The sequence below is a fragment of the Salvia miltiorrhiza genome, chromosome 1 (assembly GCF_028751815.1).
Source record: "Salvia miltiorrhiza cultivar Shanhuang (shh) chromosome 1, IMPLAD_Smil_shh, whole genome shotgun sequence".
Taxonomy (NCBI): Eukaryota; Viridiplantae; Streptophyta; class Magnoliopsida; order Lamiales; family Lamiaceae; genus Salvia; species Salvia miltiorrhiza.
The window spans coordinates 43,422,700-43,488,023 of NC_080387.1; the positions used below are offsets into that span (position 1 = coordinate 43,422,700).

At 38.5% G+C, this 65,324-nt stretch overlaps 5 protein-coding genes and 2 long non-coding RNA genes across 7 annotated transcripts; 4 read left to right on the forward strand and 3 right to left on the reverse strand.

Moving 5' to 3' along the window:
* Positions 1-1,948: 1,948 nt before the first annotated feature.
* LOC131026352 (copper chaperone for superoxide dismutase, chloroplastic/cytosolic) lies at positions 1,949-5,717 on the reverse strand. Its single transcript, XM_057956214.1, has 6 exons — positions 5,371-5,717; positions 5,221-5,247; positions 3,578-3,650; positions 3,345-3,479; positions 2,667-2,884; positions 1,949-2,395 (listed from the first exon to the last, which is right to left on the reverse strand). Exons 1-6 carry the CDS (start codon positions 5,644-5,646, stop codon positions 2,132-2,134), a joined length of 993 nt encoding a protein of 330 aa, XP_057812197.1. The 5' UTR covers positions 5,647-5,717; the 3' UTR covers positions 1,949-2,131.
* Positions 5,718-13,117: 7,400 nt separating this feature from the next.
* LOC130984982 (uncharacterized) lies at positions 13,118-13,414 on the reverse strand. Its single transcript, XR_009088848.1, has 2 exons — positions 13,357-13,414; positions 13,118-13,276 (listed from the first exon to the last, which is right to left on the reverse strand). It is a non-coding gene; the product is annotated as an uncharacterized LOC130984982 (long non-coding RNA).
* A 3,625-nt stretch (positions 13,415-17,039) lies between these two features.
* Positions 17,040-19,053, reverse strand: LOC131026642 (uncharacterized). Its single transcript, XR_009102364.1, has 5 exons — positions 18,541-19,053; positions 18,370-18,441; positions 17,607-17,717; positions 17,161-17,254; positions 17,040-17,079 (listed from the first exon to the last, which is right to left on the reverse strand). It is a non-coding gene; the product is annotated as an uncharacterized LOC131026642 (long non-coding RNA).
* A 2,509-nt stretch (positions 19,054-21,562) lies between these two features.
* Positions 21,563-24,051, forward strand: LOC131026088 (subtilisin-like protease). The gene is given in 2 exon segments (XM_057955865.1): positions 21,563-22,905; positions 22,908-24,051. Coding segments are annotated over 2 exon segments (2,256 nt in total). The 5' UTR covers positions 21,563-21,569; the 3' UTR covers positions 23,828-24,051.
* A 3,742-nt stretch (positions 24,052-27,793) lies between these two features.
* On the forward strand, positions 27,794-30,363 carry LOC131026097 (subtilisin-like protease 4). The gene has a single exon (XM_057955871.1). The coding sequence runs from the start codon at positions 27,842-27,844 to the stop codon at positions 30,077-30,079; it is 2,238 nt and encodes a 745-aa protein (XP_057811854.1). The 5' UTR covers positions 27,794-27,841; the 3' UTR covers positions 30,080-30,363.
* Positions 30,364-45,043: 14,680 nt separating this feature from the next.
* Positions 45,044-47,654, forward strand: LOC131026107 (subtilisin-like protease). Its single transcript, XM_057955880.1, has one exon. The coding sequence runs from the start codon at positions 45,284-45,286 to the stop codon at positions 47,510-47,512; it is 2,229 nt and encodes a 742-aa protein (XP_057811863.1). The 5' UTR covers positions 45,044-45,283; the 3' UTR covers positions 47,513-47,654.
* Positions 47,655-49,874: 2,220 nt separating this feature from the next.
* On the forward strand, positions 49,875-51,140 carry LOC131026581 (uncharacterized). The gene is made up of 6 exons (XM_057956478.1): positions 49,875-49,893; positions 50,077-50,248; positions 50,348-50,442; positions 50,711-50,749; positions 50,841-50,969; positions 51,057-51,140. The coding sequence occupies exons 2-5, from the start codon at positions 50,079-50,081 to the stop codon at positions 50,891-50,893; spliced, it is 357 nt and encodes a 118-aa protein (XP_057812461.1). The 5' UTR covers positions 49,875-49,893; positions 50,077-50,078; the 3' UTR covers positions 50,894-50,969; positions 51,057-51,140.
* The last annotated feature ends 14,184 nt before the right edge of the window (positions 51,141-65,324 follow it).

A 65,324-nucleotide genomic window follows, 5' to 3' on the forward strand; every position in this document is an offset into this window, starting at 1 on the left:
AGCTCTATATTTTAGTTTTCAATACTTATAACATTAAATTTTAAAAATCCGGCGTGATGAATCATAGTATGTTAAGCATTCGACTTAAGATTAGATTTAGGAGACCTATTAAGAATAGATTTCTTGTAGGCTTTGTGGTTCAGGAGGATTAACGTTGTTTTCCCAAGACAAGTTTATGTGATTATGATCTTCAGGCTTTGCCTAACCAGATGAGCTTATTTTCCAAATGTATGATTTATCTATTAAGCTTAATTGTTTGAATGAAATGCAAACTGTTTATCCAATAAAATATTTTTGTGTACTCTGCTCTGTTTAAGGCTCGCAACAACAAATCGATCGAGATTCTCTTTTGACCTAACAAATTTATTTGAGAATTGTGTACACCTATTAGCTGACTTAGTGGGTTGATCTCCATCGAACACTAATCATGTATGGGGCGTTATAAGGGTGCTCGACGAGATGTGTTCCGCAGCATTGTGTCCCAAATGGGAGCTTGCTTAGGTTACGCTCTCAGGTCAAGAATGAAGGAGTAATGGATCCGTTGGTGGCTAAAAGGTTCAGGATCACAGCGAGTAACGGAAAGGGAGTGTGACATGTGCACACAAATAAAATGAAATGTTTCAACATGCTTAGAAGTTCTTTTACATTAAAATCTTCTAAGTTATGTCAAGCATGACTGGATAAATTGTCTTTACGAAAATATGAAATTAAATGTTTCAGAAAATGCATGCCTACTGAGTACGTTAGTACTTAACCCAAATATATTCAAATGTTTTTCAGGTTGACTGGCTGGTGCTGACGGGACTGAGTTGAGGCTAGGATTCAACTTTCTATTTAGAGTTCCGTTGTAGCACTAGATAATAGCTTGTCTTTCGTTTTTCCTAACTTAAAGACTTTCATATTTCAAATGACATCTCTAATTGAGCTTAGATTCTTAACTTCTAGTTATATGCTAATGAATGTTGGTTATCAAAAGCATAAAACAAAACTTGTGATCCAAAGGGACCTAGCCCGACTTGTTATCTTATTATTCAAATTTCAACAAAAGTTTTCTCTTGTGTTATTTCTATGAATTAGTTGTACCTTGATTGTAATTATTCCTTATAGAATTGGGGTGTGACACAAAAGTTGAAGATACGAAGTTTATACAATTTTTTTATTTTTTGCAAATAGTGCTATTTTATTCTTAAAAGATACATGAAGTCATTTCATTTATATCTTAGGATAGTTCTGAGTGTATTTCGACTTTGTTATTTTTATTTTCAATGATATTTATTTTTGGGAAAATTGCATGTAAATACACAAACTTTGCTCAAAATCCATATTTGACGTAAAGTTAGGATTTTACAATTAAATACACCAACTTTGTAAGTTGTTCAATTTTGACGCCGATTTAATTTTCGTTGATCGGAAAATATGACATGAAGTTAGGATTTCATTCATTTCGTTTTGTTATTTGTCCGGCGAACTAAAAGGCATGTGCCTGCGAGCCACATAGGAGCTACATCATTTTAAAATTTGAAAAAAATGAAATCGGCGTCAAAATTGAACAATTTACAAAATTGGTGTATTTAATTGTAAAATCCTAACTTCACGTTAAATATTGATTTTGAGCAAAGTTTGTGTATTTACATGCAATTTTCCCTTTATTTTTTTTATTATTATTTTTGAAGACTTTAGTTGTTTGATATTTTTATTACTTTCAAATAGAAAAATACTAAAAAATATAAATAAATCGTAAACCAAACGCACCAAACCGTATTAATACAGTTTGATTTGGTTTTGGCACCAAACTGCACCAAACAAAATCACGAACACCCCTAAATAAAACATTAATAATGAAACATACTAATATAATAATTGAGACATTACTAATATATTAATAATGAAACATACTTATATAATAAAAGATACAAAAGCACGGATACACTCGACATGCGACAACATCTTGCAATCTTGAAGTTACCAACATCATTTATTAAAGTTTACATCTTTAGACATAGTACAATATATGGAGTTGTTGCTGTTAAAATGATGATGCTCACTCTATCTAATCGTTCTTTTTTTAAAAGACTTCTCTATGAACACAGGGTACATTATAAGTAGAGCACGAAAGCACATGAATTGGGTCTTAAAATTTGCTGCTGACAAAATCTGCATTGGTTGCTTCCCAGATAGTTGTGCCATCACAAGTGCAAAGCTTTTTGTAGTTCTCGCCAACTCCAGCGCTTCTAGCAACCACTGCAGCTGCAATACCCTCGTCTGATCTATCTTCACTTCCATATACCGCTATGGATCGTCCAATAACATCACCCACTCTTAGCTTCTCCTTCACCCCAGAATAGAACGCCTCACCTTTTTCATCTACTTCCAGTGTTCCCAGGTCACCCACTGCCTGAAACACCATAGCTCTTCGGTTAAATAAACACATGAAACCAAAGAATTAAATACCATGATCCGAAAGATTAGTAGCAAAATCACAAGGGTCCTCGACCCCACCCTATATATAGCCACTGTTGGAAGTATCACTTATAAACTTAAAAGAGAAAAGTAAATAAATCGTGTCAAAATATGAAATATTAATCTAATGGGTTCATTAAATGATTCAAGGGACCAAGGAAATCGGCCATAACATTGACAGAACGGACCAGGAAAATTATACCAACCTCTTTTTCATCCTTCAAGGGATTAAAGACTTTGCCAGTGCTTGCAGCACCCTTTGTTAGATCACCAAATTGATTGATCGACCAACCATGCTTTCCCGGGGGCAAACCACTGAAGTTGGCTTCTATCCTAGCCAGTTCCATATTAACTTGGGCTAAGCGGACAACACCGTATATAGATGGACCTTTAAATTCAGCAACAGCAGCCGATACTAGAAAATCTGCACCATAATACTTATATAACCCTTTCCAACTCAGAAAAATATTTTCCCCCAAGTTAAACTATATTTTCAGGAGACGAAATTAGGGAAATTGCTTCAAGTCAAATTTTATTCAGACATATCACAGTAAATTCCGTTAGAAAATTATCATTATATCAAAGGATCACTCCTTGAGTCTTAGGGCATCCACTATGGTGCTACCCCATAGTGGGTGCTCTTATGATATCTTAAATAAAACTTAATGTATATACCACGAGCATTTTTGTTTGGTAAAACCTTTTTATTTCCGAAGTCATGAAGATTGTAAAAAAGGGACCAAAATAGAGAACTTTCAGATGAACCAGAACTCTGGAGAGCTGAAGCATGAATGTTATTCATTGGAGACAAAGACTTCCACAACCATGTAACAAATTATCTAGAGAGAGAGAGAGAGGACAACGAGCTGAATTTTAATGCTTACCATCTGGTAGACCTTGTCCAATTAATCTGGCCTTCCGTCCAGTCTGGTCCAATGCTTCAGTCAAGATCTTCACAGGTGAATTTCCAAGAACCCTTACAACTTGATTGGTTAAGTCCACATCAACTTTTTTAACACCTAAAATGTTGAGCAATGAGCAAGAATTGTCAAATTGTAGAATGAAACTACCTAAGAGTAACTGGCTATAACAGCAGTTTACTTTCTTAGATCCTCACCATCAACAGTCTGCAACTTATTCCTGACTGAATTAACACAGCCCTCACATTTCATATCCACCATAAATTCAGTCTGTCCAGACATGCTAACAGTAAGACTTTGCAATACATTATCAAAATACCAATAGTTGCCAGATGGTTTGGTTCAAACATATTTTCAATCCTAAACTAGTCATTAGAAATTCATAAAGAACCAAATCATAATGATAAATGAGGTAAACTGAAAGGACAGTACATCAGTACCACAAAAGAAGATACAGTAATGAAAGTAACCAATGATAAGTAAATGCAAAATGACCAGTCCTTAACCCAATGCCAAGAAAAAAGAAATTTTTGGTTGTTCCTATTTTTGTGTGGAGGATGAGTGGAAGACAAGATAAAGATTCATGGGTGAATCTTTGACCCAGTGGCCAGTTCTTGATTGTTCCTATTTTCAATTTCATGAGAACTTTTTCTCTACTTCGTTTATTCGTTTTATCAGGTGCAAAAAACATGGGAATGGCCTGTTTTCATCCTTGAAATGCAGTCTATAAAAGGCATTCCGAAGATTATTTAAACTTACAAACGACTAAGAGATAGACATATAAGACAGAACTAAGCTGATCAAGCAGTCTGTGTCTTTTCTATTAAAGCTGTTTTGTCCCAAAATTCACATTAACATTTACAATCATCTTTGTACAAGTTTCTCTCCTTAGGATTTGTAGCCCTCAAATTATTACACTTTCTACTTAAATTCATTACAAAAAACAAAAATTGTTAACATCTCAAATAAATAAATACATGCACCGCACGGATGAAATACTATTGGAAGTTAAGATGCCATGCACATATTTTCAGTACTGTGTATAACATACGTAGACATAGATGAACACAGAAAATAAACTGAAAATAATTCTAAGAAAATAATTTCCGCGTTTCTTAGATTACTCAAAACTAAGATCTGAGGAGAGAAATAAGTGTCATGAGTTTGTCCTTATCTCCTTGTGAGATTTGTGCCAGTGCCCCCATTAACCCTCTTTTGTGCACCCCCTCCATATTTGAAAATCCAAGTCAAATTAGAAATATTTCATTCACAGGATACCACCACCACCCACCAACCTGAAAAAAGAAGATGCCCAACATGTCCGACTCTATGTCAAATGCAAGTAGTCATTGTTGTGGCTCTCAACAAAGCTGTGATTCTAGTAACATCTGTAGATTACTACTAAAATTTTCCTTCACCACTGTTTACCATTTTAAGCTTATTATCTCAAAAGAATTTACTCAACTCAACAGCTTATGGACATGTCACAAATTCCAGTTGTGATAAGCTTTCAGAAAGAAAAAATATATATATATTCTAAAGAATAAATTAATACAGAAATCAACTTTACTTACTGAAATTCTATAGCTTGAATTCCATGCTGACAAATCAAGAAATATCCACAATGTCTTCTATCATTCATGAATTTTTTTTACTTTTCTTAGTCGTAAGAGGCTTATGAACTGCCAAATTTACAACTCAAGTATATACTGGTGGTCGTCAAGATAATTTCCCTAAACTTTCTCACTAAAACAGCAAATACATGATTTAACCGAACCCCCATGGCAACAGCAACAAATTAATCATATCTAAGATAGAGAGACAATTAAGAAAAACTAACCAGCAATTCCGGCAACACGGCACCATTCTGCGTACCAAATTCGAGAAAACATCCCAAAAAATCAAGTCGACGGTCAAAATAAATAAATTTCAAATTGCAATTCAAAATCAAACAATCTCAAATCAGAAAAAGTAAATAAATAATTATCACCTGCGTCGATTGTTCGGGATCCATTTCGACAGAAACAGAAGGCAGGTTCGTTACAGCTTGCAGGAGGCCCGATTTTTTGGGTCCGCAAATCGGGTTGGCAGACAGATTGAGCGACCCGAAAAATGGGTTTTTGGATACCCCTTTGAAAGAAGTGGAAGACTGTGAAGATGAAGGAGAGGATGCGACTGAAGGGATAGCGAAGACGGCTGGAATTGCAACTGTGGCTGCTGCTACGGCTGTAGTTGTTGTGGCGACTACTGACCTCAAAAATGCCATTTTTCTTTCCCCTTTATGACAGCTGATGCTGCCTATTTCTTTAGTCTCCCGCAACTTCTACAGTTCTACTTCTAGAAAAATCCGAATTTGTATTAACCCACAGCAGCTTTGCTTTCATTTTATTTCTAGCCGTCTAAATTTAATAGGTCATATTTCCTTATTTGGATGTTTCATTTTCATTATCACTATAAAATAAAAGATCAATACATAATAAATATTTCCACATAATTTATTATTTATATCAAATCTCAACATAATTAATTATTTATATCAAATATCATTCTAGCTCATAGATAGTTATCTCTTACTACTTTTTAGACAAATACTATATTCTCAAAAAAAATTACTTCCATCTCCTATTTTATTACTCGTTTCGTCCTATTACAAATGTCTCATTACTTTTGGGTACAGAAATTAAGAAATGCGTAATTAGTAAATAAAATAGATTGATAGAAATTATTTAAATACTAGTATTAGATATAGAAAGAGAATATGTTGTCAAAAAAAGAATGAGACATTTGTAATGGGGACATCCCATTATATAAAGTGAGACATTTGTAATGGTAGAGAGTGAAAATAAACTATTTATTTCTTAATATTCGTGTCCCAAGCCTTGTGGCGTATAGAATTGAAGTCTTTTATAATTATTAATTTAATTTATTAATATTAAAATTTAAATTTAGTATTACAAAAATGCATCAATCAATTAACACCAGTTTATACATAACAATTTCAATATAAAATTGTACTTCATTCGTCTCATCGATAATATGACACATCAAAAGGCAAAAATGCATGTTTATCAATCCCTAATTTAAACAAAATAAAATTCCTCCAAATTCTTACGATTGTAAACATAATGTAAATAACTATTTAAGATAAATAATCTCTATTTAAAATAATCATAAATAAATTTAATCCAATCATTTAATTAATAAGATATCACAAGAAACAACATATAATTACCTCAACTTAATTCTTAACAGTGCAACAATTGAAACAATCACCCAACCAAAAGGTTACTACTACAGTAGGAAGAATTATCAATTTCAATATAGGGAGAAAGACACAACTAACCAAAAGCATATAGTTTGAGACTTTGATAGCCACCATTTTTAAACTATGACTTTAGGGGTCAAAATGCTATTAAAAGACAAAGCTACCCTTACTGATTAGTTAATAAAAATAAAGGAAAATTGAAATAACATTTGTCCTAAAATAATTGTAATAAAACAAAATAAAAAATGAAAGTTTGACTTACAATTTTAAGAAAAAAAACTGACGGCCGTTCTTCCAAAACCTTTCTTCTTCCCCATTTCAAAACCATCCAACTTCTTCCCCATTTTCTTCAAAATTGCCGTCCGTCACCTTCCACTCTCGCCATCTATTCTCTGCTCCACGATTCTTCACGGCGACCGTCGACTTCCGTTCTCGGCGATTCTTCACGGCGCAACCTCCCGCGCCTCTTCTCCACGACGACTCCAGCGGGCGGCGCTTAGGGCCGAGACAGAGCTCCAGCGGCGACGGCGATAGAGCTTCAGCGGCGGCGGCGCTTAGTCCCACCAACCAAGTTGTGACTTCTGTTGCTTTCGCCTCCGCCATTGTTGCGTTTGGTCCAACCTCAGCGCTGCGCAGCTGCAGACGAAGCTTCAAACCCTCGATCTCGCCTTCCCTCTGCCGGAGATCCGCGGCGTACTTCTCTCGCATCAAATTCGCCTCGCTCTGCTTCTCTTGGAAGGCGGACTCGACCGCCCTCTGCTCTTCTCGGAGAGAAGAGATCGTCGACTGCATCTCCGACATCTTGGCGCTGAGCTCCGCCTTCCGAGACCCGAGGCTCGCTATCTTCGTCTTCATCTCCTCCGCCTTCCTCTTCGCCTCCACCACTACGTAGGAGTTGCTCCATTTCCTTATGCTGTTGCTGCTGTGCATGTGCCCATGAGCACCCTTCATGCTTCCCCCATTCTCTCTCTACTCTCTCTCTCTCTAGAAGAGTGGTGGAGAGATAAATAATGAAGGGCAGCAGCTCACATAATTAATGCATGTTGCTTCTCATGTCAAAAAGGCCTTCACCATCATGATTACCTCACAAAAGATGAAGAAATTGCAGTACATTTATTATTTCAAACGATTAACAGATTCAATCATTAAAACCAACAACAGTCAAATCTTCAAAGAGGGGGAGTAAAATCCAATCTTGAGCAATGCAACTTCTCCACACACATAGCCATGTATGAGATGAAAATCCTAGCAAATTAGAACTTTAGAAGAGACTTACCATTTAATAAGCATTGCAAAAGTGAGCTCGAAAAGAGTAATCACAGAGCTAAGAACCCAATAAGTTAGCCATTGTTGATCTAAAAAACTAACTTCATCTCAATTGCCCTAATCGACGCATATCCGATCAAGAGCTTAAAGCCCATAAATTAATCAGCACAATGGGAAACAAACCACTCTCTAAAATATAAGGAAAAGGTTAAACCACAGAAAGAAAAATAAACAAAAAGAACAAGAAGAAAAAGAAGAGGCATAGCCCAACTTGCAGAGAGGCAGATAGACGAGACTGAGAAGAGGGGCGTCGGCGAGTAGGGGCTGCGGTGAACAGGGGCGACGGGGGAGAAGAGCTGAAGGAGACCGCAGCGGGAGAGGGCGGCGTGGGAAGGAGGCTGCGGTGAAGGGCGGTGGGGGAGGGCGGCGTGGCAGACGTGGGCGCCAGTGGTGGGCGGTGTGGGGGATGATAGGCTTAATTGAAATGAAATACGTTAGTAGAGCCTCTATGATTCATTTTTGGCGGGGGATAGGATGGTACCTCTAATTAATTTAGAGATAGGGCTATTTCATAATTAAAAAAAAAATTATTTCATTTTTGGATATTTCAGTTAATAATATTAGTAAAAAATGTATTTTTTAAAATATAATATTAATAATTTTTTTGTAATACTATTTTTCAAATTTCATTATTTAAATTCTTAAGATTAGAAATAGATCTTTTATTATATTTACTATTTAAAGTTATAATATTAATTACTTTTAAGCAAAATTCTTTAATTTTATTTATTTAAATAGTAAATTATTTTTTACAATTTAAAATAAAAATATTAATCATTTTAATTTTTTAAAATAATAAGCTAAATGGCATTAAATTTTCACTACATTTTTTAACAATTAATAGACTACAAAGGTAAACACTGTAGTCAAAACTCGCATATACACTACAGTTTGACTACAATCGTAGTAACAAACAACCTACATACACTACAATATTTAGAGCAATTGTAGACAAAAGTGAAGATACATACCATATACTACGCTTTAAAAAACAACTGCAGTAAAAACTTTATAAAGAACAAAGAATACACTACGATAGTTCATAAATTGTAGAGACAAACTTCAAAAAGACGCTCATACACTACGGTTTTATGGGAAACGTAGTAATAGACTACTATAGACTACGCTGGTGACTACGGTTTGTTCGTCACCGTAGTCTAAAATTAGAAAAGGGCGCTCATACACTACAGTTCATCAAACACATTGGACATATATCGCATGAGAGTTAAGTATACTAAGAGTACGTATTAGAGTGCATATAATAGCATCGTAGTAATTGAGACGTGTTTGATTAAAAACAAATATTCGATTTGATGTGTTAACCCTTGAATTTAACATAGGAGATTAAAAATCTAAATTTCCGATGCCCGAAGTCCTTCAAATCGGGAAAATAGTAAGAGTTCTACGGTGCACAATGACAGTGCACAACTACGTACACAATGAATCGGGGAATACACAGTCAACCACAAACGGGGCACGTTTTAGTAATTCATATGCAATTAAGTGAAATTAAGTATGCAATTTCAATTAATAGACATTATATTCATTAAAAATGAGTCAATAGTGTTCAATTCCATTACCCCTCAAACACATTGGACATATATCGCATGAGAGTTAAGTATACTAAGAGTACGTGTTAGAGTGCATATAATAGCATCGTAGTAATTGAGACGTGTTTGATTAAAAACAAGTATTCGATTTGATGTGTTAACCCATGAATTTAACATAGGAGATTAAAAATCCAAATTTCCGATGCTCGAAGTCCTTCAAATCGGAAAAATAGTAAGAGTTCTACGGTGCACAATGACAGTGCACAACTACGTACACAGTGAATCGGGAAATACACAGTCAACCACAAACGGGGCATGTTTTAGTAATTCATATGCAATTAAGTGAAATTAAGTATGCAATTTCAATTAATAGACATTATATTCAATAAAAATGAGTCAACAGTGTTCAATTCCATTACCCCCTCAAACACATTGGACATATATCGCATGAGAGTTAAGTATACTAAGAGTACGTGTTAGAGTGCATATAATAGCATCGTAGTAATTGAGACGTGTTTGATTAAAAACAAATATTCGATTTGATGTGTTAACCCTTGAATTTAACATAGGAGATTAAAAATCTAAATTTCCGATGCCCGAAGTCCTTCAAATCGGGAAAATAGTAAGAGTTCTACGGTGCACAATGACAGTGCACAACTACGTACACAGTGAATCGGGAAATACACAGTCAACCACAAACGGGGCATGTTTTAGTAATTCATATGCAATTAAGTGAAATTAAGTATGCAATTTCAATTAATAGACATTATATTCAATAAAAATGAGTCAATAGTGTTCAATTCCATTACCCCCTCAAACACATTGGACATATATCGCATGAGAGTTAAGTATACTAAGAGTACGTGTTAGAGTGCATATAATAGCATCGTAGTAATTGAGACGTGTTTGATTAAAAACAAATATTCGATTTGATGTGTTAACCCTTGAATTTAACATAGGAGATTAAAAATCCAAATTTCCGATGCCCGAAGTCCTTCAAATCGGGAAAATAATAAGAGTTCTACGGTGCACGATGACAGTGCACAACTACGTACACAGTTTAACAACTACGTACACAGTCGGCCACAAACGGGGCATGTTTTAGTAATTCCTATGCAATTAAGTGAAATTAAGTATGCAATTTCAATTAATAGGCATTATATTCAATAAAAATGAGTCAATAATGTTCAATTCCATTACCCCCTCAAACATATTGGACATATATCGCATGAGAGTTAAGTATACTAAGAGTACGTGTTAGAGTACATATGATAGCATCGTAGTAATTGATACGTGTTTGATAAATAACAAGTATTCAATTTGATGTGTTAACCCTTGAATTTGACATAAGAGATTAAAAATCCAAATTTCCGATGCCCCATGTTCTTCAAATCGGGAAAATAGCAAGAGTTCTACGGTGCACGATGACAGTGCACAACTACGTACACAGTTTAACAACTACGTACACAGTCGGCCACAAACGGGGCATGTTTTAGTAATTCCTATGCAATTAAGTGAAATTAATAGGCATTATATTCAATAAAAATGAGTCAATAGTGTTCAATTCCATTACCCCGGCCCTCAAACATATTGGACATATATCGCATGAGAGTTAAGTATACTAAGAGTACGTGTTAGAGTACATATGATAGCATCGTAGTAATTGATATGTGTTTGATAAAAAACAAGTATTCCATTTGATATGTTAACCCTTGAATTTGACATAGGAGATTAAAAATCCAAATTTCCGATGCCCCATGTCCTTCAAATCGGGAAAATAGCAAGAGTTCTACGGTGCACGATGACAGTGCACAACTACGTACACAGTCGACCACAAACGGGGCATGTTTTAGTAATTCCTATGCAATTAAGTGAAATTAAGTATGCAATTTCAATTAATAGGCATTATATTCAATAAAAATGAGTCAATAGTGTTCAATTCCATTACCCCTCAAACATATTGGACATATATCGCATGAGAGTTAAGTATACTAAGAGTACGTGTTAGAGTACATATGATAGCATCGTAGTAATTGATACGTGTTTGATAAAAAACAAGTATTCCATTTGATGTGTTAACCCTTGAATTTGACATAGGAGATTAAAAATCTAAATTTCCGATGCCCCATGTCCTTCAAATCGGGAAAATAGCAAGAGTTCTACGGTGCACGATGACAGTGCACAACTACGTACACAGTTTAACAACTACGTACACAGTCGGCCACAAACGGGGCATGTTTTAGTAATTCTTATGCAATTAAGTGAAATTAAGTATGCAATTTCAATTAATAGGCATTATATTCAATAAAAATGAGCTTAATTAATCACTTAAATTATACAATTTAACTTAATTAATAAAAAAATAAATAATATACTTGATTAGTCACTTAATTAACTAGCTAATTTAACAAAATTAAATATTTATTAATTTTTAATAATAAATTATTAAGATTTTTACGAGCTTGTAATTCAAATAATTTGTTAATGAATATATTAACAAAATCAAATAATAATTAATTAACAAATTCAAATAATTAATAACAAATTCAAATAATTAATAACAATGCACAACATTTTTTTTTTATTGTGGATGGAACTGTGTTTCTAACTGTGTAGTTAAGAACAGTTGAGCTCCCAACTGTGTAGCTAAGAACACATTCATAGCTCCCAAACTGTGTCCTCAAAATCAACCATTTATTTTATATTTTTCACACTCAATGTGGTCTTAGACGTGAATAAACTAATTTTTTTCATTACAAAACAACAAATCATGGATTTGATATCAATATATTTTAAACTGTGTCATTTACAAATACAACTGTGTTCTGCAAAATTACTGTTCACCGCTCACTAAAATCGAAAAATAAGACATACAATTGATACATTTGCCATGAATTTAACATACATACCTAAATACAATCAGAATGCCCAAAGAATTTCGTCCGACCCAAGTGTTTTCAAATAACAAAATCCCTATTTTTTTGGGGAAAATTTTCGTGGGTTTCCACCAAAAAAGAAAAGAATGAGGAAGAAGAACACAAATCCACTTTTCATCCATTTCTTCACCAACCTACCTTACATTAGCATTTATTATCACATTAATTTAGCTGTACGAACCATCTTAACCTACGAAAATCAAAGATACGATAAAGAATAAGATCGGCAGTTTCATTAATGGAAGCCATGGAAAGAGTAATGGAAGCCATGGAAAGAGAGAGAGAGAAGATGAAGAGGGGTGGGTGAGGAGTAACTTTTGCTGAGTTGGCAGTTGGAGGTGGGTGAGGAGTAAATTCAATTTTTCTTTATTTTTATTTAGCAATTAGTAAGGGTGAGATTGTCTTTTCATTCCATTTTGACCCCCAAAGTCATTCTTTAAAAGTGATGGCTACCAAAGTCATAAACTATATGCTTTTGGCTACAAGTGTCTATTGTCACTTCAATATACACCAAACAACAAAATTACACAGGGAGTAAAAGCAACAGAAACACACACATACATACACACACAAAATTTGGATACTCCAACCAAGCCAAATATTACCTATGCAAGCGTCAACTCAAATGATGAGTGATCTTTAAAGACAAACAAATTGTAGAACATGAATCAAAATAAGGGACAAAATGACTCAATAGGCTGAACAATACTTGTGCAGCCTCTAATGAGCTTCATCTAATATGATGATAGAATATTGTTCAGCTCCAAGTAGGCAAGACTTATACGCAAGATAACTCCATCGGTTAAGTATCTACACACACTTGTAAGGAAAAATGAATAAGAATGCTTTGTTCTTTCCAGAAACATAGTTTTCAATGTTTTTTATAAAAAGGAGTTTACTTAATAATCGTCTTCTTGTCCCCTACCCCTGCGGTAACAACGACTGCGATCATAGCCCCCATTAGGGATGTCAATGGGTGGGTTTTACCCGGACCAGAACCATTAAAATTGTTACGGTTCCGGAACCAGAACCGACCCATTGCTTAATGGATCCACACCAGACCAGACCATTAAGTGAAAAATTAAATGGTGTGGGTAGGGTAATTACCCATGGGTATTATAAGACCCATAGACCCAATAATACCCATTACCAAACTTAAAAAAGCCCAAAAAAGACCAAAAAAGCCCATGGTCTCAACTCTCAAACTCTCAAATCTCAATTGGATCTGCACGCAGCCGCTTCACGCTCACTTCACCGGGTGAGACTCACCCCAATTCTTCCGCCGCCACTGCTCGCCTCCGTCGCCGCTGCTCGCCTTTGCCGCTGATTGGTGTCGCCTCGCCGCTGATTGTTGTCGCGCTCTTTGGAATTTGCTGCTCTCCGCCACGCCAGGAGTTCCTGCGCTCTCCGCCGCACGCCGCCGTGAAGCTGCTCCTGCACTCCTCAAGGTAAACCCTCAACCACAGCTAAGCTGTCATTCCCTTTGCCTCGAAAAATCTCTTCATTCCTTTTAAGTTATTTCATTGTTTTTCCCCAATTATGTACATTTCTCTTGCTATTTTCTGATTGATATTCTGCTTCTACTTTGTATAATGCATACGTTTTTCCCTGCTGAAGTTAACATACGAAGTTAGGATAATCTATTTGTCCGAATCTTAAGCTGCCTTTTGACGTGTTGGAGTATGTTCTATGGTTCTTATACGAACTTGTTGTTCTCATGATAATGATTGTTTATTTGTGCGTGGTTTACTCAATTCCCGTTTCCCTGAAGAAAATAACAGAAAATGAAAGCCAAGTAGAGAATTTCTTTTTCTTTTTGTGAGAATATTCTTGAATTAATGGATCTGAAATTTACAGCCAAATTCACTCATTCTGTTTGCTAAAATATTTAAATTCGGAGCATTAAAGTATGGTTCATTTTGAAAATACAAAGGGAGAGGTTTTAAGCAAAGTATTAAATAATAGCATGATACTATTGCATATTCTTCCAATAATGCAGCCTATCCTTTCCTTAAATGACATGAATTTTCTTTCTTCAGTATTAATTGTCTTCTTAGTTTGTCAGCTACCCCGTTGAGGTACCAAAACATAATGTTTGTCTCCATGGACCAGTCTGCATTTTCTACTTTTAGTTGTGCACTCGCTATTTAAATTTAAACGTGAGCCCCAACTGGAAGTGTATGTGCTGAATACCGTGTATTGTACTTTTCAGATGCTTGTGGATGATATTGTTGAAGATTCTCAATCTGCAACACATGTGGAAACTGACGCCATTGACAAATAACCTATGGGGCCTCCCACTACAACAACATCGAGGAAATGTAGTGCCAGGAAGAGAAAAGCTTCAGAGGTTTGGAATCATTTTACAAAAATTGAAACTAGTAAATGAGTGTTCAAAGATGCAAACTGCAATTATTGTGATAAAAAAATGAATTGGACTAGCACATCAGGGACTTCGAGCTTAGCGAAGCACCTTAGAGGCCCTTGCCCGAAATTCATTCTTGAAGATACTTCTACAAGTTGCTATAAAAGTCCTAGAAGTGAGTATAAGTTTGATCAGTTGAAAAGTAGAAGGGATTTGGCTGTGGCATGTTTTAAACACAATTATCCATTCAATATAGGTGAACATGATTATTTTGAAGTTTTTTTGAATGGTTTAAACCCTGATTTTAAGTTTCCTTCTAGGAATACCATTAGGGCTGATGTGATTGGTATTTTTGAGGAAGAGAAAATGAAGATTTACAGTTTATTAGATAATCTGAGCTGCAAAGTGTCTTTAACGACAAATATTTGGACTTCTGAGCATTCTAATAAAGCTTATTGTTGCATGACTGCTCATTTCATAGATGATTCTTGGGATTTGCACAAACAAATTCTTGCATTTAAGTTGCTTGAGTATCCACATGATGGGGATAAGTTGTTTAACTTCATGAAAGATAGGATCATAGAGTGGAATTTGGATAAGAAGTTGAGTTCATAGTATTAAATATGTGATATTTATTTAAAGTTGATCCAGTGGGAAAGAAGTGAGCATGAGTGTCTTAGGAAAATGTGTGATCCAATGAAGAAGAAATTTGATAAGTATTGGGAGGAGTGCAATTTGGTATTGGCTGTTGCAGTGGTATTTGATCCTAGATGTAAGAACCATATTGTTAAGTACCTCTACACACAGATTTATGGTGAGGATGCCGCTGTTCACTATATAAGTAGGGTTCAGAATCAATTGGAAGACCTTTATGTCTTTTATGGTGGAAGTGGCATACCATCGAGCATGGTTACTTCTACTAGCTCGTCAGTTGGGATATAGAGTAGTATTTGGAGCAGTTTCAATAAGTGGTATGTTGAATCTCATGCTTTATCTTTGCAGCAGTCAGAGTTGGAAATCTATCTCAATGAACCCATACATCCTCAAGATGAAAAGTTTGATATTTTGAAGTGGTGGAGCATTAATGCTAGTCGATTTCCTATTTTACAAAAGATAGCACGTGATATATTGGCCATTCCAGCTACCACAGTTGCCTCAGAGTCAACATTTAGTCTTGGTGGTCGTATCATAGACGAGGCTCGTTCTAAGTTGAGTCCGGATGCTGTTGAGGCATTAGTAGTTGCCAATGATTGGATTCCAACAATTAGAGAAAAAATGGTATGTATCATTTTTAATAGTATATCATTTTATACTTATTTATTTAAGTTATGATTTTATAATTTTTGTTGCATGTGTGATGTGTTTATAGTGCGGATTAGTACCGTTTCTCGCGATGAATCTTTATGTACACAAAGTGAAGGGGATGAAAATGAGTTGTGAAATGCTAATTGTAAGTAATGCTCACTTTTGTTAACTATTTTTTTTTTTGATAAGTTCAAGTTTTTATAGTTGTTATTCTTGAATTTGTGTAAATGCAGGAAACGAAGTATTTGAAAGATGAAAAAGATGCACTTTTGTTGTGGGCATGTAGCTGGGCAGAGGATGCTTCCATGGAACCTTGTTCTTTCACTAGTGCTAATTGAATTTGTTTGCAAATATTTGGACAATTTCACAATCTACCTCAGTTGATATGATAGGGAAGAGATACATAATTTCCTTATATTTTGCATGAATTCTGTTGAAATATATTTATTGCACTCTGATTTCAGTTAACAATATGTTACCATGTCTAAAGGATGTGATCACTTAAAATTTAGGTATTAGCAAGGCATTTATAAACAGAAGCCTTTACTTGAGGAGAAAATATTTTTGGGTGGGGAGAAAAAAATTAAAATTTTTTTTTGGGGGGGGGGGGGGGGGGTGGGGTTTGGGGAGAAATTAAAAAAAAATTGGGGGGGGGGGGGGGGGGGGGGGGCCGGGGGGGTGGGTGGGGTGGGGGGTGGGGGGTGAGGCCGTGGTGGGTCTGGGTCAGGCTGGTCAGTTGCAAAACGGGTCGGGCTGGACCCATAACAAACGGATCGGATTGGATCTGGACCCGTCAGGTTTAGGGTCTAAATGGGTCGGGTCTAGAACCAGAACCAGAACCGTTGCTTATAGCTCAACGGGTAATGAACGGTTCTGGTTCTGGTCCGGATAAAATCCACCCATTGACATCCCTAGCCCCCATCGTCAAACTCAGCAGGTGCATATCCATTCACTGAAATAAAATGCAACAGAAACAGTTACCGACATTCATCACAAAAAAAAAAAAAAAAAAAGTAGATGGGGCTGCACTCACTTCCCATCCATAAGAATCAAGTTGATTCTTCATAATGATGTTGGTCGAAAAAATTTGCATTGCTTGCTGCATATGCCACCAATCTCTTAAGCTCCTAGCTCAAAAAATAATAAAATTTAAGAAAAAGCTGCTGAAAATGAAAGAGATGAAAGAGAAGTAATGAATTGAAAGACTGCGGGAGAAGCAAGAAACAGTAGTCTTGAGAAGGAAGATAAACAATTGTTACACAAAAAATAGAGAAATAGAAGGTGAAGAAGGAAGCGGCCAAATCAAACAGAGAAAAAAAGAAGAAAAAGAAGAAGAAGAGAAACTGTTATCGCAAAAAACATTTCAAATATTATCTGGTATTAAAATCATGATGGTGTCAAATCAGACACATTTTCAGCTAGTCATTTAAACTTTAAATGTTAAGAAACCAGATACAAACTCTAGGAAAACATGTTTACCTCTGGGATTGGCTTCTGAAGTACTGATTTAGCGGCAACCATGACTTGCACAAAATCGTTACCTACAGTTCCAATTGTTGTGACACTTCTACCTATTGGGTAAGAGTTCACCTACAATACATGTGTAATATCAAATCAATAAATATTTTAGATGCAATAACCAATTTAATCCAGGGAAAACAATCTTTTCCAATTTATTTCAACTCAAAGGAGCCTTTATGCAAGTGAGAGATTATATAACACTACATTATTTGCATTGCTTGCTGCATATGCCACCAATCTCTTAAGTTTATAGCACAGAAAATAATAAAAATTTAAAGAGATGCAAGAAGCTGCTAAAAATGAAAAGGATGAAAGAGAAGCAATAAATTGAAGTACTGCAGGAGAAGCAAGAAAATGAAGGAAAGAGAAGCGAGAAGTTGTTTGTCTTGCAAAGAAAGATAAGCAGTTGTGGCAGAAAAAGTCTTATCAAATCAGAAGTACTGATTCAACACCAACAACCATGACTTGCCCAAAATTTTTACCTCCAGTTCCAATTATTGTGAAACCTCTAACTATTGGATAAGAGTTTACCTACAATATATGTGGTGTAATATCAAATCAATAAATATTAGATGCAACAACTAATTTAATCTAGAAAGACTACAACAAGAAAAGCTCACCAATACAGTAGAATCATCAGGCCTAGTGAAAAATAAAGAATCGCAAAGCTCATTTACATACAAAGGATGCCCACATGTAAAATCATCTCAACTTCCCTTACCAGTGAGAGAGTTAAAAAGATCTCAAACTCTCAGTACACCGAAAAGCTTATTGCTAAACTGGACCCAACTCCCTGCAGTCAAAAAGATAAATTAAATTAAATCAGAATTCTGTATAGAAAGTTTGAAGGCTATAGAACACAAGATATAATGAGAGGAAAAAGGAAAAATACCAATAATGTTGCTCATAGCTCTCAGAACAGGTCATAAGAACAATAAAATAAAGGTTAAGTACCAATTCTCTCCCCCCAACGTTGGCACCCTATCGCCTTTAACACCCCAAAGTCAGGTATGCCGCTGCTCGCTACCCTAACGTGCCAAAAGTGAAGCAAATTCTCCCCGCATTTGAACAGTGACTTAACTCCGTTCGAAATTAAAAAAAAATTAATAACTATGGCCCCAATTTTTTGCTGCTCTCAACCACCCCAATTTGTTGCCTCTTCTCGCCTACTATCACTCCAAGGGTGAAGATAGGCTTTTTCTCTATCTCTGTTCCGATGGAGCTCGCGGCTGGCGGCCGCACGAGGCGTGGCGAGGGCGCTGGAGCACCTCCACCGCCAGAGCGGGAGCAAGGTGGCGGCGCCTCACGACAACCTCAAGTCCTCGAACGTGTTGTTGGACGATTCTGTGGTAGATTCCGTGATGAGCGCTAAGCAGGAGGAATGATTTTCTGTTATTCCGTTAGCTCATGTTTGGTTGGATGTTTTTGGAGGTTGGAAAGGGATTCAACTAATTGAATTCATTACTTGTTGTTTGATTTGGTTAATAAGTTACCATTACCCTTACTTGAGGCTAATTCAATCACTCAATTTGTTATCCCTCAAAATAGAAGGGAAACAAAAGAAAGAGAATCTCTTACTATTGATTCATTTCTATTATTAAACCAAACACTTAATAAAAGTAATAGCTATTGTTATCATTCCACCCCTTTATTTGATTACATTGATTTTTCATTCTTCTAGTACTTGAACCAAATTATATTGTTTGGAGGCTATGTTTATAGGGTATGTAATTTGGGGTTATGAGTTATATGGTAAAATAGTAAATTTATAAATTTTTATTATTATTATCTTAGATATGAAGCTATACTGAGTAAAATAGGGGCTATGAATATAATTACTCTTTGGATAAATTTTCTCATTCGTTTTCCAACTCAATCGTTCACAGGCCCATTCGACCTTTTATTATTTTAGCTAATTTTTATTTTCTTTTCAATTATGATTTGTTTTTAGATCTATACATACTTCTTTTCGTGTTAATTTTATAAGACAAAATTCTCTTTCTTTCAAGAGCATTTGTGCAGCACTCATGTAGTCCCGGCCCATGGAACCCCAAATCACAAGAAAAGATGCCAATCACTTCCATCTATTTAATTATAATATTAATAACACAAGCCATGGTATGAAATGATAAATTATACAAGGCAAAATGATGATCTTAAATGAAAATTAATAATTTCCGAAATGGTCAAATTCACCAACTTTGTACCTATCTATAATCTATAATCTATAATATATTAAAAAAGGAGTTTTCAATTTGATTAGGGAGCTTAAAATTTGCCTTATAGTTTTGTTTTGGCATATTTTTTTTATCCTTTACAATAATTTAATTAGGGAGCTTAAAATTTGCCTTATAACTTCATTAGTTAATACCAATAAATTTCCTCCTCAAAAAAAAAAAAAATACCAATAAATTTTCAATATTAAATATTGACATATGTTAATATCATTAGGCAATAAAAGGTCCAACTCGAATTTCCTTTTCCGTTTTACCAATTTTATTGAATTTTGATAATAAAAAAAAGGGACACCTGAAAATTTTCATGACCAAAAAATCAAAAGAGAGACAGCATAATTAAATAAAAAATCGACAATGAGCAAGATATCTTTATTTAATTTTTTTATTAATTCAAAAGTCATGCAACAAATTTGAAATTGCATTGTAACACTATTGATATTCAATATATTTTGTGGTGAATTATTATCTATGTTCCGTAAGCGTGTATTACATATGAGATGGCACAGATTTAAGAAATGGTTGGTAGATAATGTGTTGACTGTAAATAAATGGTTGTGGTTAAAAAGAGAAAAAAGTGAGGTCATGTCCCGAAATAAAAGTGATACACTCTTCTGAGATAGGCGAAAATAGAATATGTGTTCTTACGGGACAGAGAGAACATATTTTTGTATCACCATTACAAATTCTATATGTAAATTTTGTAGTATTTTATTTGTATGTAAATTTTATAGTATTTCAATATACGTAATTTTTCATAAAAGACCATATATTAGTGGTTTTACATAATTTATTTTTTTAAGTTATAAATTTATTATGTCCGTGCATCGCACGGGAGTGCGTACTAGTACTATATTAAAAAGGGAGTTTTCAATTTGAAATCAATTTCAAATTAATTTTAAAATTGAGTGGTAATTTTATAGTTATAATAAAATTGAAGGTTTATGTTTAAACTATATATTTTTCTTTTTATTTTCATTTTCTTTAACTTCTTATTTGTTGTTATATTTCTTTTCAAAATTATGAAATTCGATTAATTATAAAATATTTAATATGCATATCAAATTAAAGATCACGATAAGAGCTTTAATATGATATATTTTATGAAAATATTTGATTTAAAATGTAAAAATTAAATTTGTTTAAATATTAAAGTTTTATAAATTTATCTCTCCTCTCTCATCTTTTTTGAATAAATATATATTCTTAATTCTTTTTAATTAGTAATTTATTTTGATTTTTTAACTTATTTTTTTGTCTTTGTTTTTCATAATATCAAATTTTATAATTATGAATTCTTTTTTATTTTTTTCAGCATTCAATTCAAATATATTCAATTAAAATGTTTTGCACGGGATGCAAATGCTAGTTTATTTGGAAATAGTGATTTTTGTATCCTGCAAGGCACATAAGAGGCTTGGGAGGCAGGACAGATATACCTTTAACATCTCAAATAATTCCAAACCTATAATCTAGAACTTGCAAATTTTCAAACTTTAAACATATATGAACACATACAAATCAACTTAAAAATAATCGATCTTTGGTTAATCCGGCCTCTCGTATGGATGTCCGGCGGAAAACGCAATATCATTGTATAAGCCAACAACTGATCAATTTATCTGTATGTGTACCTATATGTTTATATATATTGTTAATGGAAATGACTAATTCTTCAACAATAAACATGGCTAATAGCAACCTCAGATCAATCCCAAAAATGGTTCCGGTCGTGTGCATGTTCACCATCATCTCACTGTTTCTTTCTTTCCCGGTTATAGCTGACGAAATTTCAGCAAAGATTAGCTTAGAAACTTACATTGTCCGCGTAAACTCGCCGAAAGGCGGAGTTTTGGCTGATTCCGATGAACAGAAGAGCTGGTACCAGTCCTTCTTGCCGCAGGCCGAGGCGGGTTCCGACCGATTGGTTCACTCATATCGCCACGTGGCTAGCGGCTTCGCGGCGAAGCTCTCGCCGGAAGAAGTGAAAGAAATGGAGAAAATTGATGGCTTTGTTTCTGCAAGGCCTCAGAAAAGGTTTTCTCTGCACACAACTCACAGTCCTAATTTCTTGGGGCTGAACATGAACTTGGGCGTTTGGAACGCCACAAACTATGGTGAAGGTGTGATTATCGGAGTTTTGGACACCGGAATTACTCCAGGCCACCCCTCTTTTGATGGCGCGGATATGCCCCCGCCGCCTGCAAAGTGGAAGGGCAAGTGCGAATTCAACGGCACCGCGTGCAACAATAAGCTCATCGGCGCCAGGAATTTCATCAGCGGCACTTCAGGGCCGCCTGTCGATGATGAAGGCCACGGCACTCACACCGCAAGCACGGCCGCCGGAAACTTTGTCTCCGGAGCCAGCATTTTCGGGATGGCTAACGGCACGGCGGTAGGCATAGCGCCGCGAGCCCATCTGGCCATGTACAAAGTTTGCGCCCCCGATGGATGTGCCGAGACTGACATACTGGCGGCAATGGACGCCGCTATTGATGACGGTGTCGACGTGCTTTCTCTTTCTCTCGGTGGAGCTTCAGTTGATTTCTACGCCGACGGTATTGCTATCGGCGCTTTCGCAGCTACTCAAAAGGGGATTTTGGTGAGCGCTTCGGCCGGGAATGACGGGCCGATCAGCTCTACATTGGCGAACGAAGCTCCATGGATTCTCACAGTTGGTGCTAGCACCATCGACAGAAACATAGTGGCTACGGCGGTGCTAGGAAACTCGGCTAAATACGACGGCGAGTCACTCTTTCAGCCTAGCGATTTCCCATCCGATAAATTCCTGCCTCTGATCGACGCTGGGGCCAGCGGCAATGAGACCGCCGCGCTGTGCGGGCCCGGCGCGCTAGCGAACCTGGACGTGAAAGGCAAGGTCGTGCTCTGTCAGAGAGGCGGCGGGATCGCGCGGATCGACAAGGGGCAGACCGTAAAGGACGCCGGCGGCGCTGCCATGATTCTGATGAACGACGAGCTAAATGCCTACAGCACCATAGCCGATCCCCACGTCCTCCCGCCACGCACGTGAGCTTCGACGCCGGCGACAAGATCCGATCATACGCGAACTCAACGTCGTCCCCCACGGCTACCATCGCCTTCAAAGGAACCGTGATCGGGAACCCGCTGGCCCCCGCGTTGTCGTCCTTCTCCTCGCGAGGGCCGAGTTTGGCCAGCCCGGGGATCCTGAAGCCCGACATCATCGGCCCCGGCGTCAGCATCCTCGCGGCGTGGCCGGTGTCCGTCGACAACTACACGAACGAGGCAGCGCCCTTCAACATGATCTCGGGCACCTCGATGTCGTGCCCGCACCTCAGCGGCGTGGCGGCGCTGCTCAAGAGCGCGCACCCCGACTGGTCCCCCGCCGCGATCAAATCCGCAATCATGACAACCGCCACGCAGTCCAACCTAGGCGGCAAGCCCATAGTCGACCAGACGAACCTCCCCGCCGACATCTTCGCCACAGGCGCGGGCCACGTGAACCCGCGGAGCGCGAACGATCCGGGGCTTGTCTACGACCTGAAGCCGGAAGACTACATTCCATACCTGTGCGGTCTGAACTACACGGACGAGGAGGTGCAGGCGATCGTGCAGCAGGCGGTCTCCTGCGCGAACGTGACGAGCATAAGCCAAGGGCAGCTGAACTACCCGTCGTTGGTGGTGGAGCTTCTCACTGATTCTGCGTCGGCGACGTTCACGAGAACGGTGAAGAATGTGGGAGAGGCGAACTCGAGATATGAGGGTGTGATCGATTTTCACGGCCCTCTACCAATCGGCATAAGCACGGACGCTGAACTTTTGTTTGCGGAAGTGAATCAAACAAAGACGTATCAGATTAGCTTCTTCAGACATGGCGCTACCAATCTCACCTACGGTCAAGGATCACTGATTTGGCAGTCGACGAAGCGCGCTGTTAGAATCCCGATTTCCATCAAATTTGCGTGATCACAAGTGTCTTTTTTTCTTTATCACGTGCTACAATTAAGTACAGTGGTGATAACATCATTGTCATTGTGCGTGTTCATAGATCAGACAATAAAATGATTTGAAGTGGGTCAAAAAACCAAATAACTGGCCTTCATAATATTTCCTCTTTTCTTTGTTTTTTGGGTTGTTTTTGTCATTCCGTGGCGGCAAAAGAAGATTAATGTGCAATTTGATGGTTTCAATACGCCTCAAATATCTTTTCAAAAGAAGATGACACAAATTTTAACAATAGTTAATTATATATTTTATAAGTGAAAAATGAGTCCAACAGAAATAACAATTATAAAGATAATTATTAGTAAATTGTTTCCAAAATAGTTTAGAAAGATGTTTTAAGACGAATTAAAATGTAAATAAAGGAATATGTTTGAGAGACCGAATACTCTCTTCGTCCCAATAATAATGTCCCAAATTTTCTTTTTGAGCATTTCATTTATAATGTCTCAACTCAAAAAAGAAAATACTAATTTGTTTATCTATTCTCTCTATATCTCTCCTCATTTATTTTATCTCTCTCTCTCTTATTTTATCATTACCTCTTTCATTTACTTTATCTCTCTCTTACTATATTTACATTTTCTTAATTTGTATGTTCCATTTTTTGGGACGTTATTATTGGGACAGAGAGAATAATTTTCTATATAATATGTACCACATAAGAGAACTATCAGAATAGGGGAGAAATAAAATAGAAATTACTCTTTGTCTATGATAAAACTTCTCACTTTTCTTTTTCGGACGTCTATAATATTTTTTTTATTCTATTGTTGGACTACACCCCACCACTAATAATATAGTTCATATTTATCCTTAATTTTTACTTTTTTACCCCTCTCAAGTACAATATATTTTCACCATTATTAATACGCTCAACAATTTCATCTTAAAACTCATATCACTCCCTCCTAGAAGGGAGTGATTCTTTGAAAGAATTAGAAATCAATTCGTACCAACATGTATTTGTACGAACTGATTAATTTGGATTTTTTTTTATAAAATTACGATTTACAGTTTAGACTTGGCTTTTAAAAAATATAAACAAAATTAAATCATAAATTGTAATTAATTTTATTTATTTATTGTAATAATAATAATAATAATATGTAAGCATATATTAAATTATACAATATTATCTTCTGTTTTGAAGTGTCATTTTCTATTTGAGGTATATGACTCAATTTTATATTACTATTATTGTTTTGGGTTAATAGCCAAAAAATACACGAACTATCACCAAATTTGCAAATTGTACATGACCTTCAAAAATGGCCTCAGAATACACCACCTTTTTAATTTTGTTGTAATTTGCACACGGCGAAATTTCCGGTGATGAATAAGTTTGACGGGTGATTACGTGGACATTACATGGCATATTGCGTGGTATTTTTTACACGCTGTCAATGCACGCGTCCAAAACGACGTCGTTTTGGACGTCTTTCTCTCTCAAGTATCTTTCTTTCTCTCTCTCTCACTCCCTCTCATCGGTCTCTCTCTCCCCCTCCCCTGTCACGCCGTCACCTGCTCCGACGAACATAGAAACAATTTATCTGGTAGTTGCCCCTCTCATCGGTCTCTCTCTCTCTTCTTCCCTCCCCCTGCCACGCCCAAAATGTTGAGAGGGAGGCATCCATCTGCAATTTATCCTTCTTGAGCCCTAATTCCCCTTCTCTCTCATCTGCATTTTCAATTCCAGAGTTTGTGGATACGCAACAATTTCAAAACCTCTCACTAAAATCCCAAGTCGAAAATGAGGGAAACGGAGAGGCTCGGTATCTGGTAGTTGCCCCTCTCCGTTTGTCGATGATTTCCCCCAATTTCATCAAAGTGAATAGAATCACCCTTTTATGTTTATACCACACTCAACCAACTAGATTTTATCCAGTGTGTGTAGCAAACATTCAAGCAAAACTAATGCTTAATGCGTATACTGTTATGCCTTGTTGATCTCTGTCTGTCTGTAACGCTACAATTCCGATTCATTTGAGCTGTGATGATGAGTTTCTCTGAGTTGGGTCCGGCATGGAGGCGGATCTGACCCGTATCTTGGCGGGGCAAACCCGGAGGGCATTTCTATCTCTCTAGATCTAATGCAACTGGGTTTGCAGCCATGGCGGCGACTTCTCTTGCCTGTTTTTCGGTTTTTCCAGATCTGAGCCTCATTACCAATTACTTCTCCTCTTGCCTATTTTTCGATTTTTCCAGATCTGAGCCTCATTTCCAGGAGGAAGCCGGCGGCCGAGATTTGGAGAAGCGACGCCTCATCTGGATCTGGGCGGTTCGCCGGCCCAAGAGGAAGGCGGCAGCCGAGATTTGGAGAAGAAGGGGTGAGCGGCGGCGGGGGGTGGGGGTGGGGGTGACAATATCATTTTTTTCTTTTTTTAATTTTTTCTTTTTTTAATTGAAAAAAGCTTCACAAAACGACGTCGTTTTGTATGATCGCCGGTATGTCCACGTCTGCAAATTCCGGGAGACATGTCATCTAAGATTTAAGGGATGGTCAACGCATGTGCAAATTACAACAAAATTAAAAGGTGGTGTATTCTGAGGCCATATATTTTTGAAGGTCATGTACAATTTGCAAATTTGGTGATAGTTCGTGTATTTTTTGGCCATTAACCTTATTGTTTTCTTATCTAATTATGATTGTTGTCCGTATCCATTAAGTTGTTGGGTAGTTCCAATATTAAACTTTTTCTTTTTATTCCGACTAATTATTGTGATCCTTTCCCTGAAAAAAAAGGTGATCCTTGTGTTTATTACAATATTTAAATTGTTTCGTTGAATCTTTGTGACAAAAGTTGAAGATGTGAACTTTTTGGGTTTTTGCTAAAAGTGTTATCCTAGTGCTAAGTGAGTGAGACATGAACTTATTTCATTTATAGTATCTTACAATGTGTTTTGATATTTTTTCTATTATTTTTTAATACAAGTACAATTTTTTATACTTTTGAAGACTTTAGATATTTGGTTTTCTTAACTATTAAATATGAAAATGGGAACAAAAATAGGTGTAATCTAATAAATATAATCGCATTAAATCGTATGAATTTGATTTGATTTTAATACTAATACAATTTAGTTTGATGTTAAACTAGATATTTTGGTTTGGTTTTGAAACAGCAGCATATCAAACCGCACACGCAACTAATGATAACATTTAGAAAAACAGAAAAATATATTATAAGCATAACTTTAAGATATATATTAATTTGGGGTTAAAAAAGAAAAGATGTATATTAGTAATTTGTTTCTTTCTAATTAAATCCAATAACATAGTGCCCAAACATCATATCAACTGAAGCTGCAAAAGACTAAGTCAGGCCGATGCGTCGCAGCTAATATCAAAACTCTTTCAACGTTTAATTTTTGCTTATATTATCTTTAGCCCGGAGCTTGCAATTGTCATCACTCGGAATGTGGAATCTTTCACCAGCTTGATGCAAACCTTTATCTTTTTTCCTTTGACATTCATAATACCATATTTCAACTATGGATTCTTGTTATAAAACTACAACCAAGTTGTTGTCCTATACAGAAATTATTCCAAAGGATCATAAATGTGGGAGACCGATCATAGTGATGAAGCACTATTAACAGATACTATAAACACAGAACCACCTATATTCCATTTCACATTCTTACATTCTATGACATGATGGCTCACCCCAAGCGTATACTGAAGCAACAACTCAGTACTAAAGATCAAATACGAGATGAAATATTACTTTTTGACAACGAGAATTGAGAATTTGAAAAGTATCAAGATATATTCCTCTACCGCCCAGGCAGCATATAATTAGCATCTATATATGTATCAATCAAACTCTCATGTCAAAATTATCAGAATATTTTTTTTCTTCTATATTAGAAGAAATTCCGCCGGCCATTTCCTTCACCATATTCCCTATAAATAATTAGACTGAACTGAACAAGTTATCAAAGCAAGCAGAATTAGTAATCATAGTTCCAACCATGGCTCTGCATAAGATATTAGTCTTCTCTGTCTTCTTCACACTCGTCTATGGCGAACAATTTCCTTCCTCCAAAAACGTAAAGACTGAGCTGAAGACATACATTGTTCATGTCAATAAGCTAGACACAAGCACTGATCCCTCTCTATCCGACGACACGAAAAGCTACCACGAATCGTTTCTGCCTGTGAGCACCACCACAACAGACTCCTCTGCAGAAAACCGGCAGCTGATCTACTCGTACCAGAACGCGATCAGCGGCTTCTCAGCAAGGCTGACTGCCGAAGAAGTCGAAGCAATGAAGGCCAAGGATGGTTTCATCTCAGCACGTCCAGAAAGGACATACCGGCGATTCACAACCCATTCTCCCAACTTCCTTGGGTTGCATCCAGAGACGGGGCTCTGGAAGCAATCAAGCTTTGGTAAGGGTGTCATCATCGGAGTTCTCGACACCGGGATCTTCCCCACTCACCCTTCCTTCAGCGGCGCAGGACTGCCTCCTCCGCCTGCTAAATGGAAGGGGAAGTGCGAGTTTGAGGCTGCAAAGTGCAACAACAAACTCACTGGCGCCAGATCGTTCAACCTAGCGGCGAATGCCTCGCAGCAGACGCCGCTAGACGACGACGGACACGGCACGCACACGGCCAGCACGGCGGCGGGCGCGTTCGTCAAGAATGCTAGCGTTTTCGGTAATGCTTACGGCACTGCTGTCGGGATAGCGCCGTTAGCTCATCTGGCGATATACAAGGTCTGCTTCGGACCGGACTGCCCCGAAAGCGACATTCTGGCCGGGCTGGACGCCGCGATTGAAGACGGCGTCGACGTGCTCTCGATCTCCCTCGGCGAGGACTCGATGCCGTTCTTCAACGACAACATCGCTATAGGATCCTTTGCAGCGGTTCAGAAAGGTATATTTGTGAGCTGCGCGGGAGGAAACTCCGGCCCCACCGAGCAGACCATCACGAATGAGGCCCCATGGATTCTCACGGTCGGAGCTAGCACCATCGACAGGAGCATCAGAGCCACGGCCAAGCTGGGCGACGGCCAGGAATTCGACGGGGAATCCGTTTTCCAGCCGAAAGACTTCCCTCCGACGCCGCTGCCCCTCGTCTACGCGGGCGCTGACGGCAATGAAGATTCCGCATTCTGCGCCAACGGATCACTGGCAGGCGCCGACGTCAGAGGGAAGGTGGTGCTATGCGACAGAGGCGGCGGCGTCGCGAGAGTGGACAAAGGAGCAGAAGTGAAAAACGCTGGTGGCGCAGCCATGATCCTGGCCAACGACCAAGCCAACGCCTTCAGCACTTCAGCCGACGCCCATCTCCTCCCCGCCACGCATGTATCCTATGCCGCCGGATTGAAAACGAAAGCTTACATAAATTCAACCACCATGCCCACCGCGACGATCTTGTTCAAAGGGACCGTAATCGGCGACTCATTAGCCCCCATTGTTGCTTCCTTCTCCTCAAGAGGCCCCAGCATGGCGACCCCAGGGATCCTGAAGCCGGACATCATCGGCCCCGGTGTCAACATCCTCGCGGCATGGCCTGTTCCCCTCGACACGAACACGAACACAAAACTGACTTTCAACGTCGAGTCAGGCACATCCATGGCGTGCCCTCATCTCAGCGGCATGGCGGCGCTGCTAAAAAGCGCTCACCCCTACTGGTCTCCCGCCGCAATCAAATCCGCTATCATGACCACAGCCAATCTCGTAAACTTGAAAGGCACAGCGATCGTCGATCAAACTCTAACGGCGGCAGACCTTTTCGCGACCGGAGCAGGGCACGCCAACCCGTCAAGGGCAAACGATCCCGGCCTAGTGTACGACATTGCAACCGATGATTACATCCCGTATTTGTGCGGGTTAGGCTACTCCGACCAACAGGTTAGCACCATCGCGCACAAGTCTGTACACTGCACCTCGGAAATTGGTGAGGGGCAGCTTAACTACCCGACGTTTTCGGTTGAGCTTGGGTCATCTCAGAGTTTCACGAGGACTGTGACGAATGTTGGCGCGGCGGCGTCATATTATAGCGTGAAGATCGTAGCGCCGCAGGGCGTGAGCGTCAGCGTGCAGCCAGCGAGGCTGCAGTTCACAAAATTGAACGAGAAAGCGTCGTATGCTGTGACGTTTAGCCGCAGTGGCAACAATACTAGTTCGTTTTCTCAAGGGTATCTGAAATGGGTTTCGTCCAAGTATACTGTTAGGAGCGTCGTATCGGTGAAATTCATTTGAGCCGAATAGCTACTGTGTATCAGCACTTCGGTACAGGGCAAGAAAAGAAACAGACGAATTGCTCTGTTCGTTTTCAAATATGAAATACTACTCCCTCCGTCCCAATAAAAGTGGCCACTTTTTTTTGGGCACGGAGATTAAGAAGGAGATTGTTATGTTTTAATTGAGTGTGACCCACCAAAATTAGTGAGTAATTTTTAGAAAGTGGCATACAATTGTTGACCAAATTAGTGAGTAATTTTGACATTTTTAGAAAGTGGCCTACAATTGTTGACCAAATTATTGAGTAATTGTTGACTTAATTAAAGTAAACTTTTGCCATTTTTAGAAAGTAGCCACTTTTAATGGGACACCCAAAAAGGAAATGTGGCCACTTTTATTGGGACGGAGGGAGTACTATTAAGCCGTTTTTTTTTAAGTACAAAGGAGGATATTTTATTGCACACAAGAACATGGTATATGGAGATGACCCATCACAAAATATGGTGGTTCATTCCAAACATGATGTGTAAAGATATCTCTCGCGGCCTTAGCTAAACAATGAGCGGCACCATTTCTTTCTCTCTTGACATGACGAACACGAACATGGGGGAGAAGCATCAGTTCTTCACGACATTGGGAAGCAAGAACACCCAACTCCAAGATGTTTCTTTCGCGTGAAGTAATGGCATCGCATGCCCTCTTACTATCGAACTCCACCCATCCCCGGTTATACCAGAGGTCCTTGATCCACGAAAGAGCCTCCTTTATACCAATCATCTCGCCCTCATCCACACTGCGGCAGCCCGGTAGCTTGATGGATTTCGCCACGACAAAATCCCCTTCGTGATTTCTGATGATCAAACCAATGCTCATGGTCTGCTCTTCCTTGAAGAAAGCAGCATCAACGCTGCAAAGAATAGCACCAGCCGGAATGGTGTGCCAACCAACACAGGGGGAGAACGGCGAACTCTGGGTCGTTGGTTTAGCCCGGGCCAGCTGCCAATCGACTTGAGCAGCAGCAGCAAGCATCACAGATCGGGACGGGACCGCGAAAGTATTTTTACACACAACGGCGTTTCTATCCTTCCAGATCTGCCACATCAACATGCAGATATTAGCCTTGAGGTCGTCGTCCGAGCTCTTGACAATCCGGAAGAGAGCTTCCGCAAAGGATTCGCTGCTAGAAGTAATACTCTCGATATGAGGCCCAAAGTCACTGATACGCCAACACTCCTCCGCGAAGGGGCAATAGAAGAAAGTGTGCCAAAGATTCTCGAAACCCCCAATGCACACCCACCCCGACACGACGGGATAAAAGGTTCTCCTTTGTGGGGAGATTGTTCCTCGCCGCACGCCATAGAAAGTTTCAGACTTTCGGGGGCACTTGAACTTTCCTAAGGCTCTCCCAGTGACCCTCGACCCCAAAATTGTCGTCTAGGGTGAGGGAGCTCGCAAGTTTGTATGCCGATAACCGTATAGCGTCCATTCTCCAAGAAGTGCCAAACCATCTTATCTGGGCCAGAGTTCGGAGTAATAGGAATGCTAAGAATCTCCTGCATGCAGGGACGGAGCCAGGAATTAAGTTCAGGGGGGACTTAATTTACTACGGGGGTTCGGGGGCGGTAGCCCCTGAGAAATTTTTTTTGGGCTTTCGTATATTTAAGGCATTTTTTTTATTAAAATACGAGCATAATAATAATAATAACAAACAACATTTTCGTAGATTATATAGTTTCAATATATTACAAATTAGTTTCAATACATTACAATTTTTTTTTTTGAACATTTCTTATATTTTAGGCATTTTTTTATTAAAAGACAAACATAATTCTAAATAACAAACAAATTTTTTTTGGGCATTTCATACATTTTCTATTAAAAGACAAGTATAATAATAATAGTAATAATAATAATGAACAATATTTGCATGGATTATATAGTTTTAAATAACACAATTATCCTTAAGTTAAGTATATATGAGTGAATATAACAAGCAAATCAATTTTTGTATAACCAAGTTTCACTATATTTTATTAAATGAATTTTGTTTACTTCAACTTATTAAATTGGATTTTAAGTAGAAATTATATTGGGCTCAATCATAGAATGAGCCACTAAAAAAATTGTATACACATATATATTTAAATAAACATTTATATACATTTATATATTTATGCATATATATACATAGAAAAATTTAAAATTTTGAGGGGGGCGGTGGCCACTACCAGCCACCCCCCTGTCTCCGTCTCTGCCTGCATGTCAGCCTCATTTACTATATGCATGTCAGCCTCATTTACCACAAGTTTCAGCAGATCGAAGTCCCAGTTATGAGTATCCGGAATCAGCAGATCCCGAACTCTGATGCCAGCAAATTCAGGGGGACAATAGGAAGAAATCCTGAAAGTGTCGTTCTTCCTCAACCAAGGATCGCCGAAAACGCGGATACTAGCGCCGTCCCCTATCCGCCAACGGACACCTCTCATCACCAAGTCTTGGGCCGAGACTATGCTGCGCCATGGAAAGCTCGGGCTGTGTCCAACTTTAGCCGAGAGAAAATCATTGTTTGGGAAGTATTTTGCCTTTGAGACCTTGCAAACCAAAGCATCCGGTTCGTCGATGAGACGCCACCCTGTTTTCTCAAGCAAAGCAATGTTTAGCAGCTGTAACTACGAAAACCCAAACCACCATGGCTTTTGTCTACACACAATCTTTCCCACTTCATCCAATTGATTCCTTTCCCCGAACCGCCCTTGTTCCCCCACCAGAAAGTGTTCAAGAGACATTCCATCTCATCAGTCAAGCTCGTGGGTAAAGCGAATATCGCCATGCAATAAGAGGGAATGGCTTGGGCAACCCCTTTGATGAGAATTTCCTTCCCAGCTTTTGAGACCTTCTTATCGTGTCAACCTTTGATCTGGTTCCACATCCGATCATGGAGATATTTGAAAATATCTCTCTTCTTGCGTCCAACAAGCGAAGGAAGGCCAAGGTATCTTCCCATATTGAGAGGCGAGTCAACATCCATAATGTTGGAGAATTCCCCTCGAACATCCTCCCCGACGTTTGAGCTACAAAAGAACAAGCGTCATCGCATGAAAGAATTTTGTATTAGAGTCACCATTTTTGAGCCAATGTTGTTTGGCTCTTTGTCGCCAATTACCTTTCTCCCGGAGAAGAAGACTCGTTAAATCCTTCCTGGCCTTGAGTAATTGCGCTGCAGAAGACTGATCAGATCGGTCAAGATGACCAGCCCAGATAGATATAGATTCATCCACCGTTGAGAGTTTCTCCATGATAGTAACGCCATGAAGGTTTGTCCAACAATCCCGGATAACAATCGGAAGGTCCGGCTCGAGACACCACTTGTTCTCGAAGCGAAACCTGCGAGGACAAGTGAGAGCAGCTGTAGTATTGCACTTAAGGAAGATGGGGACATGGGGTTTTCCAGCTAGAAGTAGCCATGCCTCTGTCGAGGCGTTCTTCAACGAAGTTGTTTGTGCCAAGCCCCCGGGACCAAGTGAACTGATACCCACTAAGTGGGATGTCGGAGAGGCCGCAGTCCAAGATAGCAAACTGAAATCTTGAGAAAAGCCAGTTGGGATGGTCCACACGGCCACGTTTTTCTCCCGGGTCCAGCAGGTCATTGAAATCGCCTACAATAATCCAAGGAAGAGTGTTCAAACTAGCAAGGCAGCGAAGAAGATTCCATGAATCCCAACGTCGACTTCTCTCTGGGAAGCCATAGTAGCCAGTAAGTCCCAATCACCAGAGGCATCGGTGATTGCATATCAATATGATTTCGCGAGTAGCGCCTAGAAGTTTACAAGTGGCGGAGGATTTCCGTAGCATGCATAGTCCTCCACTTCGTCCAACACAATCCACGGTAAAGCAGCCTTCAAAGTTGAGTCTAGCACAGATCTCCTCCATGCGAGTCCGTTGGGAAAAAGTTTCACACAAGAATAAAAAGTGTGGCCGGTGAGCTCTGACAAGCTCCTGAAGAGTGGGAATTGTAAGAGGTTGGCCGAGCCCTCTGCAATTCCAACTGATCGAATTCATTGTGTCCGATCCGGCCCCGAATTCGAAGCCCGCTGATCTAGAATTTTGAGCGTCGAAATTATCCTTGGAGATTCCAGCAGGAAGTATTCCGGACGCAGGGAGAGAAACAATGCCGGTGGAAATGGTGCCGCGTCGCCGCTTCCGTTCATCAATGCTGGTCATTGATGAGCCATCAATCATCATTGATTCGCTGTCATAAGAGCCGTTGCTGATGTCTCGGAGCACAATCTGCTGAGAAAATTGTGGGATTTGGTCCATTGTAGTAACGGACGTATTCAATGGGAAAAATGTGTTAATGAGTTAATACGCCAAACTATACATTCTCATTTAGTAAAAGGAAAAAATATTCACGAGAATAAAAAATTGAAAAACTAACTTTTTTTAGAGTAAATTACATAAAAATACCCCACTTTATACCAAAATCTAGTTTTTTGACAATCTTTTTAATTATAGCAAAAATTTCAACGAGGTTTCAATTTGTTGCAATTGACTTCCGGAGTGATTTTCCGGCCAAATTAAATTAGGGGTTTTGCTTGTGTGTCATTAGTATCTGATATGTCACCCTCTCCCTACCACGTCACCCTCCCTATCCTCCTCCCACGTCACTCTTCCCTCTTCCCCCTTCCCCTCTCCCCGTCGGCTCTCCCCCTTTCTCCACCGCCACTATTTCCTCCACCCCCTTCTCTCTCTCTCTCTCTCTCTCTCTCCACTCAATTCCCGGCGAATTCAAGCAGGAATTGCAAAGGAATGAAGGGGAGGCCCAATCTTTCTGCTCCTTCCGCTCCGCTCCTTCAATTCTCTCTGCTAAGTCCTGTTGCGGCTCTGCAAATTGGGCGAACGCCGGCTTCTCTACCTCAATTTCATATGCTCGATGAGAAAAGGGCAATCCCTAATTCTGGCCCAAGAAATCAGCCACCGCCGCGGCCGCCTTGCACTCCGGTAAGCCCTAAATCTCCTCTCACTTCACAATTTACGGTTGAGCCCTAAATTTCCTCTCTTCCTCAATCTCAACGGAAACACACAATTGGGAGAGAAAGTCGAACCTCAACTTTTCCGTTAACAGATCTGTTGTTGCCGCCTCTGGGAGACCAAACGCGCCTGGATTTCTCGATTCGCCGTCGGGCTTAGGCCGGAAGATCCGCCGCCACAACCGCCGCTGCATTTTGGTATCTGAAATTTGAGGACTGGAGAATTGTGTGTGAGACAATTGGTGTGTCGATTCTGTTGGTGGGGGAAGGCGGCGAAGGGGGAGGTCGGAGGGGTGAGGGAATTTCGGCTATGAGAGGTTGCGCGACTCAGATTTGGCATTTTTGATGAGAGAGAGTGTGTGTGAGAGAGAGAGGGAGTGAAGAGTGGGTGGGTGGGTGTGATTTGGCATTTTTGATGCCATGTTGGTATTCCGGCTTCCACGTTGGTGGTCCGGCTACCAACTTAGATTTAATTTGGCCGGAAAATCACTTCGGAAGTCAATTGCAACAAATTGAAACCTCGTTGAAATTTTTGCTACAATTAAAAAGATTGTCAAAAAACCAGATTTTGGTATAAAGTGGGGTATTTTCATGCAATTTACCCTTTTTTATGTAAATGTATAAGCATATTCTTAATGATTTTTTTGAAAAAAAATCGATGCCGCCTCAAAAATAGTGACCACTACACACTTTTGCAAAAGTGTGTAATAGTATAAAAGACACTATTATACAACTTTCATTGAAACATGTAATATTGTATTTTATACCGTTATATATTTTTTTTTGCAAAAGTGTGTAATTTAAAAGTAAAAATGTGTAAGTGAAAATATGTGTAACAATTCAAAAACACTATTACACATTTTTCGCTTCTAAAAAGTGTGTAACAATGTGTTTGACACTATTACACACTATCATTGTTTTACAATATTACACACTAAAATGATATTTTGGTCAGAAATGTTATTATTTTCATAATTTTATTTGGGGGTTATTATCGGAAAATACATATAGTTTGTCAATTTTCTAATTTATAACATGATCTTATAATTTGACCAAAAAATACATCAATTTTCAATTTAATCACAATTATAACACGACCTTATAGTCTGACCAGAAAATACACCAAGTTTCAATTTAATCTCAATTATAACATGACCTTATTTAGATTATTGTTCATTATAAATGTATTAATATTTAGGGTTAATTGCGTGGAAAAACACCAACTTTGATCAAAATCCAAATTTAACGCAAACTTAGGATCTTCCAATTTAATACACCAACTTCCAATCTTGTCCAAATTTGACACGGCTCAATGTTCAAAAATTCGAAAAATGACCCATTTTTGAAACTAATGACACAAAGACCTACTTATGTTATTATTTGGGAGTTTCTAGCCCAAAAACTTTATATCCTTATGATGTTTCTTCTAATTATGGCTTGAATGGTATATCGGCTGGAAACTTTCCTCGTGCCCGATAGATTACTTTGTAATCTGGGTCTGGACTGTGAGACAATGCCACGTACTTTCAAGCAAAAAGATAAAACAAAAGATCCTTGTTGAAAATGGTATCAGAGCGGGTTTTTATAGAGGAATTATGTAATTTTTAATTTATTTTATGATTAACCCATGTGGGAGGAGACTCCATTAAAAGTTTATGGATCCGGACGAGTGTCCGAGATGTGTACACTACAGGAACTCTCTCCAGAATCTGGAGATAGAAACCAGTCGCCTATTAGGCGATCTCAGATGGAACAATCGAGTCCTCGTTACCAACTTACGACGAGGAGGAGACATCGAGTTTATTCGCGAAGTCATCGCGAGTATCCAATTCTACCACGAGAATCTCATGAGAATGGCCGCAGCCAGATCGGCCATTGAACGAAACAGAGACGAGGCCCATTGGTCGCACGACTGATGGAACCAAAAGACAAGGCGGGAGTAGCTTATCCAAGCTACCACAAGATCGAGCCAGACTCTTCCGAGAATGTCAACCTACGGGAGATTCAAAAGACGGTGGAATATTATGGCATTAAGCTATACGATCTACCGATGGAGCTGAGCAGAATATCACTCAAACAAGAGGAAATACTAACCCTCTTGCGTGATATCCAGAAAAGAATAGAGGATATCCACTTGATAGTGCTTCGAGGAGGATGTCTTATGTTCACAAGAAATTGTCCGAGTGGTGCCAGAAGGCAGCGGACCAGAGGAATCTCAAGAGATTAAGGAGACTCAACAAGAAATCTCCATTGATGTGCGACAACCTTGATCTTCCAACAGAGATTGGTGCTGAGTTGTTGTATCAAAGGAAAAGTCGAAAGAAACATAGGTATCAACCCTATGAAAGAAAGTCCAGAAGGAGTTCTTGGAAGCCAAGAACTATGTGGACTAGACAGAAGGCGCGTTCCTACAAGTCAGGCCAACGGAGCGGACCATCAAGAAACCGATTCTCAAATCAAAAGAGAATCCCGGCGAGAAAAACTTTCAGGCGTACTCAAGCCAAAACAAATGAAAGTTTTAAGGATTGCAACTGCTGGACGTGCGGTGCAAAGGGGCATATTTCAACTAACTGCCCAGACAACGAGAAAAGAAAGATAAGAAGATTCGAATCCACACCGGATATCGAAGACGCTATCTACAACCAGGAATTGATACCCGTATATCAGTTCGAAGATATATCCTCTGATGAGAGTATATATGAGCAAGAAGAAATCTTTAGTTCTGAGGATTCGGAGATGACCGATGGATCAACCGGAGACGAGTCAGACTAAAGAAGAACACGAGGTTCATCACATCCAGAAGGAGGATCAGAATGGATTCACTAGCCATTTTCTGATTCCACAGGAAGAAGTGGTGAAGAAGCTCGTAAGGAAACTCAACCGAGAAACTGGAGAGGTACAGACATACCAAGGGTTTTCTAATGGGAGATTGAATCGAGTTTTAAATAGCTTGATTCCAGCCAAGAGGAAGCATCATGTGTATTTTGGTGTCACAAACCAAGAAACGGCGCTTCCAATTGAGATTACAAGCAATCAGGTGGAGATCCAGCTGATTCCTGCCGAAGATATTATGCAGGATCTTAAGAAAATGAAGCCAGAAGTCGCAAGAACGATGAAATGGATTCATATTGGAGCAATTCAGTTGGTAATCAAATCGTCCCTCTCCCCAGGGACAGACCAACCAATTGACGTCGCACTTTGCGATAAAAGAATTAGAGATGCTAGAGCGTCAGTTCTTGTAGCATTCTCGGGCAATCTCTATGCCAAAAGGATTATAACAGAGTTCTATCCACAGATCTCTTATAATCTACAGGATTCATCCTTTAGTCGAGCCCTGACCCTCTATCAGGACTACAAAAAGAAGGAGCTTATGACGGGAGGAAATAGGCCATATTCACTGACTTATCAAGTCTCGTATGCCTTATCAAATTCCCATCACACAGAGTTATTTCTGGGAAAAGAATTTATTGAAATTCCGGAAATATTCAAGGAGGTAGCCAAGGCAGTACATCCAAACCGAGTGGAGATTCCTCAGATCGGAGAAATCGACATCGATATTGGAGACAAGCAGGTGCTCAACCACACTCAAAGTCTCAGACTAGGAGCACCAAGGCTATCATTCCAAGGAAATAGGCTAACTTCAGGGCCTATAACAAGAAGTTTCTCTCAATCTTATGAGAGAAAGGCGATTCTGGAAACACCAGTTCAGGACATGAGAGTCAAGCTCAAATGTCCAGAAGGATGGAGACAGGTTTCCACAAGATTTGATACAACAAGCAGGGAAAACAAGTTTCCTTGTAGTTCGTTGTATTACTTGGCAAATCCAGGAGACAACCGATACATCGGAACTCTGGAGGTTGGAGGTTTTGAAATCCAAACCGAAGGCCAAGCCGGACAAGAAGCAGATGTCCTGATCTTAGGACGAGATTTCCTTGACAAATATAAACCATGGTCATGGAAATCAGGAGGAATGGAGATCACCATTGGACGCCAAAGAGTGATGATCCAATGACCAGCCCATTCTCGATATACATCTCTGTAGGGATGTTATATGAGAAATTCAAAGCAGAATATTTTGCTGCTTATGTGGATTCGGGAGCAGGAATCTGTACAGCAAAACGAGGAGTCTTTCCAGCAGGAGTGGAAGAAGATCTACCTCGAATTGCAGGAAGGGATTTCTCCAAAAAGATTTTGCTTCTATCAAAGGGAGTAAAACAAACGGAAATATTGATCGGCGGAGCAGGACAGACACCTTGGTACAAGGTCAAGACTCCACCAATTTATTTCCATGATACTGGAGCAGATATATTATTCAGAAATAATTTTCTGCAAAGCTTCAAGAGGTACATACAGGACAATGAAGCCAGGAGGCTAGTGTTCACAACCAATTGTGATCACAAAATCATTGTGCATAGGCTCAATGGAGCTTTTCATCGCTCAATGCCAATCAAATTCCGCAGCAAGCGTGGTGATGATGGCAGACTCCGGAGACCCCAAATGAAGGATCAAAGGAGATTCGGAGAAGTTTTGCTCAAATGCAGAATTGAGGGATTCCCAAATCTCTCTGAGGAAGAAACCCAAATCCTCAAAGTATCCCTGATATCACACAAAGATATCAAGGAAGAAGAACAGGTGTCCATAGCCGACGTCAAAAGAAGAATCCAGAAGTGTTATCACGAGGATCCTTTGGCATGGTGGGACAAGAATCAGCTCAGAGCAACCTTGAAAGTTAAAACTGGAAAGGAGCATGAGTTCGTAAGGTACAGACCTATCCTGATGAACCCTCAAGATCAACAGGATATGATGAGTATAATCAAGGAACACCTTGATTTGAAACTAATTGAAGAAGGAAGATCACCCTACAGCAGTCCTGGATTTCTGGTGAGAAATCATGGGGAGATCAAGCGAGGAAAGCCAAGATTAGTCATTAATTATAAAGGGATTAATGACATTCTTGAGTTTGATGGATACTTCATCCCAAGCAGAGAACACCTTATCAACTGCATCAGAAGTGCAAGGGTATTCTCAAAGTTCAACTGCAAATCAGGTTTCTACCAGATTCGCATGGAGGAAGGAAGTAAGAAGTTCACAGCCTTCTCAACTCCACAAGGACATTATGTCTGGAATGTCATGCCAATGGGGTTAGCCAACGCGCCTCAGATATTCCAAAGGAAGATGGATAATCTCTTCAAAGATTATTCTTCGTTTATGTTTGTTTACATTGATGATATCCTTATTGCATCAAAAAACATTCATGAACATGTCAGGCATCTGGAAATCTTTGCGGATGTTTGTCAACAAGAAGGACTAGTGCTGTCAGAAAAGAAGGCAGTCATAGCTACCCAAAAGATGGAGTTTTTGGGGATCGAGATCGACGAATCTGGGATAATTCTGCAAGATCATATTGTGGAAAAAGTCCAGGGATTCCCGGAGGATCTCAAAGAGAAGAAGCAGCTCCAAAGTTTTCTCGGGGTTGTCAATTTTGCAGGAATGTTTATCAAAAATCTTGCAGAACACAGAAAGGTCTTCAGTCCACTACTGAAGAAAGATGGTCCATTCATATGGAAGGAGGAACATCGAGAGGGTATGAAAAAGTTGAAAGAAATTTGCAAAAATCTCCCGAAACTTTCGATACCACAAGACGAGGATGACTTGGTCCTCTACACCGACGCGAGTGATTCATGGTGGGCAGCAGTACTCACAAAGATCACCCCTTTTGGAGAAGAACCTTGTAGATATTGTAGCGGTCTTTTCTCCAACGACGAGGCTGTGCGATGGCACATAAACGAGAAAGAGTTTTTTGCAGTCAGGAAGGCGTTCAAAAAATGGCCGCTATTCGTACTTGCTAAAAAATTTGTTTTGAAAGTAGATAACACCAACGTTAAAGCTTTCTTAACTAAAAAGATTGAATCTAAACCTGAAAAGGCTAGATTAATTAGATGGCAAGCAGAATGCCAATATTATGATTATGATATTGTCGTTTTGAAATCTGATCAGAATGTTCTTGCAGATTTCCTTACAAGGGATGGAGCTCCCTCAAGTGGAGGCCATCGAGGCAATACAGGGGCAGCTCTTTGAAAGTCTAGAGCTGCTACAACAAGAGTGGCACAAGTGTGTGCTACATACCAAACAAGCAGGAAAGATACAAACGGCTGATGAAGCCAAAGTATCTAGCCAAATCGATGTCTGTTTCATGAAGATGTTCAATCTTCAGGAAGCAACCAACAAGCCGCTCTTGCGCGCTGTCCGTGAAAATCGGACTAAAGCAATGCTTTCCGTACAGGGCGGATTACCTGTAGCAGGGGATTCAAGTACCCCTAGCACAAGTCCTGAGACAACGGTTTCACAGCCAGACTCTCGAGGAAAAGATGTTGTTAAGGGATCACACCCTGAATCAACATGTCAACCCTCCACCTCTGGGGTAAAAGAGGGAGAGATCAATCTTAGGCCCATGACAGGCCAAGTTAAGGTTGATACTGACTTTTTTGAAATTTCTCCTTCTTGGCAGATGTACCAGGACAGGTGGGAGAAACTTCTCACAAGGAGGGGCATTAATCCGGGAAATTGCCGGGTTGATGTTGCCGGAAAATATCCAAGGGTTTGGACGACTCCAGGAGCCAATCCAAACGATGTCAAGGAATGGTATGAGTTTGGGGCTTTGGCCTCAGTTTATACTACTGCCCCAGCCTTCACCGAAATCAAGGGTCTACCAAAATGGATCCAGAAAACGGTGTTCGACACATGGGAGAACAACGAGTCCCTTAAAAGGGGAGATGTTCTGGAATTGTACTGTTTCAGTGCAGCACCAGAGCCAGTCGGAAAAGGAATCCGTGAAGCTTTCCACTTCATCAAGCTTTGGAGACCTGATACGGGAGCCCTTAACAGGATCAAAGTTCCCGACTTCCAGGCCGCAATCGTCTCAACATTCACGGAGGAACAAATCTCCACTAGACGAGCATGGGGTCTATGGGTCTGTCTCACAGAGATGGACAAAATGAAGTCCAGATTCAAGTTCTATCAAAGCTCGGATTTGGGAACGTTCCTAGTTAATACCATGACAGGAACAACAACTCCTTTTGCCGAAGAATCCTTCGAGAAGAAACGGCAAATGATTTGGAAGAACAAGATTGCGGGGAGCCAGGAGACTCGTCGCAAGTTTTGCAATATGGCTCATCTAGGCCATTGGATCGAGAAAGTCTGCGATCAATGCTCATCGCAGAAGGAGCCAGAATTCGGCAAAGGGTTCTTTCCAAAGCCGGATAAAAGGAGGTTCCGGTCTGATGAACATGATAAGCATCAGACTCCAAAAGGAAGGACACCTCGGGCACCAAACAAGGAAGGGGGCCGACAAAGCTAAGTGAATCATGTGATTCACAGCAAGGATCGCACCCACAAAAGAAACGACAAAAGTGGGTGGAAGAACAGGAGGACCACTCACCAAAAGCTCCAGGACAAAAGTGAGTGGAGAGAAAAGCAGCCGGCCCCTACCAGCATTATCACAAGAAGATAAAGCAGGGGTCCAGCACCATGTGATGCCACTAACAAGTGTCGGCAATCAAGGCCGACAAAAGAAGGTGGATGTCATATTCAAGCAAGTTGGCCACAAGGATGGTATCCGAGGCCAACAACCAAGCAATTATAGAGGGGATTAAACCTCTATATAAACCCAAGTGCTGGAGAGAAGAAGGGCATCGAAAAATTCACAACCTATTTTCACACACCACTCCCTCTCTCTAGAAAAATTATCTTTGTAATTTTAATTTTGTTTTCAAAGTTTTTCGTTTTTAGTTTTAGTTCTTTTTATTTTATGTACACAAGTATTGGCTACTATGAGTAGCTAAAACAAGTTAGTCTCCTCCCTTGGGGATTATTTTATGGAATAAATTAAATTTTATATAATTCCTCTATAAACGCTTTGTTTTTGTCCAACTATTCCGGTTTAGTAAAAATATTTTCTTTATTTTTCCAACAAAGTATTGAGTCGGCACTTAGTGAAGGAGGAGGGTTGCAACCATCATTTGCGAGTGTGTGGTTGGTGCGTGCCGGGGTGGCAGACGAGCCGTAAAACGCAACAAGACTGACTCCTGAAGAAGACCAGTCGACAAAGGTATAATGTTGGTTAAATTTAAGAATTATTTTGAAGTTGTACGGAAGCATGTTGGGCCTGATTATTTGTTTTCATAATTATATAATTTTTAGATTCTCATAAGGATTATTTTGCACTGAAAAGAAACATTAGGGGTTTTTGTGATCTATTGGTTAATAATTGGGGTAGATTTCTAATAAGAGAAAAGCTGGCGTGTCAAAAATGGACAGAACTCTAAGTTCATGTATTTTATTGGATTTTCCTAAGTTGGTGTTAAAAATGGAATTTCTCCATAGTTGGTGTATTTACACGCAAATTTCCCTAATATTTATTGTAATTTCATATTAGATTGTTATGTATAAAATATTATTAATTGATTGATTTATTTTTATAAAAATTAAGTTAGATGATTAATTATTTTATAATAATTATTTCATAATACACACACACACACACACACACACACACACACATATATATATATATATATATATATATATATATATATATATATATATATATATATATATAGGGGAGCGCTCCAATGAGACCCTCTATTTTTAGTGAGACCTGAGACACGATCTCGTGCGTTTATTTCGTCAATTATATGGCTGATATTGTATATAGAGGGAGAATTTTTTTCCTGGAGGGAGCAAAATATTTTTAATTCCGTTATTCATCAGTATATACTACATCGTTCATCGGTATATATTGTCTTGTTTATCAGTTTATATGTCTTATTCACTACCAATTTTTTAAATTTCGTTATTCATCAGTATATACGTCTTATTCATTGTACTCAGTGTCTCACGAAAAATAGGGGGTCTCACTGGAGAATTTAAACGCACGAGATTCGGGGGTTTAGTTGCACACACAGTGAGTAAGAGAGGTTATACGCTATAAGGGCTACCACTTAAAGGGCATATTTGCACCTTTTTCCCTATGTAATATATAAAAAAAAAATTAAATTAATCAAACGCATAAAATATGCATAATTAGTGGTGGTAAAACGGGTTCAGTTATCGTTTATAATCGTAACCGAATCGAATTTTCGTTTAATCGATTAACCGATAATCGATTTTCACTGGTTCGATTCGATTTTTGGTTATCGAATTCTCTAAAATTCGGTTAATCAATTTAACCGGTAACCGATCGGTTAGAACCGATTAACCGGTAACCGATCGGTTAGAACCGATTAACCGAATTAATAATTAAAATATTATATTTTATTTTTAAATTTAAAATTAAAATTAAAACAAAGTAATCGAAAATAATTGCAAGTTTCTATAAAATAATTTTATGTTCTATGTAAAAATAAATGATGAGTTGGTAGACTGGATAAGACTTTACCGTTTTCTAAGGGCACATGTTCGAATCTCTTGAGTAGCAATGGAAGTGCATCCATTTATGTCGAATATGGAATCTCTTGAGTAGTAGTGAAAGTGCATTTTTTATAAAATTAACCGGATCGATTAATCGAAATGCTAATCGATTAGCGATTAGTGAAATCGCTCTTATTCAATTATGGTTAATCAAAAATCGGTTCAATTAAAATCGAACCGAACCGATTACCAGTCCTAGGCATAATCATGTATATAGACCTGTTCGGCTTCCATGTACGTTTATATTTTGTCTGAAATGTGAATGTTACTATTGGGGATAATTGCAACAAAATAGAGGTTCATATTATAATAACTACAACATAATCTCATAGACTATGAAATATTTGAATGTGAAACCACTCACATGGGACAATGGTCCACCATGTAAACATACGACCAAAACGCCAAACTCGGGTAGGAGAAATGTCAGCAAATTGAAGAATAAATCATGAAACTGCAATATATTGATTGTGGAAAATCTTGATGCTATCTGTTCAAAAAAATTCTTGATTGTGGAAAATCTTGATGCTGTCTGTTCAAAGAAAATTCTTGATTGTGGAAAATATCAGCAAAAAAGAAAAGTCGTTAAAAGATGCTAGCAACTGGTTGATTTCAATTTTCACCCAAGACACACATTACACAATACCGACATCTTTAAGAAATAGATGACTGAGAAATCCACAATACACACTACAAAACCAATTCTTGTTTTTCACATTTGTTAAACATGGCATTCCTATCCACTACAATCACCATTCTTTGTATATTCTGCATCACTAGACTGCCTAGATTTGCATCTGAGATACCAAATAGAAACAGTTTGCAAACCTACATTGTTCATGTTGAGGCACCTGATGCACACCTCACGTCTCAATCCGAAGATTTGGAGAGCTGGTACCACTCTTTTCTCCCGGCTACCACTGCAAGCTCGAGTGAAGATGAGGCGCGCCTCATTTACTCCTACCATCATGTGTTTAAGGGATTTGCTGCTAGGCTGTCACCCGATGAGGCTAAGGATATGGAGAAGAAGAAAGGAATCGTCTCAGCACGACCTCAGAAATTGCTATCCCTGCATACAACACATTCTCCCAATTTCTTGGGGTTGAACCAGAACATGGGCTTCTGGAAGGACTCCAACTATGGTAAAGGTGTGATTATAGGAGTGCTGGACACCGGAGTGTTGCCTGAGCATCCTTCGTTCAGCGATGAAGGAATGCCGCCTCCACCGGCTAAGTGGAAGGGGAAGTGCCAATTCAATCACACGACATGCAACAACAAAATCATTGGAGCAAGGTACTTCAATGCCGATGACCAGAGCCCCCTTGATGATAATGGCCATGGCACTCACGTTGCGAGCACGGCTGCTGGGAGCTTTGTACAAGGCGCGAATGTATTTGGCAGCGCCAATGGCACCGCTGCTGGGATTGCGCCACTTGCTCATCTGGCCATCTACAAAGTATGTTGCGGTGAAAGTGATGCCCTTGCTGGAATGGATGCAGCTGTTGAAGATGGAGTGGACGTGCTCTCCCTTTCTCTACGCTCCGACCCGAAGAGCTTCTTTGAAGATTCAATAGCAATAGGCGCATTTAGTGCGATGAAGAAGGGTATCTTCATTAGCTGCGCGGCTGGAAATGACGGCCCAGATTTCATCTCTTTGGCAAACGGGGCACCTTGGATTCTCACGGTTGGAGCAAGCACTATAGACAGAACACTGAGAGCAAAAGCAGTGTTGGGAAACAACCAACAATTCGATGGCCAATCAGCTTTTCAACCAAACAACTTTCCACAAAGGCTGTCCCCTCTTGTTTATGCAGGGATGCTCAACACTTCTGATGATTTTGCACCTTTATGCCCAGCCGACTTACTAAGCCGAAGCGACATCCGAGGGAAGATAGTAGTGTGTGAACTAGGTGAAATACCAAGAATCAGACAGGGCACAGCAGTGAAAGATGCTGGTGGCGCCGCCATGATTCTCATAAACTTTAGGATTTATGCGAACACCACTTTAGCTGACGCCGACGTCCTCCCAACTACAAACGTCGGCTATGAAGACGGATTGAAGATCAAAGCTTATATAAATTCAACAAGAAATCCCACCGCCACAATTTCTTTCCAAGGCACCGTGATCGGTGATGATCGCGCACCAGCCGTCGCTGCATTTTCTTCCAGGGGGCCTAACTTTCCGAGTCTTGGAGTCTTGAAGCCTGACATTTTAGGCCCTGGAGTCAACATTCTTGCAGCATGGCCTACCTCTGTGGAAAACAACACCAACACAAAATCAACCTTCAACGTAGTTTCTGGTACCTCAATGTCGTGCCCGCACCTGAGCGGCGTGGCGGCTCTGCTGAAGAGCGCGCATCCGGATTGGTCTCCTGCTGCAATCAAGTCCGCCATGATGACCACTGCAGACGTCGTCAACCTCGCTCATAGTCCCATTGAGGACGAGAATTTCCTCCCAGCCGACGTTTTTGCGACGGGGGCAGGGCATGTGAATCCATCAAGAGCTAACGATCCAGGACTCATCTACGACATCCAACCCGAAGACTACATTCCGTACCTGTGCGGTTTGAACTACACAAACCGTCAAGTTGGGACGATTCTACAACGCGGGGTGAATTGCTCGGTGGAATCGAGCATAGAGGAAGCTCAGCTAAACTATCCTTCGTTTTCTATCATTTTCAGTGGCAAATCAACTTCCCAGGTTTACACCAGGAGCGTCACCAACGTTGGCGACCCTGCCTCGCGTTATGACGTGGAAATCTCCCCACCACGCGGCGTTGATGTCCGTGTGGAGCCCACCACACTCAAGTTCTCAGAGATAAACCAGAAACTGCAGTACGAGGTTACATTCAAGCTACTCGCATCTGCTCCGAATACCACGTTCGTTCAAGGATTCTTGAAATGGACTTCTCCCAATCGATATGTTAGGAGCCCTATTGCAGTTATACTGGCTTGATTATCCATGGAGTGAACCATGTATGAATCCAGCTGGGGTTCTAATAATTTATGTTTTGTTGCATCTACATAATATGGGATGCCGACATTTCTGAAGAATGATGTAAGCTCTTTTCAAGATGAATCGAATCCTTGTGAAGAAACGGTCCTCTGTTTTTGAGTGATTCTCTTATTTCCTCAAAGGGTTAAGTATCAAATAAGCCTTTAACATGGAGGCCTTTATTACGTTTAGTACCCTATGGGTAGGGGTGTGTCAACTAAGCCCCTGAAGTACCTAATTTCCTCCAATTAAGCCCTCCGACTTAACGGGGAATTAACACAGTCAACTGTTTAATTTTTTTATTTTTTTTTATTTTGTTGATAGTGGGACCCATATCTTCTTTTTCACCAAACTCGCCAGAAACATGCCTCTCTCCTTGCAATCGACGCTCCAAATGTGGACCTCCATCGACCGATTCCTACCCAAAATAGTTGGAAAAGTAGTGTATGAAATGAGCAAGCAAGTTTTACCCACAGCTGTGTCGCCCACGGTCACGCACTTTATAAATCTAGACGAGCTCATCTCGTCGCCGGCAAGTCCCCCTCAAACCGGTGAACAATTATCTCCAACTACGCAACTCCAACTAGCAATCCTTTGCAGCACCGGTTAACACCCTAACCTCAAAATTAAACCCTAACTAGTACAATCACCAAGAAGACAACATCTAATTCAACAACCACATTCACTATCAATCAAATTCAGAAACACGCAGCAAATAAAAGAAGAGGGGAGACATACAAAGCAACAACTAGAGAGAGAAAACACATTAGCATAGCAGGTGAGAGAGAGGAGAGATGTGATGATTTCCGCACAGAGAGAGAGAGAGAGAGAGATTACCAATGAAAGCGATTAAGCGAGGATGGAGTTTTTAAAATAGTAATGTGAGCGAGCAAGCTACGAAACAGACGGTGTGGAGGTTGAGGGCGCCGGGGTCCAGCCCCTGCGCCGCCCATTCTACATCTTTAACGCTTCCCATTTTTATCCAGTTTTTGTTCTTGGATTCTTTTTACTTAAATCAATGCTTTGCTTGGATTTTCAAGGATTAGGTTTCCGGCGTGTTTTCGGCGATTTTCTGGCGAGTTTGGTGAAGAAGAAGGTGTGGATCCCACCACCAACAAAATAAAAAAAATAAAAAGTTAACGGTGTTAACTCTCCGTTAAATCGGATGGCTTAATTGGAGGAAATTAGGTACTTCAAGGGTTTAGTTGACACACCCCTGCCCATAGGGCGCTAAACGTAATAAGGGCCTCCACGCTATGGGGCTTATTTGATACTTAACCCTTCCTAAAATAGTCAAAATAAAATAGAGTATTGTTGTGAATATATATACTATATTTTTCCTAGTAAAGATGATGACCAAATTCTAAACCCTACCTTTGTATCTTCATTTAAATAGAGGTATTTTAATTTGTTCTCGTAATAAATCAAATGGGATAATTTGTCCCACAATTTAGTGTGTGTTATCGTGTCTCATTCTTAATTTCTTTATTTTATAATTATTTGTTATAAAAATAAAAAAATTATTTATATAATGAACTCTAATTAATACTCTATTACTAAAAATTGAAATTTCAAAAAATATATATCCTAATTGAATGAGTGAAACCTTGTTAATAGTATCTTTTTATTATATTAATACATAATAAACTAATATTAAAGAAAAATTAATTAAAAATTATAATAAATTAAGAGTGGGACACAATGATACACACTATATTGCGGGACAGAGGATCTTATCTGGTAATAAAGTGCTCTTATATTGTTGTCTATAATATTTCTCAACATTATTTCCCTCTTCTTTCTAGTTTATAACACATTATCAGCACGAGTCTTTAACCAATTGAATAAACATTGAAGATATGCCATATGAAAGAATCATGTCTTTCCGATAAGATAATTTGTAATTGATTATATATATATATGAAAAATGAATTAAAATTTGTTCAATGGTAATTTAAACAAAATTTGGTGTTTTTAAATCTTGATTGATTGTATATATTAATTACATTTATATGCATCGAATGTTCACCCTAACCCAAGCCTTAATACAATTGTCGTATTGTTTTATGAACTACACAAATTCTTTTACGGATGAGTGCTCTAAATCCAAAATATATGATTTTTGTTTAATTTGTGCAATGAGTGCATGAAGAATTTCTAGAGATTGATTTTTATCTCTGGTCTACTGTCACAAATCTATCAATTCTATAAAGCAATACATGTTGAAGCCCCCATATTCTTTCTCTCTCCTACATGGCACACTCACAGGGCTTTATTTTGTACTCCTTGAAAGCCTTTTTTCTCACCATTTTTGAAAGCCAAATGCGGTTCTTCCTCACAAGGTATGAGTTCGACCCTTGACTCTTACAAATTAGCGGTTCTTCCTCACAAATTCTATTCAGCCTTGGTGTCGATTTCTCTATTATTCAGCCGTTTCTTTTCTCAGATTTCTCTCACAATATCAAGCAATCAACCGTTTCTTTTCTCAAGTTTCTCTGTTATTCAATCAATCTTTCACAAATTAGGGATGTGCTTCATCCATGGCTGCAAACGCATCTTCCCCACAACTACAGATTATCCATGGCTGCAAACGAGGCAGATTCAGTCTCTCTCTCTCTCTCTTTCAATTTCGATTGCCCAAATTTGGGAGGTGCTTCATCCATGGCTGAACCCCACACTACAGATCCATGATTCAAGGTAAGTAATTGGAAGTGATAGATTTGGAAAGGCAAATCAGTGGATTTCATTCTTGCCATATAGCTCTACACCTTCATTTTTTATATAATTTTTTTACAGCCTATTCCTCTACAAGTGGGCTTTAGAAATTGCAGAGAGAGGGAAAAGTTGCAGGAAAAGTTGCAGGTCATTCTTCGTCCTTGGAGCAACAATAGGTAACTCTTTGAACTTTGAGGTTATGAGTTTTGTGGGAAGGATCGAGGCTCATTGAAGTTTAGTGCCATGTGTGGTTTAATGTTATTCCATCTCGATCATGGTTTTGGTTTTTTTCGTTTTTGGAGAATGTTGTGTTTGTTTCGATTTTTTCAATTCTGGTCGCATATATATATATATTTATATATATATATATATTGATGTCGTGGATTTTGTCTTCGATTTTCAATTTATTTAAAGAACTAACCATGGATATGCTATTGTGTACAGGTACTACTGTTTTTCGTCTGGGGATTCTGTTGTTGCAAGGTTAGTTCAATATCATCCTTTATTGCAAGGTTATTGGATTTGATCTGTGTTTAAAGATAAGATTTTTTGGGCATTTCATATTGATATGCAGGCATGAAAAACAACAGTTCTGTTAGAGTATACTTTTTAGTTTTTTATTTCTAAAATTTGGGATCATACACACCCAGGTTCCTTCAATGAGCTGTTTTGAGGAGAGGGCTATATTCTTATCACTTTGCAGGTTGTTCCATAATCTTATTTCCCATCTGACATACTCTTCAGTTGCGGTCTGTTCTTTTACTCCTTTTCATTTCTTTTCATAATGCAGTGAAAAAATCGCTCCCTCCAAGCTGCTGCTGAGGAACAAAGAAAGGCTGGTGAAAAAGTAATGAGGTTGGCAGACGAACAGAAGGTATTTAGTCATTCTCATAACTGAAATCTTTCACATGTGAAGTTCAGATAGTTATAAGAAATCCTATGTTGGCTTTGTAATTTCAGAAACAAAAGGAGGAACTCCATAAGAAAATCATTATGCTGGAGAAACAATTGGATTCAAAACAAGCAGTACAACTTGAAATTGAGCAGTTGAGAGGTAAAGTAAATTTTATGAAGCACATGGGAGATGAAGGTGATCAAGAAGTGTTAAAGCAAGTTGAGTTGCTGATAAAAGCCCTAAGGGAGAAGGAATGAGACATTGATGGTCTGGAAGCGTTAAACCAAAGTTTAGTTGTGCAGGAGCGCAAGAGAAATGGTGAGCTACAAGATGCTCAGAAAGAGATGGTTAATGTTAGTTCTTTAACACTATTAAATTTCATCTGACATAGAAACTCATTGCACTCTTCACTATCGCTTCGTGATCACACACACATGAATCTATAAAATATGATTATTTGGTTTACAATTATGAGTATATCTCTCCACCCTTAAAATTATGATTATTTGGTTTACAAATTCTGAATGAAAGCTACTGTTTTCAATCTAATTTGCTTCTGCATCTTTATATTCAATTCCTGCACTATTTGCAGTCTTTCATGTCAATATTTTTGGTAGAATTGTTTCAAAATATGTATCCTACGTGGCGTTCTCAAATCTATTAATTATATATACAGATACATATTTGAGAGCTCTCAGCAATTCTGTATCCTACATGGCGCTCTCTTAATTATGTATTCTATTCTCAATTATGTATTCTATTTGCAGTTTTGGATTTCATATATGCTTAATTTTTCATTCTATACTTGCTTTCTCCATTTATGTTGTACTCTTCGTCTTAATCACGACAAACTTACGATACTACCCTAAATATTGTGTTCGAGAATTGATGGCCGAGTCAGTGTCATATTTGCTAAGGAAAAAAGGGTGCCAATTCAGAAACTAAAGAAATGTATTATGTTTTTTTCAGGTGAACTTGTCATTAGTTTTTTTTTTCTTAAGAATACTCCCAAGAGTGAGCTTCAGTCTTTGTATATGTGAATGATTAGTACTTGGTGTATATGCATTGCACAATACATCCATTCATCTGATTGCCCCTATCATATTAGAGCATTTAAATTATTTAATATATGATATATGCAAAGCATGATGAGGTATTTTATGTTTAGTCCATTCTGTTATTGACTCTTTATCTTTATTAAATAGTAAAGTAAAAGTGTGAGGAAGTATGTTTGCTCTTTAGTACTTCTGTTTGTTTGTAGGTTGTTTTCACATTATTTATAAGGGATCAATTTTTATATTGCAAATGATGAACAGGTATTCTGAAACTTATGATTGAAGTTGTTGAGGAACCATCGGAAATGAGAGAATCTGCATCGAAGCTCTTCTTTGGTTGTCTATTGTTCAGGTGCTTGACAATTTGGAACTTTATGTATGTATATATGAAGAGTTCCTGGTTGTTCCAGTACTGCCTCCTAAAGTAGCATATCTCCAAAGTGATTGTAGTCCATGACACTCAGAGGATCTTTGATGCATGTGCATTCACCATAAAATCTTTGAGTAAGCCGGAAAGCTTGGATGCGGCATGACTTGTAGTACCGGCGCAAGCTGTGCACGTATATGGCATCCTCATTGCCAAGGAATTCACAATTTTCCACGACAGAGAGATCGTTGTCTGACCAGAAAGCTATTTCTTGCTGAGCTTAAGGCTTGCTGTGTTCTGGATGGTGAGACCATTGGCCATAAATCGGCGGGATACAACAGCTGTAGAAGGTGTTAGATGATAAAGAACTTGATACTCAGTAGAAAATCAACTCTCCTACACAACCTTAGTACTAATCTGTATACAATTGTTATACTACAGAGATTTATATCTCATGAAGACAAGTCCAGAAAATAGAGAGCCATACTTCCAAACATTAGAAAATGACTTTTCTGGTAAAAGGGCTTGCCAATATACAACACACAATGGTAAAAAGGTTTGCCAATTCTGATTGAGTTATTGTAAGTTCAAATTGACGTGAAAAACTTCTAATTATAAGCTGTGTTTATGAGATGATTTTTTGAGTTATGTCAGCTAAAGATATTACTTTTGAGGCATAATAATAATGTAAAAAAAATATGAACGATATCAAAATCATGTCAAACGAATAGTGTAAACTATTACCACACTTATTAACAAAAAATATTTATTTATAAATTATAATGTAGTATAATATCCCGTCGAATTTCGATGGATAACACACTTTTTTAAATAATCAATACTCCTATGTTGCATCACCATATTTTTGCATTTTTATTTATCCTAATTCTCCAAAGATTTTAATATTTATCCATTCTTATTTATCTAAATTTTCTCATCCCACGATGATTTTTTATGAGATTTCACCAAAATTAAATCTATATAAAAGGATGCTCTTACTCTCCAACCCAAAATTTCAAATTTAATTAGTGGAATGATTGAGATTAATACTATTTGAATTGCTTTGTCAATTCAAGTTGATCAAATTTATTTGGTTAAATAAAAAATTCTTTAATTTTATTTTTAAAATTAAATACCAGTGATTAAATAAATTATTTATTCATTTTACTTTGGTCATAAAATAAGATATTTTGCATATTTTTTTTTATAAAAGTTGAATTACACATTGATTTTTATGAAAATTTACCAATTGAAATACTAAATAAATTAATATGATATAATTTGAATCTCATATCATTTTTTTAAGCCTTAGATGAGATGATTCTCGAAACTTAGTTATGGTCTTCCAAACTTCAAATAAGATGATGCTTACTAGCCAGTTTTATTCTTTTAAACTCCAAACAAAATGATATGTGAAACTCAATTATGTTATTTTAAGCTCCAAATGAGATGATGCACATAAACCCAGGGGCGGAGCTAGGGGTGGGGTAGGGGGGTCACTGGCCCCCCCTGGGATTTTCAAAAATAGTAGGGGTATTTTCGTAATTTTATATTAAAAATAAAAAATATATAATTTTATCTACATTATTATTATGTTGAGCTATTTTAAACTGTAATTGGTATGCAATATTTAGAGTTAAGACGTTTTGAAGAAGTGAACACATAATTAATTTATACATATCATGATTGGATTGGATTGGATTTTAGAGATTTATTTTTTTAATTTGATATTGAAAGTTACTTTATCTTACAAAGTTTTATGAGATTTTTGCAAATAAAATCACAAACTATTTCAAATTTGTAATTTTAACATGACTTTTGACTGTGGAGAATTAAATCACTATTTTTTTAATTTTTTCAATTACGTCCCCTATTTTTTTTTAGATCTTCAGAGTGTTGAATTGCAACTTACGTGGATTAGTAAAGACGACGTCGTTTTTGTGAGGCCTAAACGATGTCGTTTCGTACAATTTCAATTAATTTTTTTTCCAAATTAGAAGGAGACTGTATCTTGTATTTGCACCATAATTTTCAATATGTAGTAATTTTATTGAAAAATACATCGTAACATGAATATTACATGGAGAAATAATTCACACAAACTTTAAGTTAACAATTCGACAATCGAAAAAATTGGGGGATGAAATTGCAAAAATTATAAAAGATGAGTGATTTATTTTGCCACACTTTCAAAGTTACGTTAAAAAATTTTTGGACCCCCCTGAATCAAAAGTCTGGTTTCGCCCTTGCATAAACCTGTTATGGTTTTTCAAACTCCGTACAAGATGATGTTTAGAAGTTAATTATGATCTTATAAGCTTCAGATTGTATAATCTCACAGGTCAGTCCTTGTCTTTCAAGCTCCTAATGAAAATAATGTTTAGACTTGAGTTATAATATTTAAAGCATCAGATTGTGATGTTCAAACGATTGACACATAAAAGTCAGATATAGTGTTTCAAGGTCCAGACGAGATAATGCTCAAAAATTTGGCGTTCAAAAGTCAAATATTGTCTTTCGAGTTATTGGTGATCGACTGGTCTTATAAAGATGAGATGAGATGATGCTTATATGACATATGAGATCTTAAATTAACTTTTATTCGTAAATATAGAAAAATTGTACAAAATTTATATAAACGGGTATTTTTATTATTTTAGAAAAAAAATGAACAATCAATTGATGAAGCTATTAGTTCAAAAACGTCTATACTTTTATTTAGGTTTGCAAATATTGAAATCTATTTAATTTTTTTTTAGAATTTGTATTATGAAGTTTAATATAAATTTACTGTGAAAAACTATTGCAACTATAAAAAAAATATGGAAAACTATTTATTTTAAATACATATTACAAGTATTTCTTTATCTAATTTTTTTTCAATGATTAAATTTAATAGAATATCAACATGGGAAAGATAGATGAGCTAATGTATTCATGGAGATTGAGCCTTTTATTTCGGTTATGAATTGATGAAGTTTGTATAAACTCAATAAGGAATAGATGAAAACAAATGTAAACTGTCATATAATGCATAACTGAGGGTGAAGCAAATATTAAATTGTGAGAGTGCCACATAAGATAGAGAATAGTTATGATAAATAAATATTCTCATATAAATTGATATGATATAATTTGAATCTCATATCAATTTTTTTAAGCCTTAGACGAGATGATTCTCAGAACTTAGTTATGGTCTTTCAAACTTCAAACAAGATGATGCTTACTAGCCAGTTTTATTCTTTCAAACTCCAAACGAAATGATGCTTGAATTAAACTTAGTTAAGGTATTTTAAACTCCAAATGAGATGATGCACATAACTCTGTTATGTTTTTTCAAGCTCCATACAAGGTAATGTTTGTAAGTAAGTTATGATCTTATAAGTTTCAGATTGTATAATCTCACAAGTTAGTCTTGGTCTTTAAAGCTCCTAATGAAAATAATGTTTAAAAGTGAGTTATGATATTTAAAGCATTAGATAGTGATGTTCAAACGATTGACTCATAAAAGTCAGATATAGTGTTTCAGGGTACAGACGAGATAATGCTCAAAAGTTTGGCGTTCAAAAGTCAAATATTCTCTTTCGAGATCTTGATGATCCTCTGGTCTTATAAAGTTGAGATTAACTTTTATCCGTCAATATAGAAAAATTATACTACAAAATTTATATAAAAGGGTAATTTTTATTATTTTAGCAAAAAATTTAACATTTAATTGCCGAATATAGTTGAGATTAATATAAAATAAACTTTAATACATCAAGTTAAATTAATTAAAAATAATTATACTTCCTCCGTCTCACTCTAATAGTCATGTTTTCCTTTTCGGGATATCCCGCTAAAATAGTCATGTTTTTATTTTTTGTAATGATTTTACACTATAAACACTGTGGCCTTATACACCTTTACACACTTTTACACTCAAAAAACAAGTTTCTTAATTTATGTGTTGGAAAGAAACAAGACTATTCTACTGAGACGAAGGGATTATATAAAAATAACACAAATAATTTAAATCATAATTTAAAGTCCCGTCGAATTTCGACGGGTTATACACTAGTTTAATTAAAATCTTCTACTTGAGTCAATTGTTTTTTTCTCGATACGTATTGATTTCTTGTTGAAATTGATAACATCAATTTATCTCACAAATAATGATGCATTCAATAATACTTTGCTGCTATAATTGCTTGTATCCGATTACCTTCGTTATGAACCCACCCAAATTTACCTATTTTTGTTTAGAAATTGTAAGAAAAGATAGGAAGAATTAATTTGGAGAGAGAATTTGAGGGAGAAGCATAGGAATAAAGGAGAGAAAAATTGATGAACTTCCAACTTGTTTCTTTCACCGTGATCGATGCCCTAAATACATCAAGGTAGGTCTCATAAAAGAATTGTTATTTTTTGCTAAGAAACGCATTTCAGTTCATATACTAATAGCAACACCCTTACCAAAGTAAACGTGCGACTTTTCAGCACTGCAAATTTATCCAGAAATCGACTCGTAGTAATCCAGAAATCTTTCATCTTGCGAGCATTACGAATAGAAGCTTTACCAAACAGGATGATATCATCCGCATAAAACAGATGTGTAGGAAAATTAGTAGCTTTGCTAAAGCCCACAGGTTTAAGATGTCCCGACTGCACGCACACCATAAAAATATGACTAAGCACATCCTCAGCAATACCCAAGAGAATAGGAGAAAGTGGGTCTCCCTGCCTAACTCCACGAGAACAATTGAAATAACCGCTGAGTCTCCCATTATAGAGAATAGATAGCCTCGCCGAATGGAAAATCACCGCAATCCACTCAATAAACCTGTCGTGATATCTGTTGGCTTTCAAGACTTGAATATTATTTTAAAGAGGTTTACTATAATTATAGAATCAAATAGATCAAATTTGCTAATTAAAAAGTTAAATATATATAATAAATATCACTCCTTCGTCCCGATATTTATGGCATGTTTTCCTTTTTGGGCTATCCCAAAAACTTGTTTAGCATTAATTTAATCCACCTATATATACCTACTAAACCATTATAAACCCTAATTAAAGTATCCATCTTTCTCTCTCCACATTTTTGCGCCTCCCTTCTCTTCTCCACATTTCGCCGCCCTCGTGCCTTCACCTTCTCGCTGCCTCCGCCCTCCCGCCTCCACCCTCGCGCCGCCGTCGCCGCCCTCCCTCCTCTACCCTTCACGTTGCCTCCTCGCTCGACCTTTCAACCTCTCCCTTCTATTTGAATCTAACAGAACGAGTCCCTCGCTCGTCTCTCACAGACCACCGACAAAACTTACTTATCGGTCGATTAATGCCTCTCTCTCCGACGTGCAGCTATCCTCGTCGCCGCCACTTTTTCTTCTAAGTCTCCAGTGAACAACAATATTAAGTCATTGTCATTGCCTCACCCTCAATCCACATCTCTCTCCCTCTCCCACCCTCTATTTCAGCTGCCGCCAACGCCTCTTTTCCCCAAACCTTAGATCCCTAAATCCCTTTAACGTCCCTCTCTTTACTCGAAGTTTGCCGACTACACAACCCTAAGGCGGTCATCGTCAAGTCCTTCCCATCTCTTTCTTGAACTCACAAAGTCAACAACAACTACCAGCGCGCTACCCTTTTTACCTCATCCCTATTCCTATTGGACAACCAACAATAGCTCTGGCTGCCACCGTTGGCATTTCCCTTGCCCATTTTCCCTCATCCCTCATTTTTGTTGTTTTTCACCCCAAAAATTAGGATTGATTGCTTTATTTGTGTTGCTTTGTTACTTTGTTTTTTACTCAAAAAATTTCACCGGTGTTGAGCTGCCCTGCGGCAACAACAAAATTTTGGAGGAAATTGAGATTTTCTTTTATTAAAATATTTAAGATCTATTAACAATAACATTAAATATGTGGGTCATACAACTTTTCTCTTAATATAACTTTCTTTAATACTCGTGCCGAAAAGAAACGAGCCATGAATATTGGGACGAAAGGAATATATTTTTATCATTTGCTATAATTCAATAAAATAACATAAATAATAAAGTAAAATTTTGAAATAGTCAAAATGAAGCATAAAACACAATTTATGGCCACACATTGAAAAAATACAAATTTTGGTCATTTTTATTGATTTGGACGTTTTTACCCTTAATGAGGCGGACCGGATAGGATCAGGCACGTGGGTCGCGTGCCGGGTCGGGTTAGGCACTTATGGCACTATTAGTGCCATAAGTGCCAAAATTTTACTTTGGTTTTATTTTGGATTTCCGTTGGCACTTATGACACTATTAGTGCCATAAGTGCCAACGGAAATCCAAAATAAAACCAAGTAAAATAATCATTTTGGGCATTTATGGCACTAATAGTGCCATAAGTGCCATACGTGCAGCACAAATACAGAAACAACAACATCATTTAAACCTTAAATGGAACATCTAAACCCTAAATGGATAATCTAAACCCTAAATGGAACATCTAAACCTCAAATGGATAATCTAAACACTAAATGGTCGGAATATCTAAACCCTAGGGGGAAGTGTGCACTTATGACACTTATGGCACTAATAGTCCCATAAGTGCCATACGTGCAACACACAGATCAGATCAGATCTGCCATGGCTGAAATCGAAGGAGATTAGATCTGCCGATGGAGGAGGCGGCGCAACGATCAGATCAGATCCACCGCCGCCGCCTCATCAGACCAGATCTGCCGCCGCCGCGCGCTGGAGAAAGAGAGAGGGAGATGAGAAAGAGAGAGGAGAGAGCGACAGCCGCTGGAGAGAGAGAGAGGGAGGATCTCCTCCACCACCGCCGCGAGAGCTCCGACGAATTCTCCAAGCTCGGCGCCGCTGCCGCGCAGCCGCTGGAGAGAGAGAGAGAGAGAAAGGGAGATGAGAAAGAGAGAGGAGCCGCTGGAGCAGATAGAGGGAGATGAGAAAGAGAGAGGAGCCGCTGGAGAGAGAGAGGAGAGAGAGAGAGAATGGTAGAATAGTCATGACATACAAAAAATGACCAAAATTTATGTTTTTTCAAATGGTGGACAAAATTTGATATTGTATGTTGAATAGGGTCATTCGGCCCAATTGTTTCTAAATAATACATACAACATACGATCTTTCTGCTTAATTAATTACTCCCTCCGTCCCACGAAGTTTGAGCAATTTCTTTTTGACATGGATTTTAAGGAGTTAGTATTTTGTATGTTAAGTGTGGTATGTGAAAAGTAAAAATATAAATAAAGGAAAAAAGTTTTGTCATAAAAGTGCTCAAGCTTCGCAAGATAACCCGAAAAGAAATGACACTCAAATTTTGTGGGACGGATGGAGTAAAATGGATTCACCTTCTTGACTACGTAATGTTTGAAGGTGAAACTCTCACAAGGAACAATGGCCCACCATTTAAATTATTTACACCAAAACGCCGAACTCGGATAAAGGCAATCAAGCTCAGAAAGGATCGGAGCAATATTAGCAAAAGGGCTTGACTTGGAAAAGATAAGTCGTTCGAAGATGCTAGCCACTAAATATTTTTAAGGGTTAATTGCCCCTAAATACACCACATTTCTTTGAATTCTACAATTGCATATCACCTTTAAAATTCGTCCCTAAATACACTACATTTCCTTGAATTCTACAATTGTACATCACCTTTAAATCCGCCCCAAAATAAAATCACCTTTATATTTTTTCTGTTTTTGCACATGACTAAAAAATCCTCAAGAAATAAATTAAAGTGTTAATTTATAAATTTAAATATCTTTTTAGCAGCGGAAATATAATAAAATAAATTTTTTTATAAAGTTTAAAATCATATATATATATATATATAATATATATATAAATAAGTATTTTCGTAAAGAAATAAATTCTCTAATAAATTTTTAAAAAGAACTTGAATTAAAAAAATAAACAAGTCATGACATTAAGAAAATAAAATGAAACTTTTATTTTAATAAATTTCACACGAATTCGATATAATTTGGAATTTAGAGTTACAATAATCAAAACCACATGAATAATATAATGAGTTTGAAAGAAACATTTTTTATTTACAATAAAATAAATGTTTGAAAGAAACATATATTTTTGTTTCGACCACTGTTGGACAAATAGATTTTATTGTAGGAAAAGTGGATTTTATTGCCTCATGGTATTCTCCAGAGGCCTAAACATAAATATAAGAGAACAAGTAGGTTTATTAGGTGAGTTGAAAAAAAAATATTTCACCTATATAAGAATTCGGCAAGATAGCTCATTATTTTGTTTCCATAATTTATATAGGGGTATTGGCCAATAAATACATCAACTTTCCCAATTTTCTAGAATATAACATCACCTTTAGTTTTTGCTCCATAATACACCACCTTTATGATTCTTCTAGTTTCTCCCATGACTATTTTCTGAAAATTCTAAAACTACCCCAAAATAATCAAAATTGCAGAATAACCCCAACATATACAAACCAAGACAAAATACCTTTATTATGATTTCTAAAACAATTTAACAATTAATCAGGCCCAACATGCTTCCGTAACACTTCGAAATAAATCTTAAATTTAACCAACATTATACCTTTGTCGACTGGTCTTCTTCAGGAATCGGTCTTGTTGCGTTTTACGGCTCGTCTGCCCATCCGGCACGCACCAACCACACACTCGCAAGAGATGGTTGCAACCCTTTTCCTTCACTAAGTGCCGACTAAATAATATGTTGGAAAAATAAAGAAAATATTTTTACTCAACCCGGAATAGTTGGACAAAAACTAAGCGTTTATAGAGGAATTATATAAAATTTAATTTATTTCATAAAATACTCCCCAAGGGAGGAGACTAACTTGTTTAGCTACTCATAGTAGCTAATACTTGTGTACATAAAAATAAAAGGAAACTAAACTAAAAACGAAAATACTTTGAAAACAAGAATTAAAAGAAATACAAAGATAATTTTTCTAGAGAGAGAAAATGTTTTGTGAAAATGAGTTGTGATTTTTCCGATGATCCTTCTTCTCTCCAGCACTTGGGTTTATATAGAGGTCTGAATCCCTCTATAATTGCTTGGTTGTTGGCCTCGGATTCCATCTTCGTGGCCAGCTTGCTTTGAATGTGACATCCACCTTCTTTTGTTGGCCATTATTGCCGACACTTGTTGGTGGCATCTCATGGTGCTGGACCCTTGCTTTATCGTCTTGTGATAATGCTGGTAGGGGCCGGCTGCTTTTCCCTCCACTCACTTTTGTCCTGGATTGTTTGGTGAGTGGTCCTCCTGTTCTTCCACCCACTTTTGTCGTTTCTTTTGTGGGTGCGATCCCTGCTGTGAATCACATGATTCACTAAGCTTTGTCGGCCACCTTACTTTTTTGGTGCCCGAGGTGTCCTTCCCTTTGGAGTCTGATGCTTGTCATGTTCATCAGACCGGAACCTTCTTTTATCCGGCTTTGGAAAGAATCCTTTGCCGAATTCTGGCTCCTTCTGCGATGAGCATTGATCGCAGACTTTCTCAATCCAATGGCCCAGATGAGCCATGTTGCAAAACTTGCGACGAGTCTCCTGGCTCCCCGCGATCTTGTTCTCCCACAACATTAGCCGTTTCTTCTCGAAAGATTGTTCGGCAAAAGGAGTTGTTGTTCCTGTCATGGTATTAACTAGGAACGTTCCCAGATCCGAGCTTTGATAGAACTTGAATCTGGACTTCATTTTGTCCATCTCTGTGAGACAGACCCATAGACCCCATGCTCGTCTAGTGGAGATTTGATCCTCCGTAAATGTTGAGACGATTGCGGCCTGGAAGTCGGGAACTTTGATCCGGTTAAGGGCTCCCGTATCAGGTCTCCGAAGCTTGATGAAGTGAAAAGCTTCACGGATTCCTTTTCCGACTGGCTCTGGCGCTGCACTGAAACAGTACAATTCCAGAACATCTCCCCTTTTGAGGGACTCGTTGTTCTCCCATGTGTCGAACACCGTTTTCTGGATCCATTTTGGTAGACCCTTGATTTCGGTGAAGGCTGGGGCGGTGGTATAAACTGAGGCCAAAGCCCCAAACTCATACCATTCCTTGACATCGTTTGGATTGGCTCCTAGAGTCGTCCAAACCCTTGGATATTTTCCGGCAACATCAACCCGGCAATTTCCCGGATTAATGCCCTTCTTGGTGAGAAGTTTCTCCCACCTGTCCTGGTACATCTGCCAAGAAGGAGAAATTTCAATAAAGTCAGTATCAACCTTAACTTGGCCTGTCATGGGCCTAAGATTGATCTCTCCCTCTTTTACCCCAGAGGTGGAGGGTTGACATGTTGATTCAGGGTGTGACCCCTTAACAACATCTTTTCCTCGAGAGTCTGGCTGTGAAACCATTGTCTCAGGACTTGTGCTAGGGGTACTTGAATCCCCTGCTACAGGTAATCCGCCCTGTACGGAAAGCATTGCTTTAGCCCGATTTTCACGGACAGCGCGCAAGAGCGGCTTGTTGGTTACTTCCTGAAGATTGAACATCTTCATGAAGCAGACATCGATTTGGCTAGATACTTTGGCTTCGTCAGCCGCTTGTATCTTTCCTGCTTGTTTGGTATGCAGCACACACTTGTGCCACTCTTGTTGTAGCAGCTCTAAACTTTCAAAGAGCTGCCCCTGTATTGCCTCGATGGCCTCCACTTCAGGGAGCTCCATCCCTTGTGAGGAAATCTGCAAGAACATTCTGATCAGATTTCAAAACGACAATATCATAATCATAATATTGGCATTCTGCTTGCCATCTAATCAATCTAGCCTTTTCAGGTTTAGATTCAATCTTTTTAGTTAAGAAAGCTTTAACGTTAGTGTTATCTACTTTCAAAACAAATTTTTTAGCAAGTAAGAATAGCGGCCATTTTTTGAACGCCTTCCTGACTGCAAAAAACTCTTTCTCGTTTATGTGCCATCGTACAGCCTCGTCGTTGGAGAAAAGACCGCTACAGTATCTGCAAGGTTCTTCTCCATAAGGGGTGATCTTTGTGAGCACAGCTGCCCACCATGAATCACTTGCGTCGGTGTAGAGGACCAAGTCATCCTTGTCTTGTGGTATTGAAAGTTTCGGGAGATTTTTGCAAATCTCTTTCAACTTCTTCATACCCTCTCGATGTTCCTCCTTCCAAATGAATGGAACATCTTTCTTCAGTAGTGGACTGAAGACCTTTCTGTGTTCTGCAAGGTTTTTGATAAACATCCCTGCAAAATTGACAACCCCGAGAAAACTTTGGAGCTGCTTCTTCTCTTTGAGATCCTCCGGAAAACCCTGGACTTTTTCCACAATATGATCTTGTAGAATAATTCCGGATTCATCGATTTCGATCCCCAGAAACTCTATCTTCTGGGTGGCAATGACTGCCTTCTTTTCAGACAGCACTAGTCCTTCCTGTTGACAAACATCCGCAAAGATCTCCAGATGCTTAACATGTTCACGAATGTTTTTTGATGCAATAAGAATGTCATCAATATAAACAAACATAAACGAAGAATAATCTTTGAAGAGATTATCCATCTTCCTTTGGAATATCTGAGGCGCGTTGGCTAGCCCCATTGGCATGACATTCCAGACATAATGTCCTTGTGGAGTTGAGAAGGCTGTAAACTTCTTACTCCCTTCCTCCATGCGAATCTGGTAAAACCCCGATTTGCAATCGAACTTCGAGAATACCCGTGCACTTCTGATGCAGTTGATAAGGTGTTCTCTGCTTGGGATGAAATATCCATCGAACTCAAGAATGTCATTAATCCCTTTATAATTAATGACCAATCTTGGCTTTCCTCGCTTGATCTCCCCATGATTTCTCACCAGAAATCCAGGACTGCTGTAGGGTGATCTTCCTTATTCGATTAGCTTTAAATCAAGGTGTTCCTTGATTATACTCATCATATCCTGTTGATCTCGAGGGTTCATCAGGATAGGTCTGAACCTTACGAACTCATGCTCCTTTCCAGTTTTGACTTTCAAGGTTGCTCTGAGCTGGTTCTTGTCCCACCATGCCAATGGATCCTCGTGGTAACACTTCTGGATCCTCCTTTTGACGTCGGCAATGGACACCTGTTCTTCTTCCTTGATATCTTTGTGTGATATCAGGGATACTTTGAGGATTTGAGTTTCTTCCTCGGAGAGATCTGGGAATCCCTCTGTTCTGCATTTGAGCAAAACTTCTCCGAATCTCCGTTGATCCTTCATTTGAGGTCTCCGGAGTCTGCCATCATCACCACGCTTGCTGCGGAATTTGATTGGCATTGAGCGATGAAAAGCTCCATTGAGCCTTTGCACAATGATTTTGTGATCACAATTGGTTGTGAACACAAGCCTCCTGGCTTCATTGTCCTGTATGTACCTCTTGAAGCTTTGCAGAAAATTATTTCCGAATAATATATCTGCTCCGGTATCATGGAAATAAATTGGTGGAGTCTTGACCTTGTACCAAGGTGTCTGTCCTGCTCCGCCGATCAATATTTCCGTTTGTTTTACCCCCTTTGATAGAAGTAAAATCTTTTTGGAGAAATCCCTTCCTGCAATTCGAGGTAGATCTTCTTCCACTTCTGCTGGAAAGACTCCTCGTTTTGCTGTACAAATTCCTGCTCCTGAATCCACATAAGCAGCAAAATATTCTGCTTTGTATTTCTCATATAACATCCCTACAGAGATGTATATCGAGAATGGGCTGGTCATTGGATCATCATTCTTTGGCGTCCAATGGTGATCTCCATTCCTCCTGATTTCCATGACCATGGTTTATA

Bases quoted from the DNA above. Each gene is read 5' to 3' on its own strand.
- LOC131026097 (XM_057955871.1), top strand. From the start codon at position 27,842: ATGGCTCTGCATAAGATATTAGTCTTCTCTGTCTTCTTCACACTCGTC.
- LOC131026581 (XM_057956478.1), top strand. From the start codon at position 50,079: ATGTGCTTCATCCATGGCTGCAAACGCATCTTCCCCACAACTACAGAT. The intron at 50,249-50,347 runs GTAAGTAATTGG...ATTTTTTTACAG, and splicing joins CTACAGATCCATGATTCAAG to CCTATTCCTCTACAAGTGGG. The intron at 50,443-50,710 runs GTAACTCTTTGA...TATTGTGTACAG, and splicing joins CGTCCTTGGAGCAACAATAG to GTACTACTGTTTTTCGTCTG.
- LOC131026352 (XM_057956214.1), bottom strand. From the start codon at position 5,646: ATGGCATTTTTGAGGTCAGTAGTCGCCACAACAACTACAGCCGTAGCA. The intron at 3,480-3,577 runs GTGAGGATCTAA...TCAACATTTTAG, and splicing joins TAAGTTGCAGACTGTTGATG to GTGTTAAAAAAGTTGATGTG. The intron at 2,396-2,666 runs GTTGGTATAATT...ATGGTGTTTCAG, and splicing joins CCTTGAAGGATGAAAAAGAG to GCAGTGGGTGACCTGGGAAC.
- LOC131026107 (XM_057955880.1), top strand. From the start codon at position 45,284: ATGGCATTCCTATCCACTACAATCACCATTCTTTGTATATTCTGCATC.